The sequence below is a fragment of the Pinus tabuliformis genome, chromosome 5_2 (assembly GCF_031772625.1).
Source record: "Pinus tabuliformis cultivar Carrire ecotype Pingquan chromosome 5_2, CPIR1, whole genome shotgun sequence".
Lineage (NCBI taxonomy): Eukaryota > Viridiplantae > Streptophyta > Pinopsida > Pinales > Pinaceae > Pinus > Pinus tabuliformis.
This window is the reverse complement of record NC_142306.1, coordinates 647,080,811-647,152,899: the sequence shown is the minus strand read 5'-3', so window position 1 is coordinate 647,152,899 and position 72,089 is coordinate 647,080,811.

Below are 72,089 nucleotides of genomic sequence, written 5' to 3'. Positions count from 1 at the left end.
ACTTGTTAATAGAATATGAGAGGGTTGTAGTAAAATTATGATAGAGGTCTTCTATGTTGTCTATACTAGATAAAGGAAGCAAATTAGTTTTTAATTCATTTAGAAAGGGATCATTTTTATTTCTATCAAATATTAAGTTCTTTTGGCTGTAAGTATTATTTTTTGTGGGAACTCTATGCATGACAAAATTGAGAGTTATAAGTAAAGGCCTATGATCAGAGTCAGGTTCGTGGTCATTTAAGATGTCAAAATTTATAATTTCGTTGTACTATAATGGGAGATCGGAAATAATGTAGTCTACCACGCTGCTACCAAGTCCATGGATGCAGGTCATCTTGCTAGAATTGGGCCACTTCTTTAGACCATTGCAAATTATGAGATCCTGAGCACTACAGAGCTTAACTAGCTCTGACCCAAACAAATTTTCCCCGAGGTCCTTAGAGCTCCTTTTGTACCTACTAGCCAGAGTAGGGTCTTCGTTTAACCAAAGAGGATTAGGGTTGGAATGATTGCTTAGAATAATAGCTTGGTTGTTTGAAGTTCGAGCATTAAAGTCACCTATTAAAAGGATATTACTATCATTCCTTAGGCTAGAAATATCATTCTCTAAACCATTGTAAGGGTTAGTTTTATCTAGATTCTTCTTCTTATAGAAGTTAGAATTGATGGGGGGAAAATAACATATTTCTATGTAGGAATTTTTATTATTAATGTCACTGATCTCTATCCAAATATATTGGTTGTGAGGGTCGTTTTTATAAATCCTAGCATGGGGGTAGATGTTCTTTTTAATGTAAGAAGCTATTCCCCCAATGCCTCTATGGGAGGATCGCTTGTTCCAGGAAGACCATAGCGTAAAGCCATCTATGTTGGGGACCTTAGATTCTTCGTGCTCCCAAGTTTCAACAAGCAAAATAATATCAACATCATTTGAAATCCAACTTATCTTGGGGCCTTTGTTCCATGGGAAGCCCCGATAGTTCCAAGAAAAGATCCGGAGCATGTTTAATTGCTATTGATTACTATATTTTTGGTTTCTATCTTGAATAAAGTTTAATATGTAATATGGATTTGTAGTAATAAAAATGAATATTAAAATTTGTATTTGTAGTATTATAATTTTGTATTTGAAATTTAATATTTATATAGTGGAATGAAATTTAATGTTTATAGGGTGAAATTATAACGTAAAATCGTGATAACCCAGATGTGGGTGATTTTAGAGCTCATTAATGGTGCCATTTATGAGTGACGGTGCTTGGCCCTGTCAGCTGCTGGCCAGCGCTATTCTCCAAGTCTACACTTGGCTCATGATGGCTCACATAAGGTGTGAGCAGGTCCATCTGCAAGTTGATTTTAATGCACACATCGGTCGAGACAAAGAAGGTGCTGGTTTTATCATGGAGTATTCAGCCTTCAAGCCCATTGTATGCTCCCCGTCCTGTAACCTCTGCCCGCCTAATGCAGGATTCCTGTGCAGTAGTTCGGTCTCAGGTGTCCACTGCCGGCTCCTGGTTGCTCTTATATCTGAATCTGGGTCGTCCATCTCCCATTCTCTGTCCTACTCTCTGATCCCTCCTCAGGTTCCTTCTGTGCAGTCTGGGCTCTCCCCTAAAGTTTCCTGTGCTTCTGTGCTATCCCCTAGCCGCTTAGCCATGGTTCGTCATCGCATGCGAAGCCGACATGGCGGGAGCCGAGGTGGTCGCGCGCGGCCTCAAACTGCTCATTCTGTGGATTAGCCTCTGTCCTCTGTCTCTCCATCTTCATCCCAAGCGAATTCTCCTCCACCCGGGCCTACTCGCAGACCTTTCCTGCATAATGCTTTCCAAACGACTCACTTTAAATTTCAGAGTAGCTTGAATAAGCCCATCATCATGGCTAACATTACCATAATTTTCTCTGAGGAAGAAGCTCAGATTCAAGCTCCTGCGAATACTGTGGCAGAGCATCCTCAGGGCATTCTCAGAACTGCAGGCAGCCTTGGCACTGGGCAGCCTTCGGCAGATGAAGGTAAGGCGGATAGGTGTGGCGATATGCATGGTGAGGATGTCAATCCAGACGCTTCTCGGCCACCAGGTGGCAGCTCACATGATGCCACTATCTCGCTGGCCATTGCTGGCAGCTCTAGTGGCGCTCGTCCTATGTTGGTTCCTCCAGGTGGCAGCGGAGCGGGTGATGCGGATCGTGATGGAGATTTCTGGTATGGCAATGCCTGCCCTATCGTCAAGGAGCCGCTGGAGCAGGATGTCCCCATGTGATGCTACCTAGTCTCCTTCATGCCTTCTCAGAGTTTTCTCTTTGGTCACTGGTCAGGTTCGGTCTCTTCTGGTTTTGTTGTTCTGTCTTTGTTTTGGCGGTTCGACATTTTGGTTCCATGTCTTTGTGGCTCGGAAGTCTACTGTTCTGGTTCTGTTCCTGCGGTTCGGCGGTCTGGTTCTATGTCTTTTTGGCTCGGCAGTATGTGGTTTTCAGGCTGACATGTACAGTTTTGCAATCTATAGGTGTTTGTTTCCACTGTTTCAAAGGGGTTATCCCAAATCCGCACTATGGCTTGCTAGCAATTTACAGGCTTCTATGTATGGTTTTTTGCATCACTGTAACTGGTTTTGCTCAATTGTGGGACAGCTCTATACTCCTGAAAGCATTCTTATGCTCTCGTCTGAGGCTTGTGCCTCTTTATAACCTTATTTTTATTTCCTTTTAATAGAATTAATCTTTACAAAAAAAGGTAAAAATAAAAAAAAAAATCGTGATAATAAAAATATGTACAAATTTTTTTATTTGTAATATTAAAATTTATAAAGTTATAGAGTTTTATAGTTAAACTTAAATTTTCTATTTAAAAAATATAAGATATTTATTCTTTCATAAATAAATATGCAAAATAATTATACACATAATTTAATATGTAATATGGATTTGTAGTAATAAAAATGAATATTTAAATTTATATTTGTAGCATTATAATTTTGTATTTGAAATTTAATATTTATATAGTGAAATGAAATTTAATGTTTATAGGGTGAAATTATAACATAAAATCGTGATAATGAAAATATGTACAAATTTTTTTATTTGTAATATTAAAATTTATAAAATTATAGAGTTTTATAGTTAAACTTAAATTTTCTATTTAAAAAATATAAGATATTTATTCTTTCATAAATAAATATGCAAAATAATTATACGTATAATTTGAAAGCTTTATGTGTTAATAATGTATTATAAATTAAGCGTAAAAACAATTTTTTTTTCTTGGGTGGCATTTTGATATCTCTATATTTTATATAATCTATTTTGAGGTATTATGGAAATAAGATATCTTATATATTATACAAGTTAGATAAAAATCAACTTCTATGGTTTTAATTTTTGTTATTAATAAAAATATAGAATTATTGAAAAAATTATTATTAAAATTAAGATAAATAATTTTTTTTTAAGATAACTATTATTAAAATTAAGATAATATAATAAAGTAATTTATGTTTACTTATTTTTTATTTTTTAAAAATTGAAACGGGTGTAAGATTTTATTTATTTGAATAAGAGAGGTGGGGTCTTTGCCGAGGCAGCCCCGTTTACAAAGAAAGCAGCCAGCATATTCTGCTTGTGAGTTACAGACTTTTCAGGGAATTTGGTAGAAGTTTTCGTCATTGATAAAAAGCTGTCCTTTCATGAGCGGGCATCCTTTGTTCGCCATTTGATCCGCTTCGCCATTCAGATTTCTAAGGATGTGATAGAATTTATAGGAGGTGAAATCTTGGAGAATTCTTTTCAGTCTTCCCAGAAGTTTATTGAGGCTTGCATTGTTGAAAAGATCTTCAGAATTTAATTTTTTGATAAGGATCTCTGAATCACCAAAGACTTGGAGGTCTTTAACTCCCTTTTCTCTTGCTATTAGACAAGCTTTGAGAAGTCCATAGATCTCTGCCTGATTGTTGGATTTCTGGCCTAGTCCCCAATAGAAGTTGTCTCTTGAGGTACCATCCGAAGAGTAAATGACCCCTCCAGCACCAGCGTTCCCAGGATTTCCTTTGGAGGCTCCGTAAAAAAAGATGGTGGTGAGTTTTTTGGATTTCCACCAATTTATGAAACTTTCCTCTGTTTCTCTTATTCTCCACTTCGGATTAACTGTTTGAGGGGCGAGATGAAGCTTACGAGGAGAAGGCTCAAGCGAGCGAAGCCATCTCCTTTCTTCAGGAAGGAGCAGTGGATCTTCTTTGTAAAACTGTTGTTGGGCTGCTTCCAAGAGAAATGCTTTAGCTTTGGCTGCAACTTGTAGAGGAGTGTATCTATTTCCATTGAAAATTTGATCATTACGAGCCAACCATATCTGCCAGCAAACGAATTTTGGAATTGCTGTCCAAATTTTTTTCCAGAAGGATTTGGTGGGGATGCTGTGGGGGTAGATATTGTTCCAGGAGGCAAACAGTTCAGCTACTGTATTCTGGGGGAAGGCTGGAATCTGCAGGTCCAAAAGAGCGTGCCCCCATGCTTCCTTGGCAAATTTGCACTCAAGGAATAAGTGCTGGGCTGTTTCAGAGTAGCTTCTGCATAACTCGCACCTATGTGGTCCTGCAATATTCCTTTTCTCTAGATTGTCTCCAGTGAGTAGTTTGTTGTGCACCAGTGTCCAGAAGAAGAAGTTCACTTTGGGAAGGGCTAGGTTGTCCCAAACTGACTTCCAGAAGGCCGGTGCGTGACTGTTGTTCCTTGAATTCTGGAGTGCTTTATATCCTGCTGCTGTGGTATATGTTCCAGTCGTTCCCCAAGCCCAGCTGTCTCTTATATGGCGATGTTCAGGAGAGGATCCTTCCAGCAAATCGATAAGGAGATTTTTTTGTGGTATTAGCCAATCAGGGATACCATTGAGATCCCAACCGGCCCATTCACCTCTGCTGTCCCAATTCGAAATATCATAGAGTCTGGTTTTGCCTGCGCGCAACAGCCACTCTCTGATATCAACTATATCTTCATTTTCTTCCAATGGGTCATTCCCCATTATTCTATCATGCCACATATTGATTCGTTTGCCATTTCCAGGCACTCTGTACAGGTATTGATTAAAGAATTTGCTGCTTTTGCAACAAAGCTTCCATACCTGCGTGCTGTTGGCAGAGGAATCGAATTGCAAGCTTCTGTATGTAGAATTTCGGGCGTATTTGGACATCAACGTGATGCTGGTCTGATGATTGGGTTCATGGACCATTTTCCAGAGTAGTTTCCCACCCATAGCCAGATTTACAAGGGAGGGATCTCGGATTTGAAGGCCCCCCTCTGCTATCGGCCGTCTGACCAGTTCCCAGCTTACTAAGTGCATCTTGTTTTCATTCCCTCTCCCGCCTTGCCATAAGAAATCCCTTAACAGTTTTGAGATCTGCTCCGTGACATTCCTCGGGGCCAACAAGTAGGTGGCTTGATAGATTGGGAGTGCAGATAGTTGTGTCTTAATTAGAATAGTTTTTCATCCTTTGGTTAGCCAATAGCCTCCCATCGCTTCTATCTTTGATTTAATTTTACATATTATTTATGTCCAGAGCGTTCTCCTGTTGGCACCATTTTTTTTTTTTTTTTCTGAATATGACTACTTCTATTAACTGTGTAAAACATATATACAAAAAGATTACATAGGGCAAGGTTTAAGATTTCTCAGTCTCTTTGGCCTTGCCCACATTGCAGCACCCGCGAGCTCTATTACATGACACTGATAAACTGTCCATGGCTGGACTGAACAGAAGAAACACATAAACATATTGACACTTGGACACAGACATATAACACTGAACACATACATTGGACACTTGGACAGGAAGGCCGACATATGGAAATTGAGACAAAAATCCAAAAATACCATAGCAACATCATTCTTCATTCGTAGACTGGAGCTGCTCTTTAATTCGGCATCCGAAGTGAAGCGTGTTCTCAGAATCCGAGAGCTGGATGATTTTGTGAGGACTGTCATTTCTGGCAAGTTCCCTTGGACCTGGCCAGGGAGCCGCATGCACCAGGGAATCAGCAACATAATCCAAATTGAAATCTAAGTCCTCCATTTTCTGTTTTCCTTTGCTCAAATCCGGCGGATGAAGGTTTACGGGAACCGAGGGGCCTGCGTCTGGATTCATATGGAGGCCTGGTCTTTCCAGTTTCCTCTCTCCTGCAGTATACGGAACAGACCATCCCATCCCCGGTACAAGCACAAGCTGAACTCCTCCGCTCTCTCCACCCATGGGCAGGCAGGCAATAGGGGATTCATCCCTGCTGTTGTGTTGCTTTTGTTGCTGAGGCTCCAAATCATGTTCAACTTCAATTGTCACAATCAGAGAGGAATTAACATGCGGACAGGGGAGGCGATACCTGAGAATTGGAAGCTCCCTGCGACTGTCTCCCTCAGCTGGGCTACTCTCCCTCTGCCCTCCCACTTCGTCGTTGCTGTCCTGAAACCAACGAGGATGGGAGGTGACCTCAATTGAGGAAGAGGGGGAGTGATGGTCATCTCTCGGCGGAGCGCGTCCCTGAATTCCTCCTCTCCTGCTACCCATTCGCAGCCTGTCTCGCGGCATGCTGTCACCGTCAATGCTCTGGATAGTCGCCCAAATCAACGCTGCTCCCAGTGGCAGGTCCGAATGCGGCCTCCAATCTCGCTCAGGAACCAGAACCAGTCCTGAGGGCTCGTTCCACGAGCGGGCGACCAGTGCCCCTTGCCAGAACGCACTCCTAATTCCTAAATCTTCCTCACAGACCTTACCAACCCAGTGACAAAGCAAATGCATCTGGCGTACCCAATGACCCTGCAAATTCACCTCGCTAACAGCAAGGAATGTCAACCAAACGTTCAACAGAGAACTCACCGTCGTTTTCCCTGTGCTCTCCGCCGTCTCACCTTTGCCAGGTTCCCACCTCGGCTCTGCTTTCACCTTGCGGCGAGCACAGAGGAGGGTCACAGAACCAGACGCGCTTGTAACCTGCAAACCCGCCATACTCTTCCACTTAACCTCCTTCCTCCCTCGCATGCTTACCTGCTTCCCTCGAGCCGAGAGGACTGGCATTAATGCCATCCCCTTGCCAGCCTCCGCCTTATTTACTCCCCTTGAATTTCTTGCAACGTGGTACCGTCCCACCTTGAGGTCTTGACACCCGGCCACGTGATGGCCCGTGCCACTCTTGCTTGTCTTAATCACCCGCATCCGGGTCAATGAGATCCTTCTTCGCTTGAGATATACAGTCATGATTGAGCTTATTATCTTTGGAGTTGTTCAGAGAGCCCGTGAAATATGAGATGGCTTGTGAGGCTCCTTTGTTGGCTAATATGTCTGCCACCTTATTCGCTGTCCTTCTTACATGCTTGAACTCTATACTTTGAGTGGTGTGTAGTTTCTCCTCCAATGATTCTAATCTGCTTAATAGTCTCCAGCTCACTGCCACCTTGGCTGCCGGTGATCCGGCTTGGAGTCTTTGGGCAGCGTTGATTAGAATTAAAGAATCCCCTTCTATTTCCAAAGGGAAATAGTTGTGCTGTTCTGCAATGCATACTCCTTTCCATAAAGCTTCTAGTTCGGCTACATTATTGGTATCTTTACCTAAAGCTCCATAGAAGATCTGGATTATTTCCCCTGCGTGGTTACGAAAGAGTCCTCCATAACCTGCCAGACCAGGATTTCCTTTGGCCGCCCCATCAAAATTCATCTTGTAGGACTCAAACCCAGGGGGGGACCAGCTGGAGGGAGAGGAGCTGCTGATGGTGGATCTGACATCATCTTTTTGGATCATTGAGAGCTTTATGTTCCAAGCCTTCAGGATCTTGCTTTCTAATGGAGTGGTTGGCATGTCCGTATCTGACCATGCTTTGAGGGACAGAGTTTCTTGCAACTGATTAGTGAGGATAGTCCATAAGGCTTCCAATGACCGAGAAGCGTTATTAAAGATTCTGTGATTCCGTTCTTTCCAGAGAAGCCAGTAAATGAAGCCTGGTAGGAGTCTCCACAGGTGATTTAGTAGCGGGCTTTTGTAGGGAGAGGGGTTCCATTTCCTTAAATTTTCTGTTATATCTTCTGTCTTGACATCTGTTTTCATGTGACAGCTCTCTACTTTTCCCCAGATTGTCTTGGCTAGCAAGCAGGTCTCCATAAGATGTCCTATCGTTTCAGAGGCAGTATTACAGTTCGGACATCTAGATGGCCCTACAAAACCTCGTTTTGTCAGATTATCCCACGTTAATATTCTTCGTTTGCTGAGTAGCCATAGAAATGTGGAAATTTTGGGCCATATTTCTGGTCTCCAGATCTTTTCCCATATCGGGTCCTTGAATGGTTGGTTTCCATTATGTCTGAGCTGATGGGCTTCTTGAGTTGTGAATGTGCCTTTGTGTTTATGTCCCCATCGAAGTCTATCAAGTTGAGGAGAGAATCTGATTTTCCTGTATGAGAGTTCTTCCTCTATTTCTTCATAAGTTTCGCTTTGCCAATTATCTTGCCAAAGGCTGGCCTTTTTCCAGGTTCTGAAGTCCATGCTTTCAGAATGCTGCCAAAACTGATTAACTTGTGTGAGTCCTGTTTGTTGCATTTTCTCTTGCAATAGAGGCTTGTGAAAGATTGTATTCAGTGGGGGAAGCTGCTGCCACGAGTCCTCCCAGAATTTTGCTGAGTTTCCAGAGTGCACCTCCCAAAAGCAATGTTCTTGTATAAATTTGCTGTGTGGTTTAGCGGCATTCCATATGGGAGAACCTTGTATAGTGGAGTTAATTCTAATTAGATCATTCCATTGGCTACCTGGTGCGTACTTGGCTTGCCACAATTTGGCCCATAGGGCATTTGGCTTGGTGAGCCAATTCCACCACAGGCGGGCTCCCATGATTTCATTGCTATGCATCGGGTCTCTAAGTCCTAGTCCCCCTTCTGATTTGGGTTTGCATACTTCAGACCATTTGACCAGTGCCCACTTTCTGTTGAGACCCGAAGAGCCCCAGAGAAAATTGCGCTGGAGATTACGGATTGATTTGAGGACCCATTTAGGTGCAGCTAAAAGAGAAAAGAGATATATCGGCAAGGCTTGGAGAACCGACTTGATTAATATGAGCCTACTTGCTGTGTTGAGAGCTCGATACGTCCAGAGTGAGAGTTTTGATTCAAATTTGTCTATAAGTGACTTCCAGGAGGAGTGGTTGATGGCTGCCGCAACGAGAGGGGCTCCAAGATAAGTTGACGGAAGTTTAGAAATTTTAAACTGCAGAATTCTAGCAATATTTCTTTGAGTGGAGAGGGGTGTATTGAAGAAAAACAGATGTGATTTCGAAGAGTTGATGGAGGTTCCCGAGGCGTTTGAGAAGATAGAGAGCAGAGACTTAAAAACTGAGGCTTCCTTGGAGGATGGATGGCCAAAAAGCAGGGTATCATCAACAAATTGTTGATGGGAGTGAGGAGGAGAGCCATGGACTGTGATTCCTTTTAGCATTTGAGTGGATATAGTTGCCTTCAACAATCTACCTAGCCCCTCCGCCATAAGAACAAAGAGAAAAGGCGACAATGGATCCCCTTGCCTAATGCCCCTTGATGGCCGAAAAGGTTGTGAAGGAGAACCGTTTAACAAAACTGAAAAGCTTGGGGAGGAGATTAAGTTGTAGACCCATCGTGTCCAAGTATGACTGAAGCCAAAAGCGATGAGCATTTTTTGAATATAGTTCCAACTAAGCTTGTCAAAAGCTTTTGATAAATCTAACTTGAGGAGCATACCTGGTTTGTTGAGAATCTTGAGAGAGTGAATCACTTCATTAGAGAGAACGATCCCGTCCATAATTTGCCGTCCCTCAACATATCCTGTTTGTTCCGGGGAGATGAGCAAGGGTAGCAGCGGTTTGAGTCGGTTTGCAATGACTTTTGATATAATCTTATATATGACATTGCATAATGCAATTGGTCTGAAGCTTTCAGGCTTGCTTGGTTCTGCACATTTTGGAACAAGTGCTATAAAGGTGGTATTGAGAGCTGGGAGGATCCAGTGCATGCTTTGCGATTCTTCCACTAGCTCCCAAACTTCTTCTTTAAGTAGATCCCAGAATGCATGGTAGAAGTTTGCTGTGAACCCGTCCGGCCCTGGGGCTTTGCCATCTTTGAGCTGGTTCATAGCTTCCTCAATTTCCTTTAGGGATGTCGGCTGTAGTAGTTTATTGTTGTGCTCCTCAGTGATGATTCTAGGAATGTGCTGAGTGATGGCTTTGATCTCTGCATCTCTGTTTCCTTCTGGCTCTTTGAGAATATTTTGGAAGTATTGTGTTAACTCTTTCTCCATGTCTTCATGGTTTTCTACTCTTTCGCCCTGCTGATTGTTGATGAAGGTGATGTTGTTGTGCATTCGTCTCTGTACAGCAGTTCTATGAAAAAATTTTGTGTTTTTTTCCCCATCTTTTAGCCAGGTGATTCGAGATTTCTGTTGCCATAGTATTTCTTCTTGTTTTCTTCTTTCTTCTAATTTTTGCCAAAGGATCTGCTCTTGCTGTGTCTGTTCCTCTGTGCGTCCTTCTTCAATAATAGTTTGCTGGAGATTCTCCATTTGTTGTTCCAATCTTTGTCGATCTTCCTGTATGTTGCCGAATTGAGTCTTGTTCCAATTTTTGAGAGCCTGTTTAAGGTTTTTCAGTTTTTGTTGGAATTGAAACATTTTGGCCCCTTCTGGAGGTCTGTAAGCTTTCCAGGCGTCCTCCACTATCTGGCGGAATTTTGTGTTAGTAAGCCAAAAAGCCTCGAAGCGGAAGGGTCGATTACATTTTGCTCCCGGCCTCGACCACTGGAGCATTATGGGCCAGTGATCAGATCCTCCGTGTGGTAGTATTGACGTGTTGAAGTCGCCGCCTAAGTGGATTGCATTATCTGAAAGGAGAAATCGGTCAAGTCTAGAGGCAATGTGATTGACCCCGCTGCGCTTGTTGGTCCAGGTAAAAATGCCATTGGAAGTAGGAATATCCATTAAATGATTGTCCTGAATGAAGTCTTTGAATCCTTTGCTATCTGATTCCAGCCGTGATCTTCCCCCTGTTTTTTCCTCCAGCGATTTGATGATGTTGAAGTCCCCCCCGCTTATCCATAGCGGGAATTGTCGATTTTCATTCAACCTGGACAGTGTTTCCAACAGATCCAATTTGTGTTGATTATTTTGCGGGAAATAAACATTGGTTAGTTGACCATGAATCTGAGTTCCTATGAGATGAAAGGAAGCCTGTATGAGAAAGTGTGCAGCATGGAAGTCGTAAAGATTAAGGATTTTTGGGTTCCATAATATTGCTAATCCTCCTGATGCACCTGAAGCCCCGACTGACATTAGATTACTGCCTGCCCATATTTTGTTTCGGACCTTGTCCATATCTATTGTGCTTTTTTTTGTTTCTTGAAGAAAAACTAGCGACGGTTTTTCTTTCTGAATCAAGTTTTTGATCATCCTACTTTTTGAGGGACTGTTTAGTCCTCTTACGTTCCATGAGACTAGCTTCATGGTAAGTGTGATGCGGGTTTGTAGAACCTTGTCAGCTTAGGGAATCGCCCTGATTCCACAAGCAATTCTCCTACAGCAATGGTTCTTTGCAAGTCCGTCTTGCGCCCTCTCTTTTTGTTTTCTTTGAGAATCTTCTTTGCGTCCCATGGACTTCCACCTTGTATACCTAGATGTTTGTTGTGCTGAACTTTGGTTAAGACTCCTTCCAGTCGTTCAATTTGCCATGGAGGAATGGAGTTGTATTCTTTTTGCTTACAAGCTGTTTCAAGTTTTAAAATGTCTATGCCTTCTATGATAATGTTCTCCGGATCCTGATCCATGTTGCTGGGTGTATTCTGTTCCTCCTCTTCGGTTAAGGTATGTAGACTTAGAGCTATAGCTGCATCCATGTCCATATCAGATTCCGGATGCTTAGAATCTATATGAGCTTTCCCTTTACCTTCCAAAGGGTCAGCAGGCATTGAATCATCCTTAGGGCTATCTTCTGGAAGAGATTGGGATGAGCGCTCAGAGCTGATTTTAGCTGCTGAAGTATTTGCAATGGGAGCCTGGGAGGAAGAGGGTTGGGGGTTGGAGTGCAGAGTCTCGCTGTTGTGTGGATACTGGTTGGCAAGAGGCGAGAACATGTTCTTGGCGTCAATACGGAAGGGGGTTTCATGGGTTCCTTGATGCTTTTTAGGATGTCTACGGCGGTTGGGTATTGAGATGAAGCCTTCAGCATCTGTTTGAGGTTCAGAAGGATGAGCTTTGGAGGATTGATTTAGAGGGCAGTCTCTAAATAAATGCCCATGGGCATGACACTTACGGCAACGAAAGGGAATATGCTCATAATCTAAAGTTTGTTCCCATTCAAAGTCTTCGTGAAGGAGACTTACCGATTCCGCTAAAGTCTTGGTCAGGTGCATTTTGACGCAGATCCTGGCATATGAGGTAAACTTGCGCTTCTTTGTCTCTTCCGCTACTTTGATGAAGGTTCCTAGTCTGTTGCCAATGTCTGTAAGTGTGTCCTCCTTCCAATATTCCACTGGTAGACCATACATTCTGATCCAAACCGGAGCCCAGCTGAAGTCCTCCTTGTTTGGGTCAAAACGGGGCTTCCATTCTGTGAGATAAAGCCCAGAGGAGTTGAAAAAATAAGGGCCGCCTTCGAATACCTTGGTCTTATCTTCCAGACAGTTAAATATGGCTGTAAAAAAGCCCTTTGGTCCTAATTGCAGTGTCACCTGTCCCTTGGGTTTCCATTTGGATGCTATCCAGCCATTCAGGGCACGTTCTGTCGGCCAGAATCCCAAGAATTTGCCTATCAGAGCGTGGTCTTGCATGTACTGTATTTCTCCATTGATCCTGTGACTGGGCAGTTCGATCTTGATGCGCTCTGTCGATTTGGGAATGCAGGTAGCCGAAGTCGCCTTTGGCTGTGACGCAGAGCCTTCTGGAGCCTGTTCTGTGTCTGAATCCGTGGCTGCCACCTTGTCTGCAGGGATTTCGTACTCATGAGTTTTCCTATTCTTTTTCTCACGATTGGTTTCAGGAGGGGGCGGCGGCGCATTTTTTTCTATTCCGCTGAAGGTATCATTCGAGGGAGGGGAGGCAGAGCCTTCCCCTCCTGCAGGCGCAGCCATCGAGGTGTGTCACTCGTAGACCGGCCTCTGGCCTTGCAAAGCCTGGGTTGTTCCTGTAAGTTTCAGAGATGGTGGCGGCAGGGGCCTGTACATCCGTGAGGTTGCAGAGCTCTAGCTAAAAACCTCATTTACCTTTCCAATCCTCCTGTTGGCACCATTGGTAATTGGAAGGCCGAGATATTTAATTCGATCCCAGTTGGCATGACCTCTAAATCCCAGGACTGCCGCGATGCTGTTGATCTCTTGTTGACCTGTGTTCCAACTATAAATTTCACTCTTTCTCTCGTTGATGAGAGCACCTGTGACCCTGCAATAGCTTTTCAAGACTGAATCAAATCCTTTGGTGATTCTGGGGGACGCACCTCCGAGGAGAAGTGAGTCATCAGCAAAGAGAGCATGGTTCAGGGGTACTACATCTGAGGAGGATTTGAGACCAGGGAGAGTGCCAATAATTCTTTCAGCTGTGAGTTTTCTACTGAGGGTATCTGCCATTAAAATGTACAGGAAAGGGGAGAGGGGGCATCCCTGCCTGATGCCTCTCCGGGCTTGGAAGAAATTGGAGGGGCGGCCATTGACCAGGGGGGCGATCCAAGGGTTATTTATGCAAGCATTAATAAGCTGAACAAAATGAGGCGAGAAACCAAAGGTGAGGAGTACCTTAATGAGAAAAGAGCGATTGACTCTATCAAACGCATTTGCCATGTCTAATTTAATCAACATACCTTTCTCATTTCGCTTCATGCTGGTGTGGATTGTCTCCTGGACTTGGATGACATTGTCGAGAATGTGTCTGCCCTCCACGAAGCCGCCTTGTGGACTAGAGATCAGCTTCTTGAGCAAGGGCTTGATCCTGCTTGCTAACAATTTTGCCAAAATTTTATAGGATGCATTACAAAGAGATATGGGTCTGAATCTGGAGAATGTTTCTGGATTAGATTCTTTGGGGATTAATGCTAGATACGTAGAGTTGGTTCCTCCACCAATCTTAGCTTTTCTCATGAACCCCTTTATCATTTTTTGGAGATCTCTTTTGATGATGTTCCAGCAGACTTTATAGAAGTGTATCGTAAATCTGTCTGGGCCCGGCGCCTTATCTGATTCCATGGACCATATAATTTTTATAATTTCCTCCTCTGTTACTTCTCTGGTGAGGGCAGTGTTTTCTTCTGGACTGATTAGATGAGGGATATTGGAGAGGAATTCTGCTATTTCCCCCTCGGAAGCCTGTGCTCCATCACTAAAAAGATTTTTAAAATGGCTGTCTGCAGCAGCTTTGACTTGGGTAAAGCCTTTGCTGACATGGCCCTCTGTTGTCCTTATTTCATAGATGTGATTCCTGTTCAGCCGGGCTCTATATTGTCTGTGGAAGAAGGAGGTGTTCCGATCGCCTGCCTTTAACCACAAACTCCTGGATTTGATTCGCCAGTATTCTTCTTCTTTTCTGAATGATCGATATGTAGCAGCTTGAGCCTTAATTTCTTGTTCCAGGAGTTCAGCTGTGATCTCTTTGCTCTCCAATTCCGTTTGTAAAGTCTCCAATGTGTATACTGCCTCTTTCCTTATGCTGGTTGGAGTAGGGACTGGTTTCCTTATCCACTCCTTCAGTGCTTGTTTTGTGGCTTTCAGTTTTTGTTCCCAAACAAAGCTTGGGGACCCTGAGAATGCCTTGGCCCAGGTTTCTTTAACAGTTTCAAAAAACCTTCTCTCTCAATCCATAAAGGGCTGAAGCGGAATGGTAGAGGACCTAGATCTTCTTCGTCTTCAAGGAGCAGCTGGATCGGCTTGTGGTCAGAGGCTAACTTGGGTAAAATTTTTGTTTTGATTATCTTTTTATCCATAATCAGGGAACCTTGTACCAAAAATCGATCCAATCGAGCAGAGATATGCTCTGGCCCAGATCTGTTGTTGGACCAGGTATATAGGCCGCGAATGGGCATGAAGTCTAATAGGTCCCATTGCTGCGCTAGCTCTTCCACAAAGGCCAACATAGGGTCTTTTTTGTTGGAGCCGCCCCTTTTCTCTTTTGATTTCAATACTATATTGAGATCACCTGCTAGAATTATGTTGCTTGGGGTATGCTGGTCTAAAAATGCTGAGAGAGAGGTCCAACATTCTCTTTTTTCAGAATAAGTAACAGGAACATAAAGATTAAATAGAGAGAAAGACAGCTTACTTGCACATTGTGTAAGCTCCGTGAATATCCAGTGCTGAGTTTCATGAGATTTTTTGAGTAAAAAAGAGTCTTCTGACCAGAGGGTTGCCAGCCCTCCGGAGGAGCCCCTTGAACTTACTGCTTTGCCTGCACTTTTCTTCCACTTTGACTTGCTGATGTCTAGAAGCGCTTGGGCTTCTATCTTCGTCTCTTGGAGCATGAGGATATCTGTAGGTTCTATTTTCAGGAGATCCATGACTGCTTCAGCTTTGGAGGCGTTCCCCAATCCTCTACAGTTCCAAGAGGCGAGCTTCATGATTTACTTGAGAGGGGGAGTAGGGCCTCCCTTTGAAGGCCTTGGTCTGGTGTTTCTTCCAATGGACATTTCTATGGTGGACTGACTGCCTTGGACTTTGAGTCTCTCAGCTTCCTCTTCCCTTATTTCTTTGCGGGATTTCCTTCCTGCTCTTCTAGAGGGGCGTTCAAAGACTTCATCCTCTGAAGAACCCGCACTATCTACTGGTTTTTTCCTTGTTACTTCTGCATAAGATGGGTTAGAGGGGCTACCTTGCAAGGCCTCAGCCTGTGTAGCTTCTCCCCCTTCTTGGTTTAATGGTGGGTCTTCTGTATTTGCCTTTTTTTCCTGTGTCGTACCTGCTGGGACGGTCTGATCTTTTTCAATGTCGTTCAGGGTTGCATCCATTTCTTGATTGTCGGTCTGGTCTTTTTCAATGTCATTCGGGGTTGCATCCATTTCTTGGTTGTTCTTGGAGCTGCCTGGAACTCCGGAGATATGCCCTTTTTCGTTTCCTTTTTTTTGATGAGCAGTCTTTCGAACTACCGTCCATTGGTCCTCATTTGTTTTGTCTGTTTGGTCCTCTGCTTTTTTCTTGCAATGTTTCGCAAAATGGCCGTGCTCGTGGCAGTGTCTGCATTTGAAAGGGAGTTGTTCATAATCCAGTTCCTGGATGTGAGTCCACCCAGCAACAGAGAGCTTTATTGCTTCAGGCAAACCCTCTTCTAGATCAACCTCTACACAGATTCGGGCGCATGTGTACTGGTCTTTCCTTGCTGCCTGGTCTATGTATTTTCCGAGCGCATTACCAATGATCTGGAAGGTTTTTTGATTCCAACAGTGCAGGGGCAGATGGGGGAGTCGCACCCACACCGGGACAGCGGAGGGGACATCCTGAGAGGGGTCAAAGTCAGGAGACCATTTGTTTAGATACAGGCCTTGTGGTCCCATGAAGTAAGGGCCATTTCTGAAGATGAGACTTCTATCTTCCGGGTTCTCAAAGACAAATACGAAGAACCCTTTGCCCACAAAATAGCTCTTGACTCCGTCTTTAATCAGTGGAGACCAGTTTCTTTGGGTCCAGTTCTCGACCGATTTTGGAGAAGGCCAGAGGCCCGTAAACTGGCCTATTAATCCTCTTTCTGTGAGGTTCAGTGCTGCCTTGCATGTTTCTTCTTCAGGAAGGGCAACCGTAGGAATCGATCCAAGTTTCTTGACGAACTTCTGCTGGCTAGCCGTGGGAGGGCGTTTCAAGCTTGCGGCTATCAATGCTTTGAATGCAGAAATCTCCGGAGGTGGGTTGAGAGGAGGGGCAGAGCCCCCGCTGGATTCCATGGGATCCTCTACATCTGCGGGGCCGCGCTGGCTTGCTCCCAGCAGCCCAGGCTTTCCAATCTTTCAAGCCGACGGATTTTACCAAAATTCCAGTTGCAATGTCCTCTGTTTCAGCGTGAAGGCCGGTGCAGGGTATCAGATGCAAGCTCCTCTCTTGCAGCGAGGAAGGCCGAGGCTGGCTTGCGGCCAGAGGCGCAGTGCAGTCGGCGGCTAGGTCTTCAGCAACAAACTCTAATCTTGTTTCGATGCGGTAAAAGCTCCTCGTCCAAGTCTGCAAGTCTCAGATGGAATTTATGTTTACTCAATTTAACTAGATAAGAAAATAATAATTTGTAATTTTATATATTAGTTTAATTTTATTGGTAATTTTTTTGTGAAATGTTTATCTTGGTGAAGAGTTTTAATGGGAGGAATATAAATTTTATGGTAATATTGACATATAAAGTTTGGTAATTTAATTGCTGGTTAAATTATTTGATATTAAATTATCAGTCTAGTTTTGTATAATTGGGAAGTATATTTGTACAATATATGTTAGGAAATTGACTTTCAATGTAAAAGGAAAATTAATTTATTGAAGGAAATTGGAGGAGTGTAATCACATCCTAATCATGGAGATATCTAACATGAGCACACACATTTCCTATGAAAACAAGACTAAAAACATCTTAAAAAGACAATAAGATTGTTCTATGAAAACCATAAATTCTAAGCTAGAACACAATGAGATTTTAATCTATTGAATTGAAAGTACACTTCTATTCTAGGAAGAATAAATGCAATCTATTCTAGGAAACGAATTCTATGTTGTGAAGGATAATTAAATTTCTATACTATGAAAGTAATCAACTTCTTATGCTAGATTATATTTCTATGAGAGCTTCTTAAATATAAATACATGTTTTAATTACAAATTCTATTCTAATGATAATGAAAATGAAGTTATTCTATGAAAACTATAAATATTATTCTATGAAAATCCAATTGACAATTGTATTCTAGAAAACAATAAAAATTTGTTTCCAAGAAAGCAATGAAATTCTAATTGAAATTTTATTTCTAAGAAAGCAAATGAACTCTGTGCTATGAAAAGAAAATGCAATCTATTATATGACAATAAGCAAATAAATGAATTCAAATTGCATCTATCAAGGCAAATTGAGATTATTGGTGTGCACATTCAAAACTAGAACCATTAATGTATGTCCATTATCTATAAATATGAGACTATTTAAATCAAGAAGCAACTAGATAAATATTTGGGTTGTTTTTAGTTTTTATTCAAGCACTTGATCTGCAAAAGGACAAGAAATAAATGAGCATAGAAATAATATGAAAATAATGAATAAAAACAAAGCATATAAATCTAAAGCTTTAAAGAAAACATAGCATTAGAAATAAAGCGAATTCTAAATGAAAATCAAATTAATCTAACTCGTACTTCTTTAGGGGTCCCTCCTAAGATGCACGAGTAATTGTAAAACTCATATCATGAACTTTAATCAACTACCAATACTTAGAAAAGCATATCCATAAATAAGATTATATTATTTGAAGTGCGTACACAAAGTTTTGCAAAATAATAATAAGTTTGGAAATTAATTGATGGTTAAGACTATTTGTTCCCTTCCAAGTGAAGTAATTTATAAGGTTTTTCAAATAACAATTTTGAGAGTCTATGGGCTAGCAACTAGATACATAAAACGACATCTCAGTAATTTATTCCTAACAAAGTTCTTCCTTTTCAGGATTTGCTATCAGAAAAGCAAATCATGAAAGGAACACATCATTAGCCTTTATATATTATGCATTATTCAAATCATAAGATCTCGCTCGCCTGACAAGTACGTCACTTGCTTTATGTTCTTCCTTTCGAAGATGTGCCAAGAAGTGATTTTGACCAATAATTTGACTTTAGTGTCACAGTTGATCCATGGAATTACATCTATGCCTGATAGGTGGATCATAATCTCAACACAATTTGGCAACTTTCTATATGCTTAAGTTAATTTATAGCTTATGGAATCTTATAATACCTTTGAATTAGCTGCAAAATGTTACTGGAGCTACAAAATATGCAAGATTCGATAACTTATGCTTAATCAAATCATTTTCATAAAGCAAAACCTATAGATTTGAGAAATAATGGACTTTTACCCTATTACTTCATTTGTATGGCTTTGATGGATTTTAAGTCAAAATAAAGGTATAATGGTGTGAAGATGAGTAACAAAAATGAGTGAAATATAGGAAATAAACTGTCAAAAAGAGGCAATTTTGGAGGCTCAACATTCCCCCACGCTAAGGGTTTTGCATGTCCTCATGCACCTGAGGGTGACAAAAATTCAAAATTGTAGTAGTATTTTTTAGAGAACTTCTTGTGAAGTATTTGGACCAATATGTCCAAATTATTTTGAACTCCTTTGTTATACATAATTATTGACGATCCTGGTTTCCTCATTAGTAAATAAGATTTCAATCCTTTAATCTTTTGCTGAAGTAACTTACTGGATTTCTTGAGGTTTTGATTCTTTTTATACTAGTGAGACATACATATGAGCATTTTCGTATTTTGTCATTTGATCAACTGATTTTCAACATTGATATGATTATTTAATAACTCAAGCTCAAATATTTCCTCTTTCAATATTCTAATAATTTCTTGTTCTGGTTGAGGAGGAATACTTACTTACGGTTTAGGCTTATCAAAAATTGGAATATCATCATACAAATCTTGTTCAAAGGGAGATTTTACCTCTTCTTGTTGTTCCTCCTTTTATAATGACTCAAAGTAGTCATATGCCTGATGTTGGATAATGCCTATTTCTGGAATCTTTGCTACACAAGAATTTGGTGGCAACTCTGTCTATGAGGTTTTGATGAATTACTAATGTCTATTTTCGGTGACTCTTATTGTTCTTTTGTTTCACTGGATTTCTTTCTTATAATATCTTCTGGTTGATTTCTCTTCTACTCTTGATTACCTTATTTCTTTCTAGGTCTACCTCTTGAGGGTTTTACTTGAGTTACTAGTTTCTTGGGTGTAATATTCTGCTCCAAATCTTTGGCACTATGGATTTATGTCTCTATCATATCATTGGCAACCAAATCCTCACTTTCTTTGATTTCTTGCTCAGGGTTAGGGTTTGAGGAAACCCTTCTTCAACTCTTTCTTGTCTTCTAGATCTTTTCTTCATCTGATATATCAATAAAGTGATTTCTCACCAATAAATCTTTCCAATTATCATTATTAGCTTTTAATTCTGCCTCGACAAGTGTTTTGACTAACCCGTGATTATATAAAGCCTTGTTGATATTATTTTAATCTCGTTGAATATTAAAGTCCATTTTATTTAAGTTATACAATAGATAATATGGTAAGTTTAATTCTTTACCCTTTATGAAATGCATCAATAACCAAGCATGGTAAAATAATAGGCTTCCATATCTTCCCTCACAAGTAAGGAATTTTCGTAGAACATATAGTAAATTACACCATTTTCTTTTCAACACAGAAACTAGAATTCCCTTTCTAAATATTGATATATCCATACTTGGATTGTGCAAGAAATATTTCCATATTTCATCATTCATATTCTAATTTTAAACCAATTTTCACCATTTCTTGGGAGATCTATTTCTTCTGCTAGGAATGACTCAGTCAACTTCAACTTGATATCTCCATTCTTTGCCTTGACCTCGTCAAATGCTCTTGCAAATTCCATTGTTACCTCTATCTCATAGCCCTTGAATTTTTAAAAGAACTTCAACCAACCTACTTTTTGCAACTATCTTTTGACTTTTGGATAGGTAACCAAGAAATTTTCCCCTACAAGTTCATGTCGAATTATGACTCCCATCACTGCAAAGGAAGTTTTTCCCTCAAATTTCTTATTCGAAAGTCTATCATAGAAATCTGTGGGAAATGGATGGTATAATATAATCGGTGAGGGGTAATGGTTTTAACAAGAATGAGAGACTTCGTGGTAGTGTTGTGATAAGACTCTCCTATTTAAATCATAATTTCCTATGAATTTATTGATAAGATCCTTGATTTGCAAGATAGGCTCCAGAACTTTGTGTTTCTTGAATAGGATAAGGAGATCTTTTGGATATGATGGAGAGAAATGGTAGGAAATGAGTTTATATTGTGCCATCATTGAAATACATGGTTTTATTTGAGCCTTTTAAATATTTACAAACTTGTCCATATATTAACTCAAATTTATATAGTTTATACTTCAATAAAATTGATTGACTATACATAATGTCACCTTCTTGAATTACCTCACATTTGTGCTTTGAAATTAATTTGTTTGCAGGTCCAAAGTACTTTTCTAATGAATCAACTATGAAATGTTACGAGTCTTAGGAATTCACTTTGAATTCTTCCAGGATACTTGTTGATGTTGATGATACTGATGCTGATGAGATCTCATAAAGAGAAACACATTCTTCAAAGTGATTAGTTTGAACTAGCAATTTATTTGAATAGAGGAAAGGGAAAAAGGGAAAAACCCAGGTTGCCAAAAGTTTTGGTTTTCAACTAGGGTTTTCTGCCTAGTTTATGCCACCAATGTTGGTTTTCATAACTATGCATTATTATCATTTATTTATTTTTCTTTTCTTCTTTTTATTTATTTTTATGTAGAAAAGAAATCAAACTTCTTTTGGTAGTAGAGGAGAATAATCCCTTTTTCCTACCAATTTAAAATTAGAACTTTCTTGTAGGCTTTGAACAAATTCTTCTCTTGTCAAGGGTTTGTGATAGAGCTTTAATCTATGCTCATTAATAATAAAAGTAATTCCTTATTAACCAATGTTCTTTATCCTTACTACTCCATTGTCGAAAAAAAATTCTATCTCATAGGGGCCTAACCAATGTGTTTGAAATTTCCCTTGGAAATCTTTAGATTTATAATAAAAGAGAAGGGCTCAATCACCTAGTTTGAACTTTTTGACTTTGATAAATTTGGCATGGCATCTTGTCATTTGTTGCTAAATTAGGCTTGTCCTTTGAATTGCATCTCTTCTAATCTCATCCAATTCATTATGTAGAGCCAATATTTTCTTTTGTGCCTTAGAGAGATCTAGCCCCAATTTTGTTGTTGTGTTGTAGGTCTCTACTTGGAATTCCAATATGCCCAAAGTTCTTCTAGAAGTCCATTTTCCCAATCTCTTTTATATAGATGCATAGTCTTAGTCATTATGGCTTTAAGAACTTTCTCTGCAGATTCCACATGTCCATTGGCCCGTGGACACTATGGAGTGGATTTGTGATGCATGATCTTGTATTTCTCCATGATCTTCTGCACTAGCTTGGATGTAAATTTCACACCATTATTTTTCACAACTTCTCTTGGTACACCAAAAAGAAATGTAACAACAACATTTTAGTAGCAAAATTTAGTGGTTTAGCATCTACCCATTTAGTAAAATAATCAATGCAAATAAGTATATACCTCTTTTTCTTGAATGAAGGATTAATGGGTCCAAAAAAAATCTAGACCCTATTACTCAAAAGGCTCTATTAGTATCTATGGTTCTAGAGAAATCTCATCTGATTGGATAGGTTTCCCCATTCTTTGACACTTATAACATATTTTAAGATATTCCTTGGTAATCTTGAAAATGGAAGGCCAATAATATCCGAAAAGAAGTACTTTATATGCAGTTCATCTGTTGAAGAAATGTCCTCCACAAGGTTCATCATGACATGCTTTAAGTATATCAAGTACTTGATCTTCTCAAACACAACTTTAATGATTAGATAAACTCTTGTTTGGTATAGTTCTTTTATCCAGGAATATGATGCACTAGATTTGATGACTCTTTGTCGTTTTTTTTTTATTGATAGTTGAGGAGGAAGCTTTGATATAGCCAAATAATTGGCAATATATGCAAACTAGGGAGTTTTAGTAGATATTGCAAAAATATATTCTTCAAGAAAATGTTCTACCATAGGAATATTAGTACTATCATTTTGTATCTTGGAAAGGAAATCGACAACTGCGTTTTATTTTCGTGGCCTATATAAAATGGTAATATTAAATTCATGTAATAGTAAAAGCCATATATTAATTATGCCATTAGTTATTGGTTTAATCATAAGATATCTAATGGCATAATGATATGTTAGAATAAAGGTCTCATACCGAGTGATGTAGTGTCTAAACTTGTTGATAGCATGAACAACTGCTAAAAACTCCTTTTCTGTGACTGTATAATTTAAATATGTAGGAGTTAAATTTTTACTTGTATAATATAGCATAAGGAGTTAAGTCTTTTTGTCCTAACACAACCCCTAAAGTTCTATCTGAGGCACGAGTAGAAATATGAAATGGAAGGGACCAATTTGGCCCTATTAGAATAGGTGCCTCATAATTTTTTTGTTTTAACAATTCAAAAGATTTTTGATGGTCAAAATTCCAATGTAATTTACAATCTTTAGTGATAATTTGAAAGGTGGTGAAGCAAGATTTGTGAAGTTTCCTATAAACCTTTTGTAGTAACCTGTGAATCTAAGAAAAATTTGAACATCTTTTTAGCATGTCGGTACTGAAATATTGGAGATGATTTCAACCTTTGATGAATCCACTTTGATTTCAATAGTTGAAATATGGTGACAGAAAACAATTACTTCATTAAACATCAAAAATCATTTTTTATTACTTAATGGATGCTTTGCTTCTTTACATCTAACAAGAAAATTTTCCAATTTTCCCATAGCTTCTTCAAATCATGGATTAAGTAAAAAAAGATACCTAATACCACTCTTTGAAATTTAGTAGGTGCATTTCATAAACAAAAGAAAAGTACTCTATAAGCATACATTTCCCATGGACATTTAAAAGTTGTCTTATCTAGATCTTTAGGTGCAATTTAAATCTAATTGTATTCGCTAAAACCATCAAGAAAAGAGAAATATTTCTTTCCTAGTAATGTATCTAAAACTTGATCAATGAAAGGTAACGGAGAATGATCTTTTAAAGTTTCTTTATTCAATTCTCAATAATCTATACACACTCTCCAATTTCCATTTTTCTTAGGCACAATAACTAAAGGTGAAACCGATTGGATATCTAAGATTGGATAAATAAAATTCACATTGAGAAATTTTGGTAACTCTTCCTTAACAATCTCCCTTAGATTAGGATTCATCCTTCTATGGGTTTGTCTTACAAGTTTGACATCTTGTTATGAAACCAGCTCACAAAAAGATAGAAAAAAAAAATAAGTGCCTTAGAATTCAGCCTCTTCGAGGGGTCAACCTCCTTTACATTACACAAATGAATAATTCTTCGATGATACAAATGACAGGACCTCCTTTCTATATATAGGAGTCTAAGGGGTCATAATATAATCAGAGCCAACATAACAATAATAATGTAAGGGCACAATAATAACAATAGTGGGTTTCTATGGTGCACAATAATAACAATATGGGGACTACATGGGCACAACAATATACTAAGGGGTTGTACTAATAACAATAAGGGGTTACACTAGTAGTATAGGGACCTAACATGCCCCTCTCCTTCAAAAAGTGTTGTCCTCAACACTTTAGTAGTTCTTGATGCTTCTGTATAAAATTCTTGTCCTTCCATGTGGAATCTTCAGCAGGTAAGTTCTTCCACTTGATGGGATACTCTGAAATTGATCGATTTCGTAGCTTTCGAGTTCTTGTTTCTGTAACTGCTTTAGGTTCCAATATGATTTTTCCTTCCTTGTCAATTTCTGTTAATATTGTTTGAACTGGGATCTTCTGCAACTTTCGAATTAGTGCCCACACTTCTTCGTCCTTCTTCCATTCATCCCTTGCTTCGTTTATCCAATTTGGTTGGATAATAGAAATACAAAACAATGCTTCACATCCTCATCCTTTCTTGAGAGTGCATCTGCAACAACATTTTTCTTCCCCATTTTGTAGATGATTTCAAAGTAATAACCCAACATATTTGTGACCCATTTTTTTTGTTCCTCTAAAGATAATATTTGTTCTAAAAAGTATTTAAGACTATCATGATCCATTTTTACCTTGAAGTGTCTTCCCATTAAGTAAGGTTGCCATTTCTTAAGTGCATGTAGCATTTCTAACATTTCCTTCTCATAAATAGCTTGCTTGAGATGTAGCTGCAAAAATACCCAATCGCCTACATCAAAACTTCTTTCACTGCAATGTTGATCTCCCTGTTGTTTCATTCGATTTTGCACCAAAGTGGCATTATCCTTTAAAAGTTGGATAACTTGTTGATGCTCAATGTGATCTTTCACTTCTTGAATCTTTGTCTTTTTGATATGTCCTTCTATCTTGAGAGTTTCAGGAGTGGTAATTTCTTCCAATGCATTACAAGATATGGTCAGATTCATTTCTTGATGCTCGATGTGATCTTTCACTTCTTGAACATTTTTCTTCTTGATATGTCCTTCTATCTTGATAGTTTGAGGAGCGTAATTCCGTCCAATGCATTACAAGATATGGTCGAATTCATTTCTTCTTACTCGATGTGATCTTTCACTTCTTGAACCTTTTTCTTCTTGATATGTCCTCCTATCTTGAGAGTTTGAGGAGTGGTAATTCTTGCCAATGCTTTACAAGATATGGTCGGATTCATTTCTTCTTTCCCTAGGGTTGGTTCCTGGTGCATATCCTCTTCTTTTGATGTTTCTTGATCCTTTTCTTCCTCCTCTTCATAATCTATGTAAAATAATTTCTTCTCAGCACACTTATGACCTTTAGTGTATTTGCTTTGACAATTGTAACAAAGCCCTTTTTCTCTTTTTTCTTCCAATTGTTGTGGTGTAAACCTTGTAGGTTGTGGAAGGCTAGGAGAAAAAACACTTCGATAATTATAGTTGTGAGTGGTGGGATTCCTTGTTTCCATAATTTCGCTTTCAATTTCTCTTGCCAACCTGAATGCCTTATCCAATGAATCAGGTTCCCAAAGACGAACCTCATGTTGAATGTTATCCTTTAAAGTCCCTATGAAGACATCAATCCTCTGCTTCTCTGGAATATCATTTACCCTTATATTCAATTTTTGAAAGTTCTCAATGTGCTCTTCCATTGAACCCTTTTGTTTGAGATTTATCAATTGGCTAAAGAAGGTGTTTCTCTTTGTATCCTCATAATGTGCTATCATTTCCTCCGTGAAAATTGACCATGTGACAAGTGGTTTATGAGAACAAAGCCCTTTATACCATAAAAATTTATTCGGTTCTAAATATAAAGATGTCATATGTACATTTTGTAACAGTTGCACCTCATGTAGATCAAAATATTGCTCCATCTATGGTACCCAATTTACCGGATCTTTGCCATCCAACTTCCTCATATCGCTTTTTCTTGATTTTAGGAGCTTGATCTTGAAACAATGGTAACCTTGTAATTTTGGATCTTCCAGTTCTAGAATTACTACCTGCGGCAGCCCTCTGCGTCCTCTTTCCAATGCCACCAGTACGAGCGCAATTGGATTCTCCAAGAAATATTTATGCATAATCTCCTAAGGTGACCTGATTATATACCTTTTCAGAAGAGCGAACTTGTATGAAGTTCCACGTGTCATTGTTTCAATCTTCGGACCTGAAACTGATACACAAAAATCTGCAGGATATCCTCTTTTTGTAACTTCTTACGAAACTTAAATATGATTCTCATAAGGAAAGTTGCGACGATGTTCCCAAGGTCACCTGTTTGGAATGTAATTTAAGGGCATGCAGAAACCCTAAATGTCTTGGACCGTATCTCCGAAAATATAGTGAAGACAAATCTGTTTGAGATGGAATTCTGGAGCTTGCAAAAACCCTAACTTCCTCAGATCATATCTCCTAAAATATAGTGAGACAAGATCTGAAATTCGGATCCGAGGTTTAATGCGATCTCAACTCAAATGGGTTTTGTTTTTAGCTTCTGAACCATCGCATAACAAAATTTATAGTGAAAATCCCACGATGACTTGTTTGGAGCAGCGAAACCCTAGACTCCAAAGCTCTGATACCAAATGTTATGAAACCAGCTCACAAAAAGATAGAAAAGAAATATAAACGCCTTCGAATTGAGCCTCTTAGAGGGGGAAACCTCCTTTACATTACACAAATGAACAATTCTTGGATCATACAAATGACAACACCTCCTTTCTATATATAAGAGTCTAAGGGGTCATAATATAATCAGAGCCGACATAACAATAATAATGTAAGGGCACAATAATAACAATAGTGGGTTTCCATGGGGCACAATAATAATAATATGGGGACTACATGGGCACAACAATATAATAAGGGGTTATACTAATAACAATAAGGGGTTACACTATTAGGATAGGGACCTAACACATCCTATTGTATGTAAATATGATGCATATATGTATTTGGATTAATTCCTTTCATGTATGTATATTCACATGAAAATGTAGAGGAGTGTTTCTGCAACATATTTTTGTTTTTATCAAGATGCCTGGGTTCTCCAAAGATTACATCAAGCTTGACTTATTACTTGAGAAACCATGACCCATGGGCATCTAAGCCATCAAAATCACCCTGGGATTGCACCTGGCCTAGGCCACACCAGCCCTTAACATGGTTGGATTTTTTCCCATAAAGTTTCAAACGAGTGACCTTCACATCACAGCGTGACTTAATAGTACACCCCATCACCATCTATTCTATGCCCCTTGGGCTATTTCTGCAACATTTTAATCAGTTGTTCTTTTTGAAATTTCTCTAGGTTATTGCTAAATTTCTCAAGGTTATATTTTTCCCAGATTAATCTCCAGAAGAGAATTTCTAAGTTTTTCCATTGAGTTCAATGATATTTTGGATTGTCGAGGTGAAAGGTATTGAATACTACAATCTTCTTGAAAACTTGGTCTAACATATGCACACAATAATTTTGTTGACAATATGAAGAAAAACCTTGATTATTCATTAAATTCATAATTGATCTTCCTTATCATTTTGTGAGATAGTTAAAATTGGCTGAATATCTTCATAATCTTCATCATCTTCAATCTGTTCTTTATTCTCTATTTCGGTTACTGCTCTTTCTGGTGGATATAATGTGAAATTTTTAGTGGTATTTCCATCATAAATAAACATCTCACCAATTCAACAACTAATAAATGCATTGGTTGTGGCTAATCATGACCTACCAAGTCTCAATGGATGATCTTCTAGATTAGTTTTGGGGGTAAATATCATGAAATCAACCGGATACTCCCATGAATCTAGGGATATTGATACATCCTCTAATATACCTCTAGTTTGATAACAAACATGTATGCTAACTTTAATAAAGTAAGAGTATATTGAATATTGGTTAATTATAGTTTATCCATAGTATTCCTTGTCACAACATTTATAGTTGCACCTAAGTCAATAAATGTGTTTGGAATTTCAATATTATTGATCTGGATTTTTATAATGGGACTCCCTAGATCTAAGTATTTTTCAGTTGTTGTCTCTCCCATCATAATTTTTGTAATTTTTCTTGAGTTGCACTTTTTGTATTTATTTTCTTTTTCTTCCAGGTTTTGTAATACATAACTCCTCCGTTATTTTTGCAAAAATCAGAATTTTATTTATTGCTTGAAATAGGGATTTTAATGAAAATATTTTTCAACTCGTCTAAGATATCGTAATCTAGAAACACTATTTTCTTCTCTACATTTTTATCAATTTGTAATCTCTCTAGAAAAAGGTGGGTTTTGTAAGGATATAGAGGGTTGCTTAGCTGGACAAGTTGTAGGAGTTGGTGTAATTTTGTTGTCATCTATTTGTGCATGAATGCCTTCCTTTTGATGAGTCTTTTCCTTATCAGAGTTTTGTCCGATTGATATTCCTGAATGACAACATGAGGTGTTTTCTTTTGTAAAACTCACCCAAATCTAAGATGGACATCATTTAAATCTAGAGGATCTATCATCTAATCCTGAAAATTTTGGACTTCAACATTGTAAATGGGTTGATGAGGTGCTTTATTATTAGGATTGGGGAGTGGTTGTGCAGGAAACTGATTTGGTTTTTGAGAACATGAGGTAGATGGTAATGGAAGGGGTTGAGTTGTAGTCAATTGAGGTTGGAATTGGGGTTTAGTAGGCTATAGAGGTTGGGGTGGAGAATAATACTAAGGTTAATTTTGAGGATATTATCGAAAAGATTGAGGGTATTATGGATTTATACCATAGGAACCTTTCCATCCCTGTAACCAAGATGAATTTTAAGGTTGAAGTGGCCAATCTTTCCAAGGTAGACGTGTGTTCTAGTTCCTTAGAGGTTGTGCATAAGATTGAAATTGTGCATTAGGATCTTGTGTCATACTTGTTTGAGGAGGCTGCCAAGGTTTTCTAGGAGAAACATATAAAAGTTGTTCTAGAGTTTGACTTGTCCCAACTTCTTCTTGATAAACATCCTGTTGTAGTGGCTACAGCCACCCTCCAAAATCTTGCCTTCACTTCGTTTTGGAGCCTCCCTCCTAAAATCCTAGCAGAATGTCTTGCACTTCCCACGTACTTATGCTTTCATTTGAATTTATCTTTCACTTTATAGCTTGTGTCACTTACTTGCTTTGATGTCTAACCACAAGCTGACCCCCTGTGACATGGTTGCATTCGGTTCTTTCACTGCCTTGGCAAACTGCAGTCCTAGAGGGCAGCCTGCCTTGCTCTCAGGAATTGTGCACTACAACCCAACAGTGAGCTTCGACTCTAGAAAGGCATAAACCCAGTTGACTGCTTGTCTTCAGCTGGGAAATTACATAGAGCAGGAGAGGCATCCAGAGCCACTTAGCCTAGGAATTGTGCAGAATAATTCCCTCATTTTTTGTCCAATGGATGTGCCTGTAAGTTGCCCGGTTCCTTCCAGCACTGCGCAATTTCTCCATGCATGCATGATAGTCCTTTCCGAAAAAGAAAGAAAGCAAAAAAGCAAAAAATCATCCCTAAAATATAGGGATCTATTTTTAGCACTGGGAGTTACACTTGAGTTAATTTTAGAAACTTTCGCCACTTGTCGCTTTTTCCCAAATTTTTGGCATGCACGTCATAAACCATAAATCGATCAAATATATTTAATGGATGTCGCCAAAGCTCATTTGCACATTCGATCTTAGAGCTCTGGAATTCCCGAGGCATCTAGGAACCTTCAGCATGAATTCTCGAGGCATCTAGGAACCTTCAACATGATTGACACACCACTGGCGTTTTTTTTTGCTTGTGTGAGAGTTGTTTTGCATGTTTTATTGAACGACCGCTAGCGTTTTAGTTTTTTTTAACCTGCAGAAGTGTTGTTTCAAGTTTTGCATTGCCTTTCTTAGGTGTCACATGCATGACCACGTTTTTGCACTAACGATCGTTGTTGCAGGGAATCTCCCCACAAGCTTCGACGTCCGTCCATTTGAATGATTTATGCACTTGCTTTAATTGAATGCATGACCATTCACTTAGATTTGCACCATCCTTGGATCATGCATTCAGATATACCCATTTTAAAGTTTCCCTTGGGCAGATCTGCGCTGCCTTGGCTCAGATCTAGCTCTTCCCGACATGCAATGTGCATTTCTGGAACTCAAGGCTCTGACTTGGCTCCAAGAATTGCACAGAGGCTATCAGTCACTGGCTCCAAATGTGATCTGCCCAGTTCTAGGAGTCAGTCTCGAGTCTTTCCCACTGGAATTGTGCAATGTGCAGTCCCAGCTAGCATCAAGCCAGACTGAACTATGCATTGCGCAATTCCAGTCTATAGCAAGCCACATTGGACTACACTCTGTGCAGTTCCAGTCATTAGTACCTCTCATTGGCATTTAGGACTACATAATGTGTAGATCCAGTTGACAATATCTCACCTCTGAGAGCCACAACTACACAATCTTGCCTAATAGCTGTAATGTCCCCTAATAATAATAAAAATAATAAATAATATAATATAATATTAAATATAATAAAATAAATGATAAACAATAAAGAAAAGATAATAATAGTAAATAAATAATAAATAATGAAAAAATATAATAATAATAAATAAATAAAATAGTAAATAACAATACTAGAGTTCTAAATAAATATAAATAAAAATAAACTATAAAAATAGTAAAAATAAGTAAAGTTAACAAAAAAAATACAATAAAATAAGAAAGAGTTAAATTAAGAGAACTATAAAAATTGTAAAAATAAGTAAAGTTATCAAAAAGTAAAAAGGAATAAAATAAGAAAGAATTATATTAAGAGAATTATTAAATTAAGTTAAACTTAAAATAAAGAAATAAAAGTTGCATGTTGACACATGGAGTGTGCATGCGGTTCCCCTTCCAATGTTTGCTCTATTTAATAGATGGTGAGGAAGATGAGAGATCATTTCATGATTCCATCATCCATTTTCTTGGGAGAAAAGTGTTGTGAGACAAAGGATTCCCTTCCAGTAGTATGTTGATTGAAGACTTAGGGGTGGTCAGTTGTAGAAAGATTTTATGCAACTGAGCCTATGGTTGGGTGGAGAGTCGTCCCCAAAACCTTTTTGCGGTTAGCAGGATTCAAATAGCGTTCGAGTCCAAAATCACAAGTAGGGAATATCATCCTCACAGGTAAGTTGTTTTTGGCCATATTTCTAAAATTCTATGTTAAATAGTTGATTAATTATGTGTTGATTATAAGTCACATAATTGATGTATTTATTTGTATATTTAAAAATCGGGGTTGTTACATATGGTATCAAAGCGAGGTTCAAATCTGTGCGACCTCTAGATAAAAACTATGAAAAAAATATACTCAATTAAAATTTATCAATAATTTTGTAAGAGAAATTTAGTCAAAATAGATTTCAGAAATAAATACAAAATTTAAGTTTTTACAATAATTATTAAAGAAAAATAGATAAACTTTATTTACTTAAATTATTAAATATAAACTTTGAAAACTTCTTATTTGCATGAATGTGTAATCTTCAATATTCTATTACCATTATTTTATTATTTTTAAATTAAATTATTAATATATATTACAACGCTATATATATATATATATATATATATATATATATATATTTTGTTTACATGCATGGGGCTTAGTTCTGGATTACTACAAGTTATAAACTTTGGAAACTTCTTATTTGCATGAATGTGTAATCTTCAATATTCTATTACCATTATTTTAAAATTAAATTATTAATATATGTTACAACGCTATATATATATGTTGTTTACATGCATGGGCTTAGTTCTGGATTACCGGTTATAAGTAAGGCATTGTATTGGGACAATAAACCATTTGTATCGACTGTTATTAAACCATCTCTGACAAAGAGATATTTGTCTAGTGCATGTACTTCTTATGTTGTGCAATTATGTTGCCTCTAATACCTTATAATAAGGATATAATTTTTTTATCGTGGATAAATTGTTTATAGAGGTCGAACAAAAACTTGTAGACTCCACATTAGACTTGGCAGTTACTGATTCACCATATTGTTAATATATATATATATATATATATATATATATATATATATATATATATATATATATATATTTAGCATAAATCAATGATATTACACTAATACAATATATATGGGCACCGATTATTCTGCTTTCCTTATCCACCTTGCTAAACTCACTCTAATTGTTCAAGATATGCCTTCCCTTTCTGCACCAAAGAGGAAAGGATTAACTGTCACTATGCAATAAAGAGAAAGCCTACTATGGAATATAAATTTTGAAATAAGAGAGAAATTATACATATTAAAAATAACTTAAGTTTCGAATAAGGCATGGTTACAAATTATTTCAATATTTTTAACTCCTAACTTTAGTTTCGAATAGGGCATGGTTACAAATTATTTTATAATTTTAGTGGTTGATATCAAACGCATCAAGAGAGTTGTTCTCAATAAAAGCAATAAATAACACAAATATTTCCAGTGCTAAAACTGCAACTACTGTTGTTGATCTGGGCCTATCTTCACTCTCGGACCTTACAGTTGATCTAGGTAAAAGTAAATTTTCATAGCATAACATTATAACGACATAAATAACATATAATAAATATTTTGTTATTTGGATTAAACGAGTATGAAGATTTCGAATCTCTGTACAGACTTCAAGATTTATTTTGACATAATTTACTTATGGACTTCATGATTTGTTTTTGAGGTAAAAATCACTTATTGAGTATATCATCAGTGAAAGTTTGATCTTATGAGCTTATTAGACCTCCTCATGTGCCTGCTGACCTTTTATTGAGTTTTTGATGACCATGGTGGCAAACCCTAGACCTAGTGAGACCTAAAACCCTAGAACTGATTTTGGTAAATGGAATGAAATAAAATGACAGTAAATGACCTGAACATGTGAAAACAGGCCAGCAGGTAAATGCCATGAGGGAAATTTGACAATGAACCACTACCATCAGTTGATCCATGACCTAATGGAATGCAACTGATTGGATGGGACACCTAATATGCATGCAAAAAGAGAAATTTGATCACTGATGGAGGGATGAAGATACCGACACTATCAATGGTAGTGGTTTCAAGCATTTCAAATTCTAAACAAAAGATTTAATGAGTGGAAATTAAGACAGAAGAATCCCTAGTCCAACTTGAAGATGGGTGAATCTACGATAAAATAGATAAAGTGGGAACTTGATGAGATAAGCAAATCTTTTTAAGATAAACAATGAAAATTATGTAAATGATGGATAAATCACCTGGGGAAAACAAGCCCTCATGCGGGTGGATTAAGCATAACATAAGACTTAAATAAGGATGACCTCGTGTATGTGTGCCATTTGGATAAACAAAATATGTATAGTGTTCATGGAATTTTAACTTGATATTGATGATGTAAATGATTGTACAAAAGGTAATATCTTAACAATGAATTTCACTAAAATTTCCTTGGGGAAGGAAGAATCTCTGATGAGAGAATAAGGCTCAAGATGATGAGGCTCATTTGAAATTTAATGATGTACTTAGATGAGTATACCTACGATGTAAATGGTCAAATAACAAGAAATGATTATTGAAAAAGTAATTGGTATCTTGATGAAAACACGACACTAATAGTACCTATGAGATAACATAGACCCTAGATGGATGTTGAATAATCTTGGTTCATAGTTGGTATTCAATGTTTATACAAGCAAATGAAATTCATTTTTCTGATGAATCATGATAAGAATGTTTATAGTGTATTATTCTATATTTGATAAGTATTGAGATGATTCTCATATTGATTATGTTTAAGATATGATGGTATGAGGATAATGATGCACATGTGGTTCTTATTCATTTAGTTTGATATGATAATGATGTTGTATATTCATGATGGATATGATATGCATATGGATTATGATGTTACAATACAATGTATATTGACACGTGGTTCATTATTATGTGATGTCATGATATATATTTGATACAGATATGTTGATGTTATAACTTATGATGGTATTTCATAAGGTGAAGCATGTGGTAATTGCATACATATTTTATGACATGCATGACTATGCAATTTTTTTTACTATTCAGAATGTGGTGATTAACAAGTATGTTATGTAATCATGATGGCATGCAAGGGTTAGCATGTGGATTATTTTCTATGATATTATGATTATAACTAATGCATTGGATGCATGTTGAGATGTGGTGATTAACAAGAAATCCACAAATGGGCCAAGAGGTCTGGTTTATTTGATGATCTTGTGGGAGCCCATACCTGCGAGGGAGAATATGTAACACCATATGGGCTAGGGACATACTCAATCAACACTACATATGCCAGTGGTTCCTTTGTCTTGTATAACTCTTGATGGATAGCTCTTGAGGGGCTATGGGACCATCTTGAGGAGGTCAAGTGCCTGATATTGTAGGCTAGGTGCCTAGTATGGGATTGGGATGCCGAAGTCTAGTGGGGGTGTAAGGACTTTAATGCCTGGGGTTGTGTGCCTTAGTAGTCATGGAGGGAGTGGGCCAACCTTGCGAGATGCCCAGAGTCATTGAGTACCGTACCGGATGCCTGCCTTGGGGCAGATGAGGTCTGAGTCGGGTGTGAGCCTTGGGGCTAGCCTTGGACTAGGATGCAAACTGAGGAGGCTTATGCCTAGTTTCGAAAGGGGGAAAAAGGACATAGATTCCTTGAGATTTCGCGAGTGTTGTGAAAACTTTCAATGCCTACTAGTTATACTAGTTCAACAGAGGGTGTAGGGAAAACATAAAGTAATAAGTAACTAACTAAATAAAATGTTAAATAATTCAACTTAACTTCGGGACGAAGTTCCTTAAAGAGGGGAAGTATGTAATGTCCCCTAATAATAATAAAAATAATAAATAATAAATAATATAATATAATATTAAAATATAAGAAAATAAATGATAAACAATAAAGAAAAGATAATAATAGTAAATAAATAATAAATAATGAATGAAATATAATAATAATAAATAAATAAAATAGTAAATAACAATACTAGAGTTCTAAATAAATATAAATAAAAATAAACTATAAAAATAGTAAAAATAAGTAAAGTTATCAAAAAGTAAAAAAGGAATAAAATAAGAAAGAATTATATTAAGAGAATTATTAAATTAAGTTAAACTTAAAATAAAAAATAAATAAAAATTGCATGTTGACACATGGAGTGTGTGCATGCGGTTCCCCTTCCAATGTTTGCTCTATTTAATAGACGGTGAGGAAGATGAGAGATCATTCCATGATTCCATCATCCATTCTCTTGGGAGAAAAGTGTTGTGAGACAAAGGATTCCTTGGCAGTAGTACGTTGATTGAGGGCTCGGGGGTGGCCAATTGTAGAAAAATTTTGTGCAACTGAGCCTACGGTTGGGTGGAGAGTCATCCCCAAAACTTTGTTGCGGTTAGCAGGATTCAAATAGCGTTCAACTCCGAAATCACAAGTAAGAAATATCATCGCCATAGGTAAGTTGTTTCTGCCCATATTTCCGAAATCCTATGTTAAATAGTTGATTAATTGTGTGTTGATTATAAATCACATAATTGATGTAATTATTTGTATATTTAAAAATCGAGGTTGTTACAACAGTTGCCCAGTTTGTTGCATGATCGGTCCTTGAAGTGCTTTGTGTTTTTAAGTTGACATTTGCTTGTCGTGAGTGTCTGCTCTGTCTCCAGGTACATCAGTTCTTGAGCAGCTTCTTAACAGTACATGCATCATGGTTTCCAAGAGAGCTAGATCAAAGGATACTATAGAGAGCAGCACTGGAGATGTAGTTGAACATGTGCCAATAAACTTGTCTATATCTATGCAGACGCATAATTTTTCGTAGAGAAGGACATGAAGATTACATGGTAAGAAATAAAGGACATATTTTCAGGAAACATTCACATGTCTATGTCAACATCGACAATTCTATGTCAACATTCACAAGTCAGGCTTGTATAGGGTTGCATGCAGGTACCCTGCCTTCCCTTACGGTGATTTCATTCACTGGATTGTCTCACATACCGATACCGAGATGATGACACTGAGCAGTAACAATGGAACACAACTTGCCACCTTCAGGATGGAAAACTACTATCAGATTTACCACTTTCTACAGTTGGTGAATTACATGGATACATTGTTCTACACTCCCAATAACAATGTGAACACTAGAGACATCATGAAGCGTTGGTAAAAGATCCATCAAATTTCAGAGTGACACCCAACCAGGTCTACAAGATGAAGTCACTTAGGAAGGCTTACCAACTCTTGGTCATCTTTGCATGCCGCTTGTATGGTCAAGAGAGAACAAAGACCTTTCCGCAGAGTTGGGTGGTTATGTTGGATCAACTGGAAAATGAAGGAAGGTCATTCGACTGGTTTGACATGTTGGATCTTCGGCTGAAAGTGTATGTTTCTAATGCCCGAAATCCACCTAAGGATGAGAAACCAAGATTATTTATGTCTGCATACCTGCTTGATGCAATATGTGCCCAATAACATTTCCCTAGCATGGGTTAGACATGGACACCATCAAAGGATGATGTGAACATATATTACAAGTTGCTCTCTGAGTGTAGCTATCGAGGAGTCATGACGAGGTTATATAACCACTTCATCACCCCAATGTACAGGATGATATTCAAACATGATCCACCTTGCATGTCCTAAGAAGTGATGTAGACATTTCTTAACATTGCAGATTGGTATGCCTCACCTAGTGGCACCTTTATCAGGATGTTTGGCACGAAGAAGTCTCTACATGAGCTACCAAGGTTTTCCGTAGACAAGTTGGTCATGCAAGAGGTTGCATATCACATCTCCACAAGGTTATCAGTAGGACTGCACAAGAGGAAGAAGGCACCATGGCCTACTCTTCCTTTCCGGATTGGGTTGTACGAGATCTGTACCTTGAAGGATGTGGATGCCGAGGCCGAGGACTTGAAGAAGTTTGGGTTCAGCACCAAGAGTTTCAATCCATATGATCCCTACTGCATATGCAAGAACCACTGTACGAATTTGTATTATCCATGGATCCACGGGGCATGTCATTGGCCAGAGGAAGATCCTTGGAGGTATTGCTACAACTCCCCTAGGCTCAATGAACTAGCCATCATAGCTATAAAATGGAAAGCAGCACTGCAGGCAGCAACACCACATGAAGCAACAACAACAACAACAGTGAGTAGCACCCGATGCAATGAGTGCTAAGTGAACAATTCAAAAATCATGAGAAATTAGTCAGTTACGACTACCTCTCATGGAAATGGTCATACGTTAATGACTTACCTAACGCAGTTGAATCCCAAAAACGATATCTAATATAATGCACTGCGTAAACCCCTAATACTTAAATTCAAAAAGAGTGAAGGGATCTCTACTTGAATGGTTCATGAGGCACAATACTTGCTAAGGTTTTGCAAATGGGGTAGCAAGCTAAGTGGGCTTGATTGTGGGGAAAACTCCACAGTTAAGCGCGCTTGAGCCAGAGGAGATCTGGGATGGGTGACCTCCCGGGAAGTCCTGGTTACCGGGTGCAAGCCCCGGAAGTGACGATTGATGCTATGTGATTCATTTCACTAGTTTCAATCCCACTTCTTCACCCCTGTGAGCATCACCCGATGCAATGAGTGCTAAGTGAGCAATTCAAAAATCATGAGAAATTAGTTAGTTACGACTACCTCTCATGGAAATGGTCATACGTTAATGACTTACCTAATGCAGTTGAATCCCAAAAACGATATCTAATATAATGCACTGCGTAAACCCCTAATACTTAAATTCAAAAAGAGTGAAGGGATCTCTACTTGAATGGTTCATGAGGCACAATACTTGCTAAGGTTTTGCAAATGGGGTAGCAAGCTAAGTGGGCTTGATTGTGGGGAAAACTCCACTGTTAAGCGCGCTTGAGCCAGAGGAGATCTGGGATGGGTGACCTCCCGGGAAGTCCTGGTTACCGGGTGCAAGCCCCGGAAGTGACGATTGATGCTATGTGATTCATTTCACTAGTTTCAATCCCACTTCTTCACCCCTGTGAGCATCACCCGATGCAATGAATGCTAAGTGAACAATTCAAAAATCATGAGAAATTAGTCAGTTACGACTACCTCTCATGGAAATGGTCATACGTTAATGACTTACCTAACGTAGTTGAATCCAAAAAACGATATCTAAAGTAAACCCCTAATACTTAAGAGGAAGATTTCTAAGAGATCGGAGGCTAAGAAAAGCTACAAGTTCAGAGAAGATCCTCTTGTTGAGAAAGTAGCTTTGGAGATAGAGGAGACAATGCGAAAGGAGAATAGAATGAAGGAAAAGAGAGAAGAAAAGGTTGTAAGATGCATAGAGGAAGCCGCAGGAAACAAAAAAGAGGATGAAAGCAAAGCAAGAGCTCAAGAGGAGAGAAAGGGAAGAAAAGAAGAAATAGGAACATGGGGAAAGACAAGGTGCACTGACAAAGAAAGCTACACCTATACGAGTTGAGACAATAGAGCAACCATCAGATAAAGAAGAGGGTGAACATGTGCAAGTTCGGGAACTCACTCAATAGTTTGAGCAGATGTTTGAGGCAACAAACATGGAGATGGAACATGAGCCACTGAACCAAGACACTGATCTCATGCCAAGAGCATTCGAGGTCACATCATAGTCTTCGCCACCTCCAGAATCACAACCTGTCCCGAAGGTTTTTCTCCTTGATGATGATCCAGAGATGGATGTGTACAATTTGTCATTTGACAAGTCAAAACGCAGGATTGTAGGAACGAAGAAAGAAAATCCCGGATGATCACACATCACCTTTGCACATAGAGGAAAGGGTGATTGTGTCATATGTCAGAAGACATCCAACTGCCATGGCTGAGGTTTCTTAGGTTATTGAAAAGCCACAAGTTCAACGATCAAGTTCTTTATAGCAGAGAATGATCGGATGGCAAAGGACTTGCAAGAGGCTAGGCATAGAACAAAGCAGTCCATAGGATCCACTATGGTAGAAATTAAGAAAGAAATACTTGCGGAGATATCAACCTTAGAGACCACCATGCGAATGTTGTATCGCAGATTTTTCACCGTGCACAAAGCGGTTGTCCATCTATACGGTTTTCAGCAGCAATGCACGAAGACAACCCAAACTCTCAAGGACATCCATGTTGTTATTACACATGTACAGGAATGGACAAGGAGGTACAAGGGAGCCCTACTCTACTTGCACAAGATGATGAAGCTGCAGAAAGAGCTAGACAAAGCATGGATTCAGATGTTGATCTGGAACTATGAGAAACTCCCTCTAGTCATCACCAGTATTGAGGCTTCCTATGCATGGTTTTACAAGAGTATGGATGTCATAGCAAGGACACACATGATCCTTTCCATCGGAACCCTCACTCAAGCCATAAGGAAGAACCAAGTCATGCTGGAGGTCGACGGGTACATAGATCAGTTAATGCGTGAAGCCACCAGTTATGCCTTGCAGCCGAGTGCATAGAACATGCATAATTACATCGGTTGTCCAACCACACTCAGGATAGTGTTGCACATGCTTCAAGATGAGCTAGAAAGTGGTTTTAGATTCATATAATTGGAAGCCATGGAGGCAAGAGTTTGCTTCGATAAAGACATCACCAAACAGTACGGGGACACAAATGCACAATACCAAGCTTGGTATCAGTTCGTCACCGAAGACCACCATGAGGAGTTTACTGAGTTGGTCTTTCCCCAAGACCCCAAGTGATTTGTCTTGTTAGGAAAACTCAAGCCTATTTTGTCCCACATAGGGATATGTGGAAATTATATCATTGTAGATATGTTGAAAGTGAAATTCCAAATGTCACTAGTGGAATGTGAATAGTCACTATGTAATATGAAGAGTCATGAGGGTAGTCCAAGAGTCAAAGGGGAATGTCAAGGGTCACCCCACCCTTTGCTATATATAGAACCTCATAACTCAGAGTGGAGGCTCTTGGGAGCTAAGCTTTTGGCTACACATTGCTTAGAGAAGGCTTGGAGAGCACTGTTACAAGCCTTGGCTTCTCCACATTGTAGAGGGCATACATCTCTTTGGAGGAGCAGGCGATGTTGACTGTAATGTTCCATTGTTGGGGCTAGTGGTTGGAAATGGTGTATGTATGGATGGAACTTTCACTTAATATATATAATAGAGCCAACACATTTTCATGAATATGTTGTTATTGTAGTTTGACTATTCTGGTTACTTTAGCAATGTATGTTATTTAAATTACACATTTGTGTATGAACTATTTTGTATGCAATTGTATGAATCTTGTTGCAGATGTGTTGTTGGTTTAACCCATCACTTTGGTTTGTGTACTATTTCACTTTCCAACTTGTGATTTCATTCTGCTTGTGTGTTCCTTTCAGGATGCATACTATTATAGGATTCTAAGGGACACACTTCCTCTTCCCCTCCATGTGTTAGAACCCCCATGCATCTCACTTGACTCGTTGCAAGGTCCCACACTTGCTTCTGAAAAATTTATCATACTTACCTGTGCACGGTACCGTAGTCAAGGCATTGTTATACTACCCATTGTTGGGATTCCTACTCCAAATGGTCTGAGGTTTAGTTAAGACTTCTTACCGGGGAGATCCCCTAACATGTTGGCAGGTCGAGCACTGCCAACACATCCTTTAATCCCGGTATTGAAGGGAAATCCTTTTTAGCATGAGTCTCTGCACAAATAACATAAATTTCAATAATGTCAAGAGGACATTCTCTCAATGCATGTTCCTTTCACATCTAGGACAAAATATAGACAAAGAAACATTTTCAACTTTTTGCTTGTTTTGTGTTCTTAGCATATCAATTTTCTCATTAATATTACCAATAATATTAGTTTTAAATTTATCAAGAAAATTACCAAGTGATGCTCGACTTATCATTCCTTATGTAGATTTACTAAGTTACTCTTGACATAACTGGTTCTCTCATATTCCTGCCTCTTTCCTCGGGAAATATGTTTGCATAATTCACAAATCTCTTCAAATGATAACTGAGACACATCTCCTTTACCCATAAAGTTAATAATATCAATCCATTCATCCCTAATATCTCTAAGTAAAAGGGGTTTTAATGTATCAAGTCCTATATTTTGCAATTTTCCCTTTGCACAACATATGCAAATATCTCCACTAAATCTTCAAGGCTTTCATCTTCTTTTTGAGTCATGTTAAAAAGTTTTTCTCTAAGGTCATGATGTATACAATAATCCTTATATTTTTCTAAGAATAATCTTTTAATAACATCTCATGCCCTTATAAAATTAGTTCCTAAACCCATAAACCATTTGAGGGCCCCATCTTTCAATGTGACTAGAAACAATTTTAACTTTCGAGTATCAAGCAAATAATCATAAGATCTAAATAATACCTCAAATTCAAAGAGAAATGTTTCTGAATACTTGGTACTCATACCATCGAAGTTGGGAAGAACAAATGGAGAAATGTTTTTCATAGTAACAACAGTATCAATATCTTGAATAAGAAATCTAGAAGGATCTTCCTCTTCATGATAATCTCCATCATTTCCTTTTCCTCCTCTTCCACCTTTGACCACCTCCAAGTGGAAGCCTTCCACCACTTCTACCACCACCAAATGGTGGTAATTTTTCTCCTCCTCCTATGTATCCATCATGTATCTCTCTTTCTCCTTTTTCCATTTTTGATTCTTCATTTAAGCTTATATAAGGTTCCTCAACTGGGATTTCTTCTTATAGTTCCTCTACTAATAGTTCTTCGGGAAAAGTTTATTATTCTTCCTCTTATTCTCCTTCTTCAGTAAGTACTCGTAATTATTTTCCAATATGTTGTTGACCTATTGAATAAAGGAAGATGACTCCTTTAGTTGTATGTTCTTCGACATTGCTTTTGTGGATGAAGTTTGTTTTTCTCTGGGTGATTTTTTATATCTTTGTACTTCAAGAACCTGTTCTACATGAAAAAGATGGAATGTTTGATATGGAAGGTGTTGTGGCTCTTACAACACCACATGATATAATGGGGGTGGTTGGTGATGATGGAATTGAACTACGTCCTCTAGCAAATCTACCCCTAGAATCATGTTCCCTATACATGTATCCTATATGGTTTTAATATGTTTTCAACTATGGATCTAAGAATGAATGCAACTAAAATGATATGCAATTGCAACAAATTTGGTTATGAATAACCCCATAATTGTGATGCACAGGTTCTTACCTCTCATCATACCACTCTTCCTAAACATAGTTGTAGAAATAGAAATAAATTCTAAATTGAAAGTAAGTGCCTATGTATACTTCCTTGGAAATGGAGCCAACAATGTTGGGTAATTTAATTGTTGGTTAAATTACTTGACATTAAATTATCAATCCAATTTCGTACACTTGTGAAGTACACTTGCACAATATATGTTAGGAAATTGAATTTCAATTTAAAAATAAATCTAATCTCTTGAAGGAAATTGCAGGACTGAAATCAAATCCTAATCATGAAGATATCTAACATGAGCACACACACTTCCTAGGAAAACAAGACTGAAAATTTCTTAAAAAGGAAATACGATTGTTTTATGAGAACGATAAATTCTAAGCTAGAAAACAATGATATTTTAATCTATTGAATTGAAAGTATACATTTATTCTAGGAAGAATAAATGCGAACTATTCTATGAAACCAATTCTATGTTATGAAGGACGATTAAATTTCTATATTATAAAACAAAATCAACTTCTTATGCTAGATTCTATTTCTATGGGAGTTCTTAAATATAAATCTATGTTCTTATTCTAAATTATATTCTAATGAATATGAAAATGAAGTTATTCTATGAAATCCATAAAGTTTATTCTATGAAAATTCAATTGAAAATTCTATTCTAGAAAGCAATAAAACTTTGTTTATAAGAAAGCAATGTAATTATATTTCTAAGGAAGAAAATGAAATTTTATTTCTAAGATAGCAAGTGCTATGGAAAGTAAAGGCAATGTATTCTATGACAATAAGCAAAGGACTGAGTTGGAATTACATCTATCAAGGAAAATTGAGATTACTGGTGTGTGCATTCAAAATTAGAGCGATTCATGTGTGTTCATTATCTATAAATATGAGACTATTTAAATCAAGAAGCAACTAAATACTTCTTTTGGTTGTTTTTAGTTTTTATTCAAGTGCTTGATCTGCAAAAGGACAAGAAATAAATGAGCATAGAAAGAATATAAAAATAGTGGATAAAAAAAGAACATTTATATCTAAAGCTTTAAATAAAAGAGAGCATTAAAAATAAAGCGAATTCTAAATGAAAGTCAAACTAATCTAGGCCGTTCTTCTTCAGGGGGCCCTCCTGAGATGCATGAGTAATTGTAAAACTCATATAACAAACTTTAGTCGACCACCAATACTTATTAAAGTGCAACCATAACTGAGATTATATCATTGGAAGTGCATATTTAAAGTTTTGCAAAATAATAATAAGTCTGGAATCATTAATTGACTCTCAAGATTACTTGTTCTCTTCCAAGTGAAGCAATTGATAAGGTTTCCAAATAAAAATTCTAAGAGTCTATTGGATAGAAACAAGATACATAAAGTGACATCTTAGTAATTTTAACTAACATAGTTCTTCCTTTTCACAATTCGCTATCAGAGAAGCAAATCGTGAAAGGAACACATCAACAGTCTTCATTTATTGTGCCTTCTTCAAATCGTAAGATCTTGCTCACTTGAAAAGGATATCACTCACTTGATGTTTTGCCTTCTGAGCCTTATGAAGATGCACCAAGTAGTGCTTTTGATCAAGAGTTTGAATTTAGTGTTGTGTTTGATCCATGGACTTCTATCTGTGTCTAATAGGTGGATCACGATCTCAACACCATTTGACAACTTCTTATATGCTTTGGAAGATTTATATCCATGGAATCTTATAGGACCTTTGAATTAGCTATGGAATGTTAGTGGAGCTTAAAAATATGCAAGTTTCGGTAACTTATGCTTAATCAAATCAATTTCATAAAGCAAAACGTATAAAGTTGAACAATAATGGACGTTTACCTTATTACTTCATTTGTATTACGTCTTTACTCAAGTCAGATTGGGCTTTAGTTGAGAGAGTCTAGACTCTTCTTCTCCGCTACATCATTAGATGCAAACATACAATACCTCAACACATCATCCTTTCATAGTTTGGAGCTCACCCCTTTCGTCTTGAGACAGTCTTCTGTTTGGTATCATTCTTGCATTGTCTCCAGGGATTTGCGGACTCGATAAAGAGTAGGGATTGTTACCCTTACTTGGCATATTTCTCTTATGAGACTATTGCTCATTCTACTCCCTTGGGCCACGCTAGATGTTGGTTTACAGGAGTTTGAGATCTCTTAGAGTCAATGGGCATTCATTTGGATCATCTCCCTCCTTTCCAATATTCCTTGGATGCTCCTGGTCACCTTCTACCTACTAGATATGAGTTGAACAAGATCTTCAGGGAGGACATCTATAGGCAGTTCGTCCAGGTCACTTGGGTTAATCCTCCGGGATGGTTGCGCCCAAAGATGGCCTTCTACACTGAGCACTTCTTGGAGTTGAGAGACGGGCTCATTACTCGACCCCAGAATACATTTCACCACTGGATGCATGCTCTTTGTATTCCTCTAGGCCAGTTCAGAGTACGTTTTCATAGACTTCAGGTAGAGATGGACCACCAAATTGATAGGCTAGACAGAATCCACCACGTATGTTATTTACAGGAAGTAGATACTAAGGTGCACTTCATTTTTGGATTCCCTATCTACTATGATATCAGAGGAAGGTTCCATTGCCTGTTCAGAGACTCTAAGACCCTCGCAGAATTTTTCAAGTATCCCGATCAGAGATGTCTGACCCGATATATGCAGGAGGCTCTCATGTTCCAAGCATTCATTCTTCAGCCTCCCATCATACCAGACCCCACATAGAGGATCATGACATTTTTCAGGGTACTACCTTCAGACAGGGGCACAAAGAGAACATTTGATACCATTTCATATCCAGACTCTAGACCAGTGAGGATTCGTGGGACCTCACCTCACCAGATGAGACCTCAGCAGTGAAACCGTCTCAGATTTGTCCCTAGGAGACGGACTAGGTCCTCCAAACCTCAGCAGTGTGCAAAATCCCCCAGACAACGAGTTAGTGGACAGTCTGCACCTCCCACTGGTCCTTCATCAGGCCATCAAACTTAGTGGAATTCTTTTCAGTGTTCTTCAACCAACCTTAGATGTTAGGAGAGATGGGTCTAATCCTCAAACCCATTAGCCCTTTGATATTCTCGGCTAGAGCATTCCATACATTGTATCTTTTATGTTCCTGCATTGTACCTTTTATATTCATGCATTATATTTTTTATAGGAGACCATTTGGTTCTCCCGCATTTTATGGACATCACTGTACTCAACAGTCCCTTTGACCTATTTTGTGGTCATTAGTTGGACAGAAATATAATTATCTTATCTTATCTAATGGTTTTTAATTCAAAATAGGGGTATGGTATCATGAAGATGAGTGAAATACAAGAAATAAACTGTAAAAAAGAGACAATTTTGGAGGCTCGACACATGGTTAGGGTTTCTTAGTCATAATTTTGCAATTTAGTCCCATGAGATTGAGAAGAATGATTAATTTACATAACAATAGAGACTACAAGGTCTTATATGTATGGCTTTGAGACAAATGTTACAAATCCCAAAGCCTTGTCCTAGAGTCTAAAGCAAGGGGAAAGTGTTCCAAAAATCAAGACCACAACTGAATTTCCAAGGAAAAATCTTTCCTCTTTTCAAAGAAGATTATGATGGGGAAATTTTTGGGGTAGTTAGCAAAGAATAAGGTAATTGATCTTTCACTAGTATATATTTGGTAATCCCATATTTTAGGGGACTTCTAATTTTTTCTACATGATGGGGAGACTATATTATCTTTTTGTTTCAATGAAAGGTACATAGTGATTTGATCTTGAGAGGAGGGCCTTACTTCATCAACCCTCAAGGACTATATTTGAACCATTGGACACTAGACTTCAATCTTGAAGAGGACATACTTAAAGTGATACTAGTATGGGTTCAATTCTCACACTTTTCATTGATATTTTGGGATGACTTCACCTCCCAACACATTGGAAAGAGTATGGGTTATCTAGTTTATCTATGATGAGATAAATGAGTATATATTATATTTTATACATCAATGTAAAAGCAAGTGAATAAACTTAAAATTTGAGTAAAGTTATAAAGAGATAGTTCAAAATAAGATTAAAAATTGTTTTCTTCATTTCCATAAAAAAATATTGACCCTTCTAATTGACATCAACATCTTGAATCTTATTGGTTCTTTTAAAGTTTATTTTAATAGTAGATATTTTGTTTTGAGACCCATTTTTACCTTAAAATTCTCCCAATGACTTAATGATTTGAGATTCTAGGGGATCAAAGCAACAAAAATGAAGAAGATGGACCCTTAGTAAACAAGGTGAATCCCTCTACTAAGAAGATGACAATGAAGGAGGTTTCCCTAGAAGAGGCAAAACAAGGCCAAGGGAAACATTGCAGATAAAGAGGGTGACTTCGCAATAAATGAACCCACACTAATGAAGATGAGGCAAAGTGTAAACACCCCACTTACTTTAGTGGAGTGTCCACTTACTAATCCAATTTCTCTTGTACTATTATAAAAATGGGATAATTTTTTTTTTTCTCTTATATCCATTTTCCTTATCAATTCTCCTTTCAAGGATTTGAATTTATTTAATTAGTTTACCACCCTTATTTTACACCTGAGCACTATAAATCAAATCACAATCACTTGCTTTTGTTTATGTTTATATATATATATATATATCCACAATGTTGCACTATTGGTGGACATTATATCGACTTATTGTATGCCACGCCACCCATATGCGTTAGACCCCACACCATATATAGATTCAATGAACACAGTTGATCGAAGAGATAAATGGTTTGCACTGGGAGTAGCCCTCCTGCTGACATCACAAGAGGGGGGGGGTGAACAAAGCCCCACAACAATCTTGGTCATTCATTCCCCAAAGGAGATTGATCATTTTCACCAGGGGTAGCCCTCCCATTGACATCACAAGGTGGGGGGTTGCAAAGCCTTGCCACAATCTTGGTCATTCATTTCCTAAAGGAGATCAATGGTTTGTACCAGGGGTAGCCTTCCGACTAACATCACATGGGGTGAGGGGCACAAAGCCCCATCAAGATCCTAACCATTCATTCCCAAAAGGAGATCGACAAATTACGTGCGGGGTACCCTCCTTGTTGACATCACCAAGGGGGTTCTATGGTGATCTTGGTTATATTTCGTATAAATTAGATCGATGATATGCACAGGAGGTAGCCTCCTTGCTAACATCACAAGGGAGGGGCTGAATATACCGTTGATCTCATGCAATGGATTTCCACCATTGATCAACACAAAGTGATCCATGCTCGTTGTCTACCACCATTTCGTGTTATCAATGCATAGTTCCAATCCATGTCACAAAAAACCCATGTCACCATCATCTACACGACACTGACTCCTCTAGGATGTCTTAATAGTTTTCATCCTGCCACTCCCCTCGCATGATCCTCCTTTGAACTTCCATGGTTGATACCTCCAGGACACATCACCCCATACTTTCCTTTATGCCTCACTTAGCGCGATCTCCACTCCCCAGTCTCTTATACAATATCATATCTACGATGTCATCCCAATCTTAACATCTCAAAGATTCTCCTCACACTTTCGCCTTGATATTCTAGGGTAAGACTTCCGAGACACACCATCTTGGTCATTATCATCCCATTAAGTGGTGGCTTTTGTTGAGGAAAGAAAAACATAAGTCTGGTTCCACCACTGCACCCCGACCATAACTCTGATAAAGGCTTCATCACAGGATTTTACAATGGCTATTATATATAAGGCGCCTCTATTTCTTGTTATGGGGACCAAACTAAAGTCGACATGACACAATGCTCCTACAACATGATAACATACACATACGTGATCATGAATGGAGTAAAATGATTACAAAAGGACTGGTTTGGTCATGAATTAACTCAAGTACACTACATTCCACACTGTACATGTATAAATTTATGCATGCACACTTCTATCATTTATGTGCTTATTCTCCCTCCTACACACAACCAATAGTATACAAATTTCTCCGTATTTTACATTCATTATAATGAGGTCCATCCACCTCAAAACCTTAGTCATACTAATTAATTTATTGGTGTTGATAGGTTTATACAGGTTTTCCTCCACCAACTCATGGTGTTCAAGTTTTCATTATTTTAGCTCAACAGTGAATTTAAGTGTTTAATCAATGAAAAAAGGTTATGATGCCTTCCCTAGATCTTACTCACACTAACTGCAAAGTTGTGTTCAATCTGTGCATACAACGCTAATGTATATATGCACATATATTTTTTCATGCATACAAATATTAGAGCAGGACTACTAACACAAGAGGTCACTAATCAAAATCCACATCCTTACAAATCACACGAGCACCACACACCATTTACCCAATCAATACGAAAAACTAACTTAACAATTTACACATATTCAATGGCATGGGTCACATATGCAAAAAATTATCTTGAATTATGACATGAGTTGGGAAAATGAATTTGGGACAACAACTCTCCACTGAACCATAAACAACTGCAACTAGTCCTCACTTGCAATTGTCACCCCCAAACCCAATTCCAAAGATTAAGGAGCTTTGATTAAAGGACTTAAACAATGACTTCTTCTCCACCCACAAATATCAAGGGAGTCCAAAGAACCAAGTCTCCACCCTTCAACCAACAACACAGTGGTTCCACCCACCTCGGGGATTCCAAAGACCACCATAAAGCAAATGTAGCAAGAAATGCTTCAGAGATCCTCCTTCTAGGAATCCACGGAATAACCCTCCCCCCCCAACCATCAAGGGAATCTACAAAATTCCATCTCCACCCTCTAGCTAAACAGGGAATTAAGAGGTCATCGCTCCTCACTTGGGGATGATCTTGTTCCTGCCAATCTTGCCAACTAAAACTGATATCACTATTATTCCTTGTTTTTTTGCAAGACTCCTTCATTTCCCATCCTCTTGGGATTATCTTCTCTTGTCTCCCCTTTATCTCTTGCTCCGTTTTCGAATGAGCATTCTCGAATTCCCTCTCCCTCTCTCATGGTTCTCTATTGCATAGTGATTAACTTCCATTGCTTTTCCCCAATTGTCAATGCAATCCATTTCCCATTAATTTCTTTGTCCTTCCTGGCTTGTAATGTTTTCCAGAGCAACACAGGCCTACATACGTCTCTTGCAACCTCATTAATCCTGAAAATACCAGGCCATCAAATTTGCACCAATTAGCCTTTAATGGATGCCATAACTAGTTCATGTTTTCCGGTAGAAAGGAAACTTAAACATCATAAGCAAGAAAATTCCCCAATCTCTGGAATCAATGCCCCATTACTCAATCCATTTATTTTTTTTAAATATTTACATTGCATTTCATGAGAGAAAACATGGTTGGGGCTGTCACAAACCCCTCCCTTATGAGGGATCACTGCCCTTGATGTTCTTTGTCCATATGCAACACAGGGTCCACAATAAAAACACATACTATTTTGTGGAGCTTTATATGTATAAATATATGCAATATTTACAATTATATACACATTTTCTTCAACCAACAAACGAAAAGGGATATGTTGTCCTCATGTAGTCAGTCATTTCCCAGGTGGCTTCCTCGGGCCCAAAGTGCCTCCACTACACTTTGACTTTCTTTATTGCTCGATCCTAGAGCACGAGGTTCCTCCAGTCTAGTATGAAAAGTGGTTCTAGTTGGAACTCTCCCTCTGGTTCCACCTGTAGCATAGACCAATCAATCACATGATTAGAATCCTTAACCAAAGAAACATTAAAATAATTATGGACTTTAACCGATGTAGGTAAAGTCAACCTACAAGCCACTGGTCCAATCCTTTCAAGGATCTCAAAAGGTCCACAATATTGTGGTTCCAACTTGGCACATGACCCAATCTTCAAGGAACTCTTCTTGGGTTTGATTCTCAAGCAAACATGTTCCCCAACTTGGAATGATTTATGCACCCTATGCTGATCTACATAGATTTTTTGCCTATCCTATGCCGCCTACAAATTCTTCTTAATGATCTAAATTTTATGCTCCATTTCCTTGAGCATGTCAATCCCAATAAGGACTTTGTTCATTTGATCACTCCAATTGATAGGAGTATTGCAACTCCTCCCATACAGTGCTTCAAATGGGCTCATATTTATGGATTATTGGTACCCATTGTTGTATGCAAACTCTACAAGTGGAATATACTCCTCCCACTTCTTGGGCTCATGCATCACATACATCCTCAACATATCTTTGAGGATCCTATTTCTCTATTTTCCCATCTATCTGTAGATGATACATTGTACTGAATGCCCTTTGTCTCCAAACCTGCAAACAGTTCCTTCCAAAATATTGAAGTGAACTTAGCATCTCTATCTGAGATCATTTTATTTGGAATTCCACACAACATCACACTCTCTTTTATGAAAACTTGGGCCACCTTACTAGAAAGATTGGTGGATTTGACCGCCACAAAATGAGCCACCTTGCTCAACTTTTCAATTGCCACAATAATTGCATCATGATGCGTGGAGGTTATCGGTAAACCTGTGATGAAATTCATGGAGATCACCTCCCATTTCCATTTTGGAATGGCAATGGGATGTAATAAACCTGTTGGATGTTTTCATTCCCCTTTCACCTTCTGACATTCTATGCATTTAGCCACAAAATCAACCTCTTCTTTCTTCAAATTTGGCCATTAGTAGAACTTTTTAATGGTTGTGAGGATCTTTTGGTACCTTGTGTGGCATGAATATGGATTGACATGGAACTCTCTCATTATGAGCTTCTTCAGTTCATCATTATTTAGCACATAAATTATGTTCTTGAACCTAATTAAGCTATCAACAATGAGATTGTATACCTTGTCCCCACCATCATATTGCAACTTTTCTTTCATTTGTTGATATTTTTCATCATATTGTCCTGCATTCTTGACCCTTTCTACCAAGGTCCATTTCGTCAGAGTTTATGGCTTCCAAGTGATTCACTTGAATCCTTCTACTAAGTGCATCAACAACCCTGTTCTCTTTTCCCTTGACATACTTGATCTCAAACTCAAACTCACTAGGTATGGCCAACCATCTAGATTTCCTCACGTTCAACTTGGGTTGCTCAAACAAATACTTGAGCCCACTATGGTCTATCATAAGGGTGAATTTTCTACTAAGGAGGTAATACCTCCACATCTCCAATGCATGAATGATGGCAACCAACTCTAGATCATGAGTCATGCAATTTACCTCATGTTCATTTAATTTCCTTAGCTCATAACAAACTACTTGTCCTTCCTACAGTAGGACTCCACCGAGCCCTTCTTTGTAGGAATTTATGAAAAAAAAATTCCTTAATTGGATCTGCAATACTCAACACAGGTGCATTCATGAGTAATTTTTTCAATTGTTCGAAACTTGTTGCACACTTAGCTATCCATTCAAATTTCTTTCCTTCTCTTTGTAAGGATGTGATAAGATGGCATATCTTGGAGAAGTTTCAGATGAGTCTCTTGTAGTAACCTAATAATCCCATGAATGATCTAACCTCACTCACATTATTTAGTGTTGGCCACTCCATTATTGTCTTGATCTTCTCTGGGTCAATTGAGATCCATTCCTTAGAGACAATATGCCCCGAATAATGTATCTGTGATTGGAAGAATTCACACTCACTGAGCTTTGCATAGAGATTTTTTTCTCTCAACAACTGTATTACTAAAACCAAATGATTTTCATTCTCTTCTTCTGTCTTCGATTACACCAATATTTCATCCACGAAGACAATCAAAAACTTGTCTAGATAAGGATGCAACAACCTATTCATTAAACACATGAATGTGGCAAGGGCATTAATAGGCCCAAAGGGTACCACTACAAACTCATAGTGGTTGTATCTTTTCCGGAAGGAAGTTTTATGAATATCCTCCTCTTTAATGCACACTTGATGATACCCAGACCTTAAATCAATCTTGGAGAACACTGTTGCTCCCCTCAACTAGTCAAATAAATCATCTATCTATGGCAATAGATACCAATTCTTGATTGTCACTTTGTTTAATTACCTGTAATCAATACAAAGATTGAGTGTACCATACCTTTTCTTCACAAAGAGTACTAGAGCTCCCCACGGTGACACACTTGACCGAATGTAACCTTGATCAAGCATCTCCTTCAGCTGTAGATTTAACTCAACTAGTTTAGGCATGCTCATCTGATATGGTGCCTTGGATGTTGTTGCTTCTCCAAGCACCAGTTCAATAGAAAAATCGATTTCCCTATGGGGAGGCACAACAAGAATATTTGTTGGAAACACGTCAAATTGCTGCAATATGAGATACTTATTCAACATTTGGATTTCCTCTTGCCCCGTGCTGACATTATCTTTTTCAATGCTAAAAAATTGCATGACATATGGTTTGCAGCCTTTTTGGCAATTGTGTTTGGCCTACATTTGTAATCAACCTCACTGAAATTGGCTTCCAATTACCTTGTAATACTTTTATTTCTCCAACATCACCTAGACATTTGATTTATTTTTTATAGCAATCCATTTTGACCTTATGTAAGTACAACCAATCCATGCCCAATAATATGTTGTACACACCCAACGACAATAAATTCAAATGTGTTATTGTGGACATGCCGCTGAGCTGGAATGCACATGATCTGACCTAGTGAATAATTTTTCCTTTTGTTCTTGTTTCCAATTGAACCAAACAGGTCTCTTCATGTTCCTTGGCCAAATTGCATCTTTCCATGAGATTTGGGATGATATAGATGTAATTAGAGCTGGGATTAATTAAAATGGAAACAAATTGATTACACCACTTACCTTCCATCTCAATGATGGTGGTATCCTTGGCGATTAGCTATAGTTGCATAGATTCTAAGAAAACACCGAATTACATCACCCACTGTGATAGACTCCTTTGTGCTGTAAATATTTGGTCCAACATTTTTGATGAGCCTCGGTATTACAACAAGAATGCTGCAACTCCCAAGGCTACCAAATTTAATTATCAGCTCGAGGTTCATACAAAATTAAGAGGTATTAGAACTATATATGCAACATACAATGTGTCTTTCTTATGATGTCATTATGTAATGGAGTGCATGTACTGAATTCAAATCCTAAACTAATTGTAGAAAATGAAATGCTCAAAATGGAAACCTTAACCTATTGCAAGAAAGAAAGTACAAGGAAAGAAAGTTATACTAATTGCATAAAGTAAATATCATGAACAAAATGTCGACCATTAAATTTCAAAGAGTTTAGATCCATTAACAGATTTCATTGGATGTGGCAATCAAGAAAATCATCATTGTATTATCCAATCCATAAATCTATCCATTAGCACAAATCACTGAAATGTTTTGCATGGGTAAAGAGGCAAATCCTAAGCAGTCTTTAGTCTTCCCTAGTAATTTATTTAGAGCCTAGGGGTATTGATTAAACCATAAGGGACAATACCCAAGCTTCTTTAGTGAATCTAGGAAAGTATATACATGTTGGAAGGCCGCTACAGGGTTTCATGTAGCACTACTACAAGAAATAACAGATTTTCTATAGGGAGTTATAATTCACTAAATGACCAACCAAATAAAATCCAAATTGGATAGGACAAAAAATTTTAATGACTAAGATGTCTTAGGTCTCCATTGCAAGTGGAATCACTGAAAAATATTTCTATTAACCCATGTTAAAGAATGGCAGAAAATTACTAGTCTAAAATCTAGAAATTGGAGAACTAGTGAGCTAGTAAATCTATCAAAATGGGGTAATTTTGTTATTAACTAGAATGTTTTGTTTTTTTGTTTTTTTTGTTTTTGTTTTTTTGTTTTGTTTTTTTTTGTTTTGTTTTTTTTTTGTTTTGTTTTTTGTTTTTTGTTTTTGTTTTGTTTTGTTTTGTTTTTTGTTTTTTGTTTTTGTTTTTGTTTTTTGTTTTTGTTTTGTTTTGTTTTTTTTTTGTTAATGCAATCAGAATCAACTATATTGAAGCTTGTTAGCATTCTCTAAAAAAAAAATAGAAACTTGCCAGAAATCTAGATTTGGGAATAAGAAAACTAATCCAAGTAGCTCAATGATTACTATGACCTTCCAAATTTGTTCCAAGGATGAAATAACGCTTTTGATCCTGCAAAAGAAATTACTTCAACCATTTAACCCAATCCTACAACAAGAAATCATTAACACTAAATGCAGAAATAGAAAAAAGACAATAATAAGAGATGCATGTGAATAAGAAGTGAAAGGAAGAAAAGTAAATGATATAAAAGGGTTTTGAGGCTCCTGGGATGGCCAAGTCGAAGGAAACTCAGAGTCCCGTGGAGGAGACCAAGGTTTAGAAGTTGAACATGACACCAATCTTCATTATTTCGATCAATACAATTACATCCCTGCAAGAAATGACATTGGAGCTGCAAAAATACGAGTTCTCTCCACAAGACGACTAATAAAAATATACCCCTAGAGGAAAATTCGACTTGGTACTTATAAAAAATTATTAGGAAGCATTCAAAATGAAAGGAGAAAGCTTTCCCCACTAAAATCCCTTGATTAGTGGATCCCGTTCCCAATACTATGAATCTGCATTAAATGGCAAAGAACACATTCCTAGATTTTCTCAATCATTGGAGCTCCACAATCTGTGCTATAATTCTAGAATATCTTGTTGATTTATTATTTAATATTGATCCTCCTATAGTAGGGAGCAAGTCCCTAAATTATCTCTTCCTCCAAATCTTCATAATCTGCCCAATTTTCTCACAATATTCCACAAAAATAATTAATATTAGGCACAAATATGCAATTATCCATAAACCTTCCTAATGAACATATTAAAGTTAAAAATACACTATCTAATACAAAAAGAGAGGTTTAATGTGCTGAAGGATGGTCAGATGGGCCTTAATTTGTGTCTAATTTGATGGCCCATCATACCCTCCTGTTGAAAGTGTTGTTCTTCCTCTGAGCAACTTAGTGACTTCATTGTGCCTCATTCATGACCGTGGTGGCCTCTCTCTTGTGCATTCCTCAATCCTTTCTCTTAGGAATTTTGTCTGTAAGTTCTGCAAGGACAAGCACAAAATTGTAGTTGTTCTTTTCATGATTGTTTAATCGTCTTTCAAGAAAAAACATAACTTTCCTCTTTGCAAGTGAACTTTGTTTGCTTGTAGATCCATTTCATTCATATCCTCTCCCATGAAACCTTCATTTCATTTTTACTCATTTTTCCAAAACTGCTTGTGCATAGACAAAATCACAGTGTTTATTGAGACCATTAACCTGCCTTCTTCCCCTTATTCAAGATGGCTTCTTGAATATTTTTTAGTTTGGCAAGGTCTTCCACATCTTTTTCCAACCTACTGCTACCTCTTTCCACCATTTGGACACCTCTGAAACCTTCAAAACGCCTTTAGATGAGAACTAGGACATCCTGTAGTAATTTTGTGTAATAACTATAGGAAACCATGTAGCGGTTCCTATAGTGCTACAGGAAACCATGTTTAAATTTGTTTTGAGCAGAAATGATAGTCTAAGCCTAGGGTAGGCCCTCAACTTGACTTCCATGCTTTTCTCCCATTTCTATAACATCTTTTAGGCCTTGGACAAAAGCTAGAAAGAGATTAGAGACTTCTTGGAAAGCCTCTTTTCATCACTGCAGTTCGAGTTCTATTTTGATGGTGAATGCCTTCTTTCTTTTTGTTGCCTTCTTCTTCTCTTTTGTGGCCTAGATGATTGCCTAATGGCCTTGGAGTTCTCTGTTTTGATTAGGTCTCTTTTAGGCACTGCCATTTTGGGTTTTAGCACAATTTGTTCATTTCTTCCTTCTTGTAGCATCATTCTGCCTTCCTGTAGCAATCATTCCTCCTCTTTCAAGGTCTTCTAACTGTATGGAAGTGATGAGAAATGATGTAGAGGGTTTGGAGGATGATGTTAGGGCTCAGAGGGAGTAGTATAGGTTTGTGAAAATGGAGAGGATGTGCTCAATGTGTTTTTTCAAGAAATTTCTAGGGTGATACAAAGTGTTGGGTTTGTTCTTCAAAAATATTAATTTTTTTCTTATGAAATTGGATGGATGAATGATGGATATAGAGTGGATATGAAGTGGATGGAGGGCTTGGAGTGATTTGGTGACTTGGAATTTGCACAAATTTCCTCTTTTAACTATTATCCCCATTCCTCGAAATCATCACCCTTCATAACTTGGTTTTTCCACATTGCATGAGTGAAGGAGTGAGCTACAATTAACTAGTTGAATCCAAGACTATTGACCCATCCTTAGCTTATAAAACCTCATCTCTCATGCATTGACAACAAATTTTTAACTATAATATGCTCAAGAGAAGAGGTCAAGAATATTGCATAAATGTACCTACCTGATGATTGTTGGAGAGACATGCATGTTGCTGCTGAGTTGATGATCGATCCATGGTCCTATGGAGGTGATAATTTCCTTTGTTTTCTTCTGCATAGGTCTTCATAGCTTGGTGATTCTAAACCCCTGTCTTCCAATTACCGTGAACAAACTATCTTAGTCAAATTCGGCCTTCTTGGAGCGCTGGGCTTGGCCATGGGCGATGTTCACCTTCCCTATACCTTATTCCACCATTAGACACCTTTCCCACACTTCATTCTACCTTTCCTACCATCTCGTAAGCTTTCGGCCTGTTTCCTCTAGTAAAACAGGGCATCCTATAATAGAACTAGGACATCATGTATTCAGTATTAGTACTACACAAAACAACAAATTTGTCTTGTTTTGTCCATATCTCCCGAACGGTACAATGGATTGACCTGAAATTTTCTAAGCATGTTGCCATCTTCCTTATGCACCTCCCCATAAAATGTTTTTGGCTAATTGATGCACGAATCTCGAGAAAAAATAAAAATGGATGAAGTTGATGGAGGTCGATTTCTTGGAAATCGTGCACTAGAATTTTTTAAAATTTCTTGGGCATGTTATCATCATCCATATGCATCTCCCCATGAAACAAATTTTTAAATGGATGCACAAATACCGAGAAAATTCAAAAATGGTTGTAGGTGATAGAGGTCAATTTCTTGAAAACAATGCCTTGGAATTTGCTGAAATCACTTGAGCATGTTACCATCATCCATATGCATCTCCACCTAAAACAAATTGTCAAATGGATGCATGGTTTTTAAGATATAACAAAAATAAATTTCTGCTCTATGTATTTCTATTTCCTGTAGTAAAACAGAGCATTCCTGTAGTATTTTAGGACATCAAGGAAACTGAATGGGAAAAAATTGAGAATGATGAGGGGATGGTAGAAATAGATGAGGGTGATGGATGGGCATGGCCTTGGCCCTTCCAGAGCATCTTAGCAAAAGAGGAGAAAGTCTAAGTTTGACTTCCTTTGACTAAAATTTTGATCAATTTTTTATTTTTTTGGTGCCAACTTGTTTTTTTTGCTTGCAGATGTTGGAGAGCACCTACATTCATCAGAGAGATCCATGGAGCAAAGATTTTTAATTTTTTCCTTTTTTTTCTTCTAGGCCTACTATCCACATCAATGAGGTTTTCAACTCGTAGGTCTGCCTAGGCACCTGAAAGGAGGTTTTCACCTAAGATCTTTTGTTTTTTCCCAACCCATTGACCTCCTCATGGGGCTTTTCAATCAATGAGCCAATCTCAGGTGCCTCAAAGGAAGTTTTCACTTGATATTTTTATTTTTTCTCTTATTTTTCATTTTTTTATTTCTTTTCCTATCCTACTCCACTTCGAAAAACAAAACTATTTTCAAGTGTAGGAATACTTCCAATGGAGCCACTTGCATAACTAGATGACATATAAAATCATGTGTAGGCTTGAAACATATTCTTTGAAATGTACTTGAATGTAAGAGACCAAATGCTTTGACTATGATGATATCAAGCACCGCTGAAGAAGAGAGTGTTGCTGCAACTTAATGATTGTCTGGAACCATATTTCAATATAGTTGTGATGCCCTTGGTCCACTTGCTGATTTGGATTATCTTGGATGTCTTCTTCTCCTATGAAATTCAAATATTCCTCTTTTTGTTGATTGTTCTCTTGAACGCATGGAGGATTTGATGGTAACCATGAGGGAGCTTTCTCAATCTCTGATTTTGATGTATGCTCTTCATCAAATGCAACCCATGATCCTTTGGTATTCTCATTTGAATCTTCTTCTTTTGGATGTGGTCCTTCAATGCTATCAGGAGGATCTCTTTTTTGCAATACTCTTCTTGGGCTAAGATGAATACCATTTAGATCAAGAGGAGATGTTTGGAAGTGTTGTACCTCAACATTGTAAGTGGGATGAGCTACTTCATTGTGCGGGTTTGGAAATGGTGTTACAGGTAGTTGCGTGGGAGTGGATATTTGAGATGGGTGTGGTTGGGGTTGGGGTTGTGGTGTAGGTGTAGGTGAATGGTAGGGATAACATGGAGTTGGGTATGGAGGATATTGTGGATGGCTCCCATTGGTTCCTTGCCAACCTTTTTGCCAAGATTGGTTTTGGGGTTGAGATGGCCAAGGTTGCCAAGGAAAGGGTCTGTTCCAATTATTTTGAGATGGATGTGCATAAGCTTGAAATTGAGAATTAGGCGCTTGCATCATATTAGGTTGAATAGGCTGCCATGGTCCTCTTGGAGCTACATAACATAGTTTCATTGGCAATTGACTTGCTCCATTGTCCTCTTGGTAAACTTCCTTCAACCTGGGTAATGATGGATAATATTTAACATCATGTGATTCTACATGGAAAACACAAGGATCAACATATTCTTTTTCTTCATCTTTCATTTTAACATTTCTACTTGTTTCGTTAGATTTCTAAGAATTTATGTTTTAAAGTCATCAAACAAATTTCCAAGTTTAGCTTGACTTACCGATCTTGATGTTGATTTACTTACTCTTGCTCTTCTTCTTGATATGTGTTTGCATGTTTCACAAATTTCTTCAAATGATAATTGGTATACATCACCTTTACTCATGAGATCAAGGAGTCATCCCTAATTGTTCTAAGTAAGAGGGTTTTTAGTGTGTCAGATCCTAAATGATGTAGTTTTTCCCTCTTAACGTTATACATGAACCTCTCTATTAGATCCTCTAGACTCTAATATTATTTTTTATTCATTATAAAGATTTGTTCTTTAAGATCATGATCTTTATATTTTTCTAGAAATATCTTTTGCATATCATTCCATGGTCTTTTTTAATTAGTCATTAAACTCATGAACCATTTAAGAGCTCTATCCTTCAATGTTGCCGGAAACAATCTCAGTTTTTGAGTGTTTAATAAGTAACCATAAGATCTACAAAGGATTTCAAATTCAAAGAGAAAGGTTTCCGGATCATCTAACCTTAGACCATGAAAATTTTGGAAGAAAAGATGGAGGGATATTCTTCATGTGCACACTACCATCAATATCTTGAATGTGAAATCCAAGAGGATCTTCCTCATTGTCATAATCTCCATCCATTTATTCTACACTCTTTGCCATCTCTTCTTCTTCTACTCACAAAAGTGGATGGTGATGTGTCTCTCACTGCACCACGTGATCAAATGGAGGGTAAGTTTGCGTTGGATTTTTTGTTTTTGTTTTTATTTTTATGATTGAATGAAAACACTAATGCAATGCACTTTTCTAGTTTTGAAATGAAATATGACTAATGCAAATTTTTTGTTTTTGCAAAAAGTAAAAAGAAATGAATCTAGGGAAGAAACCAATGCATACTTTGACACCTCCCCATCAACAACGCCAAAAAGTGGCGAGCCTCGGTATTGCAACAAGAATGCTACAACTCCCAAGGCTACTAACTTTAATTATCAACCTGGGGTTCATACAAACTTAAGAGGTATCTTCACTATATGTGCATCATACAATGTGTCATTCCTTTGATGTATGATGTAATGGAGTGCATGTACTGAAGTCAAATCCTAAACTAATTGTAGAAAATGAAATGCTCGAAATGGAAACCTTATCCTATTACAAGAAAGAAAGTACAAGGAAAGAAACCTATTCTAATTGCATAAAGAAAATATCATGAAATAAATGTCAACCATTACATTTCAAAGAGTTTATATCCATTAACAGAGTTCATTGGATGTGGCAATCAAGAAAATCATCATTGTATAATCCGATCCATAAATCTGTTCATTAGCACAAATCACTGAAATGTTTTGCATGGGTAAAGAGGAAAATCCTGAGTGGTCTTTAGTCTTCCCTAATAATTGATATAGAGCCTACGGGTCTTGATTCAACCCTAAGGGACAATAACCAAGCTTCTTGAGCGAATCTGCTAAGTATATACATGTTGGAAGGCCGCTATAGGGTTTCCTGTAGTAGTACTACAGGAAACAACAAATTTGCTATAGGGAGTTATAATTCACCAAATGACCAACTAAATCAAATACAAATTGGATGGGACAATTTTTTTTATTTACTAGGATGTCTTAGGTCTCCATTCTAAGTGGAATCACTCAAAAAGACCTCTGTTAGCCCATGCTAAAAAATGGCAGAAAATTACTAGTCTAAAATCTAGAAATTCAAGAACTAGTGAGTTAGTAAATCTATCAAATGGCTAACATAATCAAGTGAAAATGAAATGTGTTAATTTTTGTTATTAATTATAACATTTTTTTTTATTTAATGCAAGTGGAATCAACTCGATTGAATCTCATTGGCATGCTTTAAAAATTAGCAGAAATTTATTTTTATTTGCTACAAAAGACTTCCAGAAATCTAGATTTGGGAATAAGCAAACTAATCCAAGTAGCTCAATGATTATTATGACCTTTCAAATTTGTTCCAAGGATGAAACAATGCTTGTGATCCTGCAAAATAGCTTACTTCGGCCATTTAATCCAATCCTACAACAAGAAATCATTAACATTAAATGCATAAATAGAAAAAAGACAAGAACAAGTGAAAGGAAGAAAAGTAAAAGATACAAAAGGACTCTGAGGCTCCTGGGATGGCCAAGCCCAAGGACAATCAAAGCCCTACGCAGGATACCAAGGTTTAAAAGCTGAACATGACACCAATCTTCATTATTTCCATCAATACAATTGCATCCCTGCAAGAAATGACAATGGAGCTACAAAAATACAAGTTCTTTCCACAAGAAGACTAATAAACATCTACCCCTAGAGGAAATTTTGATTTAGTACTTATAAAAAATGATTAGGAAGCATTCCCCATGAAAGGAGGAAGTTTTCCCCACTAAAATATCTTGATTAGTGGATCTGCTTCCCAATACTAGGAATATGCATTAAATGGTCGGGAACACATTCCTAGATTTTCTCAATCATTGGAGCTCCACAATCTGTGTTGTAATTCCAGAATATCTTATTGATTTATTATTTAATATTGATCCTCCTGTAGTAGGGAGCAAGTTACTAAATTATCTCGTCCTCCAAATCTTCATAATCTGCCCAATATTCTCACAATATTCTACAAAAATAAATAATATTACGCACAAATATGCAATTATCCATAAACCTTTCTAATGAACATATTAAAGTTAAAAATACATTATGTAATGCAAAAGGAGAGGTTTAATGTGCTGAAGGATGGTCACATGGGCCTTAATTTATGTCTAATTTAAAGGCCCATCAATTTTTTTGGTGTGGACATTCCCTTTTCCTGTGATTTTCAGTACACATACAACACTTTAATTACTTTTTGCCTTCATACTTGTGCTACTCTGTTGTTGGTTTCTGCATATTCCCTTAGAAATAATGTTGGATTTTTGCCGAAATTGACTTGCATGGGTTAGATGCTTACTTTCCCTCTTTTCTGAACTTTTCTTGGGCATTTTCTTCTTATTTCCATTATTGTTCCTTGCCTTCCAGTTACTCTTGATTTTTTTTCTATGCTTTTCTTGCTCATAGTATCACTCGGACAAATATTGATCTCTGAAGAGATTTTAAAATTCTTTCCAAGTCAATTCTCCCTCAACAATGCCTCCAACAATTTTCAAATCTTCCCACCATATGTTTTCTTTTCCCTTCAAGTTGTAGGTGGAAATCCTAGCTTTCATATTTTCAGAATAATCATGAATTCTAAAAAATTTCTTCATGCCAAGAAACCAAGCTTCCGCCTCTTCCGATTTCTTCATATCCCTATCAAATGTGAGTGTCTTGGATTTCTTGAATTCCTCAGGCATATAATCCTTTTCCTTTCTTCCTTGATGATGATGGTGGTGATGATGAGAGTGATGGCGGTGGCTCCTGGTAGTAGAACTAGATGATCTGTTAGAGTGATTCACATAAGTGTTGGTTCTTCCTCTCGAGTTGCTGAATGGTGCATTCCACACACAATATCTTCGCTTTCCTACCTATGCCTCTTCCTGGATCTACTACTATCTACCCCATTTTTTTTCTCTTTCGACTCTTGAAGGCTTCTCCTATCTCTATGGATAGCCCTAAGCTCAAGTTTCCTCTGTCTTTGCAAATTTGAGAGACTTCGTAGGATGACTATAGTTATCTTAGCTTGTTTCTCTTGAGCTCTCACCAGTCTCTCATTATCTTCCTTGAAGCTTCTAACTTCAACCCTTAGGCTCCTCAGAGTATCCATCCAATATGGGGAGTGAGCCCCTCCCCCTTGGTCAAATGACATTTCTTCTTCATGTGTCCTTCCCTCTTCATTTCCATGTTGTGACTAATCAGAACTCTACTACACCATTCTAGTCCTCATTTATGTGTTTGTCTCTACCTTCTATTGCTTATGATGTGTTGTCAATCACACACAACTGTTATCATGTAAAAAACAAATAAACAACAAAATTATGCCCATGGCCCTACTCTTACAGAGTTTCTGTAACAAATTTCCTGCAACAAAACAATCCATATTAGCACATGTTATCAACAAAGCAACAATTCATTAACTGATATATATAGGCCTGCAAAATTCACAAAAGGTTTTCACTGTCAATCATAGTTGTTAATTTATTCATGACAATGAAACATGTCAAATGTTTAGTTTTATGCTACTTAGATAAATCATAGAGTCAATATATTAATTAGGCTTGCAATTAAGTAGTTTAGACAAAATTTTAACACCTAAAATTTATCATAGTAAATTTATGGAAATCATCTTGAATTTCCATTGCGGAAATTTTCTATTACTTTCCCCGAAAAGAGACCATCCAGTCCAAGTGTTGAACCTGGATGCTCTAATACCACCTATAAACACCCCACTTACCTCACTGAAGTGTGCACTTACTAATCCAATTTCTCTTGTACTATCAGAAAAATGGGATAATTTTTTTTTTCTCTTATATTCATTTTCCTTATCGATTCTCCTTTCAAGGATTTGAATTTATTTAATTAAGTTTACCACCCTTCTTTTACTCTAGAGTACTATAACTCAGATCATAAATTCTTTCTTATATATGTGTGTGTGTGTATGTGTGTGTAGGTTTGCCAACAGGTGAAGGTACTCATGCCCATACCATACCTGAACTAGTGTGCAATATTACACACACACACACACACATATATAATTTTGCACTATTGGTGGACATTATATTGACCTATTATATGCCACGTCGCCTATATGCATTGGACCCCACGCCATATATAGATTTGACAGTCATGGTTGATCGAAGAGATCAATGGTTTGTGCCGAGGGTAGCCCTCCCACTAACGTCACAAGGGGCATGGGGGGGGGAGTCCTGCTGCAATATTGGTTGTTCATTCCCCAAAGGAGAGTGATAATTTGTGTTGGGGGTAGCCCTCACATTAACGTCACAAGGGGGTGGGTGGAGGCAAGCACAAAGTGATCCAGATTTAAACAAGAATGCAACAAATTACAGAGATAACCATAAACAAAGAGATGCAGCGGAAATAATACTTCATTTCATTAATGTAAAATACTGAAATATGCTTACAAACAGAAATGGAAATAAACTAGCTAGGGCGATGGTCGCTTATCTCTGAGAAGAGATGTGGTGGCTACATGCCTTTGAACTGTGTTAAAATGAGGCTCGAAGGCCTCTTTATTGTTGAGAAACAATGGAAAACCCTAAACATCCAAAAACCTAACCCTAGAAGATGAAATGCCAAACTGTGGGCCTAGTTTGGGTAAATTGGTACATCAACTTCCTGGGGTCGTAACTTTGGCATATGATCTCCGTTTGATGTGCACAATATCTCGTTAGAAAGATCTATCCAAGAACTACAACTTTGGTAAGAGCAACATCAGTCCATGGAGCCATGTTGCTCCTAGTTTTCCCAAAAAACGTCGTTTAGGGCCTCAAAACGACTCTGGAAGTTTAGGACCTAAAAAACTGCTAAAAATAGTAAACTGTGCTACAATTAAGGAAACTGAAAAGCTGAAAGAAACAATGGTGGGGGTCCAAGTGGACTTGGTGGATGGCCACCAATATCCACCTGGATCATTCCTCCCCCCTTAGGAAGCAATGGTCCTCATTGCGTTGAGTTCCTCCATGAGATGAGAAAACTTCTGTTGAACTTGGTCCCTGGTGAGCCACTTGCCTACTGAAGGAGTGTGCCTGCTTTGAAAACTCAATAAAGTTGGATATTTTGATGGGAGTGTGCTTGATCTGTGCGTCCATGATCCGATTATTTGCAGCTTGTTCTATGCAATTTGGATTTAACTTTGTGGGTGTGAGTTGTTCTACAATGTCGGATGTGTCTAGTAATGGTGGAAAGTATGGCCGAAGGCGGTCCACATTGAACACTGGGTACAAGCCAAGGAATGGGAGAATGTTGATCTCAAAATCATTGTCTCCCATAGCCTTGGTAATGGTGTAAGGACCATATCGAAGTGGTCTGAGTTTCCAATAGGCTTCGGTAAGGCGTTCCTTTTGCAAATGCAACCAGAGTTTGTCGCCCACTTGAAACTTGTGTGGCACCCAATGTTGATCATGTCGCTGCTTGTACTTGGCATTTGATTTCTCTAGAATGTCATGGAATTGTTGGTGAATATGTTGGATGTGCTCAATAAAGTTGTTTGCCTTATCTGTTTTGGACTGGACATGAGCCAAATCTGTGTGAATAGCTGCAAATGGCATGGCCACATCAATGGGTCATAGTGGTTGGAATCCCAAGCCCACCTAAAAAGGGTTGTGGCCAGTCGAGCTGTGGAGAGCTCGTTGTAGCTGTGTTGAACATAGGGGAGGCTCTCGTCTCATGTGCGCAGATGCTTTGAGTTGTACATGCGCAGAATGTGTCCGATCATCCTGTTAACAACCTCTATCTGGCCATCAGTTTGAGGATGGAAGGCTATGGACTTAGTGAGTTTGGTGTCCAACATCGACCAGAGACTGGACCAAAATATACTGAGGAACTTGTTGTCCCGATCTAAGATGATAGACTATGGGATCCCAAAGTGTACCCACACTTGTTCAAAGAAGAGTTTAGCAGTGGCTTCTGCTGTGATATTCTTCTTGCAGGCTTCCATAATGGCCATCTTCGAGAACCTGTCGACGACCACAAAAACACAGTCGTTTCCATGCTTATTGGAAGGAAGGCTTGACATGTAATCCATGGATATGGATTCCCAAGGTCGACTAGGGGTAGAAGCGGGGTACAGAGGCCTTGCTTCTTGATGGTCGATTTGGCAATGGCGCAGGCAGTGCATGATCTGATGTACTTCCCGACATACTGTCGAAGATTCAGCCAATAGAAATACTTGTGTAGTATTGCCACCATTTTCTCAACCCCAAAATGTCCAATAGCCGGACTATAGTGTGCTTCCCAAATCATCTTGGCATGCTCACTTGAAGGGACACAAAGGTGACCCAGGTGGCATAACAAGACATCCTGGAGGTGAAAATATACAACATGCTAACCCTCCAAGAGTGTCTAGTATTTGTGGCCAAATTTTGGGTCGCTTTTGTAGAGAAGTGGCCAATCAGAAGTCTCGTGCCCATAAGAGTTGAGCATGGTGGTTAACGCCATGATCGGTGGTCGACTGAGGCAATTTGCAACATTATTGGTGTTGCCCTTCTTATACTTGATATTCAAATGGAACTGTTGCAGGTATGTGGACCACTTTGATGGCGATCATTCTGCAATTTCCCTTGGGTCTGTATGAACTGTAGGGGTTGGTGGTCTGTGTGGATGACCGTTTCCTTCCCCAAAATGTAATGCTTCCATTGTCGGCAGGCCTGCACAATGGAATACATCTCTTTTTCATAAGTGGGATACTTCTGGACTGTGTCTGAAATTGTCTCACTGTGATATGCCACTGGATGCCTGTGTTGAGTAAGGACTGCCCCAATAGCATAGTCAGAGGCATTTGTCTCGACCTCAAATGGTTGTTGCAAGTCTGGTAATGCGAGCATTGGTGTCGAGCAAAGGCAATCTTTCAACTCTGTGAATGCCTTTTGTTGAGATTTAGACCAAAAGAATTTTTCTTTCGCTCCTCCCTTGGTGACTTGACTCAAGGGCCAAGTGATATGAGAAAATCCCAACACGAACCTGCAGTAGAAGTTGGCAAGACCTAGAAAGCTGCGGAGCTCTATTAGAGTGGTTGGAGATGGCCAATCCCGAATCACTTGGATCTTGGCTGGATCCACATGCACCCCTTGTTCATCAATAATGTATCCCAGATACTGAACTTGGGTCATGCCAAAAGTGCATTTCTCCAAATTGGCACATAATTTGTGTTGTTGCAGTGTTTGGAGAACCTGTCGGATGTGGTGGAGGTGCTCTTCCCAACTTTGGCTAAAGATCAGGATGTCATCCAAGTATACCACTACAAATGAGTTGGTGAATGGCCACAAGATGTCATCCATTATCCTCATGAAGGTTGCAGGAGCATTCGTCAATCCGAAAGGCATAACCAACCTTTCGAAAAGGCCCTCCTTGGCTTTGAAGGCAGTCTTCCACACATTGGAGGGTTCGATTGGTACTTAGTGATATCCTAACTTCAAATCGATCTTGCTGAAATATTTTACCCCCTTCAGTTGGTCCAGGAGGTCATCAATCCATGGGATCAGGTACCTATTACGGACAATGATCTTGTTCAGCACCCGATAGTCAATACAAAGTCTCTAAGTCCCATCCTTCTTCTGTACCAACATGATTGGGCTCCCACAGGGCGATGAACTCAGACGGATGTGACCTTTTTGCAGCAACTCCTGAACCTGCCTCTTGATTTCATCGTTCTCCAGAATGGAGCGCCGATATATTGGTCCATTGGGGAGTGACGCACCTGGGGTCAGATCGATGGAGTGCTTGACCTGACAGTGCAGAGGAACCCCTGCAGGGGAGGTGAAGATTTCCTCGTACTCCTCCACGACCTTGTCCGTTGGTAGTTGTAGTGCGGAGGGGCCCTGTCTGGAGGTCATGGCCACCGTCTTCTTCTTTCCTTGAGGGCGTATCATCAGGAAAACAAATTTCCCAGTTTTGGAAATGAGCTTACTGCATTGTTTTGCAGTAACCAAAGAGATGACGGTAGGTGGTGTTACCTTCGGTATCCTGTACAACTTATTTCCCAAAGTAACAATAACAGCACGGGACTTTGATTCATACACAAAATGTCACTTCCATAAGTATGGTTGCCCTAATAATACATCACAAACTTCAAGGGGAGAAATGTCACAAATACCTCATCCTTGAAGGGCTTGATGTTGTATGGAAAGCGACACTGCTAGCTCACGCGAAGATCCCGTCCTAGGTAAAGCCACCCGATGGTGTACGGTTGTGGATGTGTTGTGGTCAGTAAGCCTAGCCGCTTCACGACCTTTGCCAAAATGAGGTTCTTTTGGCTCTCGTTGTCGACAATGAACTGTAGCGGGGTGCCCTTTACCCACATCTGGGAGTGGAAGAGATGCTCCTCCTCCTCTAGATCTTCGGGTTCCTCCTTCTAGATCTTCGTGGTGGCAACAGTGGCGTTGGGCTCCACATTGATAATCCACTTCCTTTTGTCATTCCCCTTGTCGGGTTCTGACTCAGAGTCAGAACATGCATCTGATTCTGAAACCTTTAGCTCGGCCACCAGTGACTGCTTGGCCCGACACTCACTTGTGTTGTGAGTGGAGCTCTTATGGAACTCACACCACTTTCCCGTGTCCTTTTTTGGCTTTGCGACACTGTTCTTTGCTTGCAGCTTTGGCGGGTTGTCTTGGGCTACCCCGCCTTGGCTTTGTCCTTTGTTTTACGGTTTGGGGGCACCTTTCCCTTGCTTCAGATTCGTAGATCCAAAGTCTCGCTTCTTCTGTTTAAATTTTTTCTCGACCTTAACGGCATATTGGTATGTCGTGCCAAGCGAGGAGATGTTCAAGAATTCTATTTCTTCCTGGATGTACTTTTGCAGGCAGTCGGTATTTGAGTACCAAATGTTGCTTTGAATCCTTGATACCCAACTTTGTACGAAGGGTATGGAAAATATTGGTAAACTTCGGCACGTCTTCGTCCCTTCCCTGCCGCAGCGTGGTCCACTTTATGTATTGATCCTCATAGCTTTTGAAAGGGTATTATTGCTCCTTGATGGCATCTTGGAATGAATTCCAAGTGGGTACTGCTGAAAATAGTGAGTCTGTACTTTCATCCTTTTGCTCGCAGTAGGTTTCCCACCAGTCCTTGATGTGGGGGGCTGCTTTGAGAAGAGGGAAAATAATCTTTTCCCGACAGGAAAAATCATGAACAGAAAAATAACCCTCTAGCAGATTTAACCATTTATTGATGACATCTGCGTCTATCTGACCCTCGAATATGGGGATTTCAAAATCAACTTGTACCTTAAACGGTGTGGCGTTTCTATAGTAGTTGTTGCAAGCTGATGCGTCACCCCTGGGTAGCCGCTGAAGGATCTGGGCAAAGCTGTCCATCATCGCGTTCCTTTGTCGCTTGAGGGCTTCTTCGAGCAAGATTTTGATAGGATATCCTGCCCCCTCATCTTTCTTTTCATTCGCGATGGGAGGTTGTCAGGATTTGCGAGGCTGGTCTTGCAAAGGTTCAACCATTTCAAGCCCTAACTCCTTATATCCCGACCTCGTTGGGGACATGCAAAGAAAAACAGAGAAAAAGCAGACTACTCTGATACCAATGATCTAGATTTAAACAAGAATGCAACAAATTACAGAGATAACCATAAACACAAAGATGCAGCAGAAATAATACTTCACTTCATTAATTTAAAATACTGAAATATGCTTACAAACAGAAATGGAAATAAACCAGCTAGGGTGATGGTAGCTTATCTCTGAGAAGAGATGTGGCAGCTACATGCCTCTGAACTGTGTTACAATGAGGCTTGAAGGCCTATTTATTGTTGAGAAACGATGGAAAACCCTAAACATCCAAAAACCTAACCCTAGAAGATGAAACACCAAACTATGGGCCCCGTTTGGGTAAATTGGTACATCAACTTCCTGGGGTCATAACTTTGGCATATGATCTTCGTTTGACGTGCACAATATCTTGTTAGAAAGATCTATCTGAGAAATACAACTTTGGGTAGAGCAACATCAGTCCATGGACCCATGTTTCTCCTAGTTTTCCGAAAAAGACATCGTTTAGGGCCTCAAAACGACTCCGGAAGTTTAAGACCCAAAAAACTGCTAAAAATAGTAAACTATGCTACAATTAAGGAAAATGAAAAGTTGAAAGAAACAATGGTGGGGGTCCAAGTGGACTTGGCGGGTGGCCACCAATATCCACCTGGATCACAAAGCCCAGTTGCAATCTTGGTCATTCATTCCCTGAAGGAGATTAACAATTTTCATCAGGTGTAGGCCTACTGCTGACGTCATAGGGAATGGGGGGGCACAAAGCCCCACAACAATCTTAGTTGTTCATTCCTCGAAGGATATTGATGGTTTTCACGGGGGGTACCCTCCCCATGGACCTCGTCCGTGGTGATCCTGGTTGTTTGTCCCAAAAGTTAGATCAACGGTATGCTGAGGGGGTATCCTCCTTATTGATGTCACAAGGGAGGTGTCCATGCATAGTTTCCATTCCACGTCACACTAGACCCCTGTCATTATCCTCTACATGGCACCATATCCTCCATGCGGTCTTGGTCTTTATCATCCCAACACTCTCGTCACATGAGCCTCCTTTGAACTTCCGAGGTTGAGACCTCCAAGACATGTCACTCTAGGATTTCCTTTATGCCTCACTTAGTGCGAGCTCCACTCCCTAGCCTCTTCCATGATACCATCTCTTCCACGTCGTCTCAGTCTTTACATCTCGACGATTCTCCTCACAATATCCCATTGATCTTCTAGGGTGAGACTTCCGGGACATGTCACCTTGATCTTGACATCCTGACGATTCTCCTCACACTCTCCCCTTGATCTTGACATCCTGACGATTCTCCTCACACTCTCCCCTTGATCTTGACATCCTGACGATTCTCCTCACACTTTCCCCTTGATCTTGACATCCTGACGATTCTCCTCACAATCTCCCCTTGATCTTCTAGGGTGAGACTTTTGAGACACACCATCTTGGTTGTTATCATCCAATTAAGTGGTGGCTTCTGTTAAGGAAAGAAAAACATAAGTATGGTTCCACTAACGCACCGCGACCACAACTCTAATAAAGGCTTCATCGCAGGCTTTTACAATGGCTATTATATATATGGCGCCTCTATTTTTAGTTACGGGGACCAAACTAAAATCGACATGACATAATGCTCCTACAAAACGATAACATACACATACGCGATCACGAATGGAGTAAAACGATTACAAAAGGACTGGTTTGGTCATGAATTAAGTCAAGTACACTACATTCCACACTATACATGTATAAATTTATGCATGCACACTTCTATCATTTATGTGCTTATTCTCCCTCCTGCACACAACCAACAATATGTGAATTTCCCTATATTTTACATTCATTATAATGAGGTCCATTTGCCTCAGAACCTCAATCATACTAATGAATTTAATTGGTGCTGGGAGGTTTATACGGGTTTTCCTCCATGGACCCACGATGTTCAAAGTTTTCATTATTTCAGCTCAAAAATTAATTTAAGTGTTTAATCAATCAAAAAAGGTTATGATGGCTTACCCAAAGCTTACTCACATTGACTGCATAGTTGTTTTCAATATGTGCATACAACACTAATGTATATATGTATATGTATTTTTCCCTACATACAAATATTTGAGTAGGACTACTAACACAAGTGATCACTTATCAGAATCCTCATCCTTGTTAACCACATGAGCACCACGCACCATTGAAGCAATTAATACCAAAAACTAACTTAATAATTTACACATATTCAATGGCACGAGTCACATATGCAGAAAACGTATCTTGAATTTGGACTAGAGTTGGGAAATTGAATCTGGGACAAAAAATATCCACCCAACCATAGACAACTGCAACCAATCCTCACTTGCAACTATCACCATCGAGCTAGATTCCAGAGACTGAAGGGATTTTCTCAAAAGGCTTAAACACTGGCTTCATCTCCACCCACAAATATGAAGGGATTCCAGAGAACCAAGTCTCCACCCTTCAACCAACAACATAGTGGTTCCACCCACCTTGGGGATTCTAAAGCCCACCATAAAACAAATGTAGCAAGAAAGGCTTTAGAGATCCTCCTTTTCGGAATCCAAGGAATAACCCTCTACCCCAACCATCAAGGGACTGTA